Source organism: Pezoporus wallicus, unplaced genomic scaffold (assembly GCF_028554395.1).
Source record: "Pezoporus wallicus isolate ANWC-B61680 ecotype Strahan unplaced genomic scaffold, APGP_CSIRO_Pwel_v1 scaffold_13428, whole genome shotgun sequence".
Taxonomy (NCBI): domain Eukaryota; kingdom Metazoa; phylum Chordata; class Aves; order Psittaciformes; family Psittacidae; genus Pezoporus; species Pezoporus wallicus.
The window spans coordinates 1-71,707 of NW_026637482.1; the positions used below are offsets into that span (position 1 = coordinate 1).

General features: G+C 49.9%; 1 protein-coding gene across 1 annotated transcript; it reads left to right on the forward strand.

Moving 5' to 3' along the window:
• The first annotated feature begins 2,600 nt into the window (after positions 1–2,600).
• MBD2 (methyl-CpG binding domain protein 2) lies at positions 2,601–29,490 on the forward strand. Its single transcript, XM_057405730.1, has 7 exons — positions 2,601–2,759; positions 3,607–3,744; positions 8,776–8,866; positions 9,464–9,641; positions 10,287–10,412; positions 26,179–26,245; positions 29,482–29,490. The coding sequence occupies exons 1-7, from the start codon at positions 2,694–2,696 to the stop codon at positions 29,488–29,490; spliced, it is 675 nt and encodes a 224-aa protein (XP_057261713.1). The 5' UTR covers positions 2,601–2,693.
• Positions 29,491–71,707: the final 42,217 nt, after the last annotated feature.

Genomic DNA, 71,707 nt, shown 5'->3' on the forward strand with positions numbered 1-71,707 from the left:
AAAGGCAGCTAGAATTCCCTAAAGCCTTGGGAATGGTGCACGGGGAGGAGAGAGAAAGGGAGCCTTACTCCCCCAGTCTGCAGGAACTGGTGTCCTGCTAGCAGCGGCAGAAAGCCTAACCGCGCTCTACGCGACCGGGAGCGCTCCACCTCGGCGCTCGGCGGTGTCAGAGCCACCCCGCTCCTCGGGCCGGGCCGGGGGCCTCCAGCTAGCCCCCGCCGTACGAAGGGGCTAAGGCAGGGCAGAAAGGCTGCGCTCAACTTCTCAAACTGCAGGAGCAAAAGCCTTTGTCCGAGAGCTCCCCAGTATGCGCCGAGGGAGCCCCGGAGTCCCCCTCCTACGGCAGGTTGAACTGGGGCAGCAAAGAAGGGGAACGGCATGTGCCCGCCCCGGGTCAAATCCTCGCTGGTCTCCGCTGCTCTCCGGGAAGCCCTCAGAGAGGGACCCGTCCGGAGCAGCCAGGAGGAGCACTGACCCCACACGGAGTTCCGACCGCTGTACCCTATAGCTCCGGTAACAGGGGTGCCCCCCCCCCTATAGCCCGGTAACGGTGCCCCCCAGGGTCCTAGTGCCCCCCTATAGCCCCGGTAACGGGGTCCTAGTGCCCCCCTATAGCTCCGGTAACAGGGTCCTAGTGCCCCCCCCCTATAGCTCCGGTAACAGGGTCCTAGTGCCCCCCTACAGCCCAGGTAACAGGGTCCTAGTGCCCCCCTATAGCCCCGGTAACAGGGTCCTAGTGCCCCCCCCCATAGCTCCGGTAACAGGGTCCTAGTGCCCCCCTATAGCTCCGGTAACAGGGTCCTAGTGCCCGCCTGCTCCGTCACTGCTTAGCCTGGCCCTAACTGAGCCCTCCCCGGTTGGGAATCAGATTCCTGCTTTCGGGAATGCCTCGGGCCTTTCCCTGCCCCGCTGCTCCAGGGCGCTTTGGGCCCTGGGTTTGGATCCAGTGCTTTGGGCCCCGCACTTCCCACTGGGATCTGGTCCATGGAGGGAAGGCTTCGGTTCTTTCCTTGGGGTGAGCCATGTCCGGGTGCCCTCGGCATTCCAGACGTTGGGAAAACCCCCCTAATTCCCAGGATCCCCTGGTCCCTTCGCCGGGAGCGCGGTTGGGATGTGAAGGCGCCTCCAGGACCCCCAGGACAGGGCTTGGGTTTAGCTCCATTGACCGGAATGATGGGAACCAGAACGGGAATGAAGGGGATGGGGTCCTGGAATGCCGTGGGCTGGGATGGAGCCCCGAGCTCAGCCGGTTCCAATGGGGAAGCCTCCCATTGGCTTGAGAAGAGGGCGGCATTCCCAGTAGGGAATAGGGACAGGGGTGACCCGGATGAGCTTCAGGCACCTTTTCCGTTCCGTGGCTCCGTGTTTGGGCTGGGAATTCCCTATGGAAAGAGGAAAGGGCTGGAAACGCTTCCCGGGTCCTGGCCTCGGGTCCGCGTCCATTGTTGTCCATGGAAACCCTGCTAAGGAGCCCTTTTCCCAGTGGGTTTCCTATGGGATGGCTCCCATGCCCCCGCTTCCCGTTGGGATCCTAGATCCATTGGGAAAGGGCAGGGAATGGGAATCCCGCTGGGAAAACCGGGCCACAAAAAAGAGGGAACGATGGTAAACGTCTCGGTCCGTGTGTGTGTGTGTGTGTGTGTGGGGGGGGGGGGGAGTGAAAAGTGGGAATTGCCTTGTGTTCCCTAGGGGATCCTTTGGGATGAAGGCAGCTCCAGGCTGACCTGGGTCCAGCGGGGAGCCGGTGGCATCCATAACCCGGGTCCTTCCCATAGGGAAAGGGGGATTCTCCTTGTGGGAAGCGGGGTGCCAGGGGATGCCGAAGGCCTCCTGCCATAGGGGTTAGCCCCGTATCCCATAAAGCCTTGGGATGAAGCGGGAACATGGAATGGGAAAGCTCCCGATGGGAACATCCCGAAGCTCCCAGTGGGAACATCCCAAAGCTCCCAATGGAGCCATCCCGAAGCTCCCAATGGGAACATCCCGTAATTCCCAATGCAGAAATCCCAGGGAATTCCCAGTGGGAACATATCCGAATTCCCAATGGAGCCATCCCCGAATTCCCAATGGAGAAATCCCAGAAAATTCCTGATGGAGCCATCCTGGAATTCCCAGTGGGAACATCCTGGAATTCCCAGTGGAGCCATCCCAAAGCTCCCAATGGAGCCATAACAGAATTCCTGATGGAGCCATCCCGGAATTCCCAGTGGGAACATCCTGGAGTTCCCAGTGGAGCCGTCCCAGAAAATTCCCAATGGGAGCGTATCCGAATTCGCAATGGAGCCACATCCCAAAGCTCCCAATGGGAACATCCCAGAATTCCCAGCGGGAACGTCCCGTAATTCCCAATGGAGCCATCCCGGAATTCCCAGTGTGGAAACCCCAGGGAATTCCCGCTGTGACCCTCTCGGTGCTCCCAATGGAGCCATCCCAAACCCCCCAGTGAAGCCGTACCGGAATCCCCCGTGGGAAATGGGGTAAATCCCAAAGCTCCCCGTGGAGCCATCCCCGGAATTCCCAATGGAGGAATAATTCCCCCGGTGGAGAACGCGCCCCCGGGGGCCTCGTCGCTGACCCAAATCCCGTTCCCCATTCCCAGTCCGAGCGGGAAGAAGTTCCGGAGCAAGCCGCAGCTGGCCCGGTACCTTGGGAATTCCGTGGACCTGAGCAGCTTCGACTTCCGCACGGGGAAGATGATGCCCAGCAAGCTGCAGAAGAACAAGCAGAAGCTCCGCACCGAGGCTCTCAACCCAGCCAAGGTTGGGGTTTGGGGGCTTTTCCCCCTCTTTTCCGGGCCCCGTTCCCGGCGCCTGGAATCGCTTCCACGGAGCCCCCTTTGGGACCCTGCGTGGGAGCCTCGGGTCCTGCCGGGAACCCCCTTGGATCCCGCTCGGATCCTCTTTCCCCCCTGTTTTCCCATAGGGATCCACTCCCGTTCCCTCTTTTCCCACTGTTTTCCCAGAGGGATCCATTCCCATTCCCTCTTTCCCCCCTGTTTTCCCATAGGGATCCACTCCTGTTCCCTCTTTTCCCACTGTTTTCCAATAGGGATCCACTCCCGTTCCCTCTTTTCCTTCTGTTTTCCAAGAGGGATCCACTCCCATTCCCTCTTTTCCCACTGTTTTCCCATAGTATCCATTCCCATTCCCTCTTTTCCCACTGTTTCCCATAGGGATCCATTCCCATTCCCTCTTTCCCCATAGGGATCCACCCCCCATCCCTCTCTCCCCATAGGGATCCACCCCCTTCCCTCTGTTTCCCATAGGGATCCACCCCATAGGGATCCACCCCCCTTTCCTCTCTTTCCCCATAGGGATCCACCCCCTTCCCTCTTTTCCTTTCCCCATAGGGATCCACTCCCATTCCCTCTGTTCCCCATAGGGATCCACCCCCCTTCTCTCTGTTTCCCATAGGGATCTACCCCATAGGGACCCACCCCATAGGACCCACCCCGCTCCCTCTCTCCCCATAGGACCCACCCCATAGGACCCACCCCATAGGGACCCACCCCATAGGGACCCGCTCCCTCTCTCCCCATAGGACCCACCCCATAGGATCCACCCCATAGGGACCCACCCCATAGGACCCACCCCGCTGTCCCCATAGGGCAAGCCAGACCTCAACACCACGCTGCCCATCCGCCAGACCGCCTCCATCTTCAAGCAGCCCGTTACCAAGGTAACCAATCACCCCAGCAACAAGGTGCGCGCGGACCTGCAGCGGGTGATGGACCAGCCGCGCCAGGTGAGCATCCCGGCGGGAATTCCGTTGGATGAACCCCTTCATCCCTGCGGGAGCTCCGCGGGATCACAGCAGACCCCGCGCGTCCCCCCCGTGCTCCTTGGGGGGGGGGGGGATCCCAACGGGTGTGCATCTGGGATGGGATCTGTGGGGGATCCCAATGGGTGTGCATCCGGGATGGGATCTGTGTGGGATCCCAATGGGTGTGCATCCGGGATGGGATCTGTGGGGGATCCCAATGGGTGTGCATCCGGGATGGGATCTGTGTGGGATCCCAATGGGTGTGCATCCGGGATGGGATCTGTGTGGGATCCCAATGGGTGTGCATCTGGGATGGGATCTGTGGGGGATCCCAATGGGTGTGCATCCGGGATGGGATCTGTGGGGGATCCCAACGGGTGTGCATCTGGGATGGGATCTGTGGGGGATCCCAACGGGTGTGCATCCGGGATGGGATCTGTGGGGGATCCCAACGGGTGTGCATCCGGGATGGGATCTGTGGGGGATCCCAATGGGTCTCCATTGTCCTCCCGCAGCCGTGGCATCCCCATGGCCCTTTGTGCGCTGCACCCACTGCCCCCAGCGGAATTCCAGACACCTGGAATGCTGCCGCAGCACCCAACAGGGGTCGGAATCCCACCCAGGCTCCCCCTAAATCCATGTGGGAAAGGGGAAGGAGCCGCTTTGGGACGCCCCCAAGGCCTCCCTCGGTCCCATCGCATCCCATTCGCATCCCGTGGCCTTTCCGACCCCTGCCCTTGTCCGTGTTGGGAATATCCTGGAATGCTGCTCCCTGCTCCAAGCTGGAATGCTGTGATGGGTGTAGGTGGGAGAGGTGGGACCAGGAGCATGGGAAAAGCGGGAAAGCAAGGAATTCCTGTTGGTATTCCCGGGATCCCGGCGCTTCCCAAGCAGGGTTCTGTGCTCCCCGGTGGTACCCAGCGGGATGCAGGAGCATCCTTCCCGCCCGCATCCGTGGATGCATGCACACGCATCCGGGTTTTCCCCTTTTCCCAAGGGAAAACCTCTTTTCCTGCTGGGATCTGTTGGGATAAGGCAGGGAAAAGGTGCTGGAAGGCTTTATTCCCTATGGAGCACTGGTCCCTTAGGAGCATGGATCAGTGTTGGGATGGGGGCCGGGATGCTGAGCTCCCACTCCCGTGTCCTTCCTCCCTCGTGCTCCAACCCTTGGCCCCAAATTCCATGGGAAATCCTGGCCCCAAATCCCAGCATTCCCAGCATTCCCTAAGCATTCCCTTTGGCTTTCCCCCTTACGTAGGGATCCCAGCTCCTCCGACGTCGGGAATCCCTTCCGGGACCTGGGAATGGTGGGGAGCCATCCTCACTGATGCCGAAGGGGAGACCCAAACCTTGGTCCTCCTTGACTGTGCTATCCATAGGGATGAATCCATAGGGACAAATCCATAGGGACGAATCCATAGGGACGAATCCATAGGGACGAATCTATAGGGATAAATCCATAGGGACGAATCCATAGGGATGAATCCATAGGGACAAATCTGTAGGGATAAATCCGTAGGGACAAATCCATACAGGACAAATCTGTAGGGACAAATCCATAGGGAAAAATCCGTAGGGACAAATCTGTAGGGATGAATCCATATGGGACGAATCCATAGGGATAAATCCATAGGGACAAATCCATAGGGACAAATCCGTAGGGACGAATCCATAGGGATAAATCCATAGGGACAAATCACAAATCCGTAGGGACAAATCCATAGGGACAAATCCGTAGGGATAAATCCATACAGGACAAATCTGTAGGGATAAATCCATAGGAACAAATCCATAGGGACAAATCCATAGGGATAAATCCGTAGGGACGAATCCATAGGGACGAATCCATAGGGACAAATCTGTAGGGATAAATCCATACAGGACAAATCTATAGGGACGAATCCATAGGGACAAATCCATAGGGACAAATCACAAATCCGTAGGGACAAATCCATAGGGACAAATCCGTAGGGATAAATCCATACAGGACAAATCTGTAGGGATAAATCCATAGGAACAAATCCATAGGGACAAATCCATAGGGATAAATCCGTAGGGACGAATCCATAGGGACGAATCCATAGGGACAAATCTGTAGGGATAAATCCATACAGGACAAATCTATAGGGACGAATCCATAGGGACAAATCCATAGGGACAAATCACAAATCCGTAGGGACAAATCCATAGGGACAAATCCGTAGGGATAAATCCATACAGGACAAATCTGTAGGGATAAATCCATAGGAACAAATCCATAGGGACAAATCCATAGGGATAAATCCGTAGGGACGAATCCATAGGGACGAATCCATAGGGACAAATCTGTAGGGATAAATCCATACAGGACAAATCTATAGGGACGAATCCATAGGGACAAATCCATAGGGACAAATCCATAGGGACATCCCACCCACCCCACCCCATCCCATCCCAGTGCTTCCAACCCTGCAGACACCCAAGGACCAGCTGCAATCTCTGCTTTTCACTGATTCATCCCTATATAAATCCCCCCCCCTCCCCAATAACATCCCGATGTTAAGGATAGGGATGCTTTTCCATGAGGAATAATGGAATTGGGATGGATTCCTTCGGAGAGACGCCTTCCCGCCGGCTCCCGTTGGCTTGGATTCCCCCAAGGGAGAGGAGCAGCTCCCAATGGGAAAGGATTCCTGCCTTTGGGATGGGGACCTGGGCTCTGCCCTCCTCTGCTGCCTGCTCCGGCACGGGGAAAAGCAGGGATCGAGGTGGGATGGACACAGGGGTCCCTTGTGGGGTAAATCACAGCTTGGCATTCCTGAAGGTGGGATGTGCGGTGTCGGGAAGGGAAGGAGGCAGGGGTGGGCATCTTGTGGGGCATCTTGTGGGGCATCTTGTGGGGCATCTTGTGGGGCATCTTGTGGGGCATCTTGTGGGGCATCTTATGGGGCATCTTGTGGGGCATCTTGTGGGGCATCTTGTGGGGCATCTTGTGGGGCATCTTGTGGGGCATCTTGTGGGGCATCTTTTGGGGCATCTTGTGGGGCATCTTGTGGGGCATCTTGTGGGGCATCTTGTGGGGCATCTTGGGGCATCTTGGAGTGTCTTATGGAGCATCTTCGGGCATCCTGGGGCATTTTAGGGCATCTTATGGGGCATCTTATGGAGCATTTTGGGGCATCTTGGGGCATTTTGGGACATCTTATGGGGCATCTTGGGGCATTTTGGGGTATTTTGGGGTATTTTGGGGCATCTTATGGGGCATCTTGGGGCATCTTATGGAGCATTTTAGGGCATTTTGGGGCATCTTGGGGCATCTTGAGGCATCTTAGGGCATCTTATGGAGCATTTTGGGGCATTTTGGGGCATCTTGGGGCATTTGGAGGCATCTTGGGGCATTTTGGGGCATCTTAGGGCATCTTATGGAGCATCCTGGGGCATTTTATGGGGCATCTTGGGGCATCTTATGGGGTGTCTTAGGGCATTTTGGGGCATCTTGGGGCATCTTATGGCCCTGTGTGGAGCATCCCGATCCCTGCAGCATCCCCGTCCCCGTGGGTACCAGTATCCCTCTCCGGGCTCATCCCCGTCCGTACAGGGAAGCGAAGGAGCAAATCCCGGTGCTGGGAATGGGGTCTCCCCTCCGGACCCTCTTCCTTGCACCCATAGCTTATAGGGGCTGTGGTTCCGTGTCCTACGGAAGCAGAGCCTGGATTTGGGGACCCTGGGCCTTGGAATGGGGAAGGAAAACGGGAATAAAGGGGGAATTCCTCAAGTGGGGGTGATGCTGGGGGAGCGGGAATCAGTGGGGCACCGACTTGATGGGATCCTGGGTTCCTGTGTCGGAATCCCGGTGTTCCTTTCCCTTGGGATCGTGGCTCACTGGGATGCGTTGGAAGGGAGGCGGAACGAGGCGCAGAGGGGGAGCTGTCGGGAATGGGATCTCCGGATGGGGCTGTGGGATCCGTGGATCCAAACCGCGTCCCGAATGCATCCCGATGTCCGGAGGGGAGCGCTTAAAGGGGTGCTGCAGTGTTGGGGGGGGGATCCCTCTGCGTCCCGATCCCTGCGTCCCGATCCCTGCATCCCATGCCTCTGCATCCCGATCCCTGCATCCCGATCCCTGCGTCCCGATCCCTGCGTACCAATCCCTGCATCCCATCCCTTTGCATCCCAATCCCTGTATCCCAATCCCTGCATCCCATCTCTCTGCATCCCGATCCCTGTATCCCGATCCCTGCATCCGATCCCTCTGCATCCTGATCCCTGCATCCCGATCCCCGCGTCCCAATCCCTGCATCCCATCCCTCTGCATCCCGATCCCTGCATCCCGAACCCTGCATCCTGATCCCCGCATCCCGATCCCCACGTCCCAATCCCTGCATCCCATCCCTCTGCATCCCAATCCCTGTATCCCAATCCCTGCATCCCATCCCTCTGCATCCCGATCCCTGCATCCCGATCCCTGCATCCCGATCCCTGCATCCTGATCCCTCCATCCTGATCCCTGCGTCTGATCCCTCTGCATCCCGATCCCTCCATCCCGATCCCTGCATCGCGATCCCCCCATCCTGATCCCTGCATCCCGATCCCCCCATCGCAATCCCTGCGCCCCATTGATGCCATCCCATAGCTGCAGGGACAGGACACCGGGAATGCCGTTAACCCTCCGGAGCGCGCGCTGGGATGAGCTCTTCGTCTCCCGCTCTTCCCTATGGATTCAGTGGGTCCCTTCCCCCCCCATCCCGCTCCGTGGGCCCTTCGACGGCTTCCCATGGGATGCGAAGCCCCATTGGGAAGGGAATTCCATGGATCCTGCGGGTGGGAAGGATCTGATCCCGGACCCGGCGCCCGCTGCCGCCACGCCATGACCCCATTCCCGACGCCCGGAATATCGCCCGTGGGGCTCCCCCGCTCGTCCCGACGCCGCTTTGGGGCTGAACGCGGCGTTTTGGGGTTTGTTTTTTTTTTCGTTCCCGGATTTTTGGGGTCGTTTTTAAGGGAATTCCGCGCGTTTTTGGGGTCCCGTTGCAGCTGTTCTGGGAGAAGCGGCTCCAGGGGCTCAGCGCCTCCGACGTGAGCGAGGAGATCATCGGGGCCATGGAGCTGCCCAAGGGGCTGCAAGGTACCGTGGGGCTGACCCACGGCGTGTGGGGCAGCGGGGTGTGGGGTGGGGGGGTCAGAGCAGGTTGTGGTGATGTAGGGGGGTGCTATAGGGGGGTGTAGGGGGCTATAGGGGGCTATAGGGATGCTATAGGGGCTATAGGGATGGTGGAGGGATGCTCTAGGGATGCTCTAGGGATGCTCTAGGGGGCTATGGGGATGCTATAGGGATGCTATAGGGATGCTATAGGGATGCTACAGGGGGCTATAGGGATGCTATGGGGATGCTGTATGGATGCTGTAGGGATGCTATAGGGGCTATGGGGATGCTGTAGGGATGCTATAGGAATGCTATAGTGGGCTGTAGGGATGCTATGGGGATGCTATAGGGATGCTATAGGGGGCTGTAGGGATGCTATAGGGGCTATGGGGGTGCTGTATGGATGCTATAGGGGGCTATAGGGATGCTGTGGGGATGCTGTATGGATGCTATAGGGGCTGTGGGGATGCTGTAGGGATGGGGCAAACTGTGATGCAGGATGAGCCCCACAAGTGCAGGATGAGCCCCACAGGTTGAGCCCCACAGGTGCCGGCTCCCGCTGACCCCTCCGCCCCCCAGGTGTGGGTCCGGGGAGCGCGGCGGACGCGGTGCTGCCGGCGGTGGCCAGCGCCCTCCACACGAGCTCAGCACCAATCACGGGGCAGCTCTCGGCCGCCGTGGAGAAGAACCCGGCGGTGTGGTTGAACACGGCACAGCCCCTCTGCAGGGCGTTCGTCGTCACGGACGACGACATCAGGTGGGTGACCCACGGCGGCCTGACCCATAGCGGCGGTGACCCATAGCGACCTGACCCATAGCGGCGGTGACCCATAGTGGCAGTGACCCATGGCGACCTGACCCATGGCAACCTGACCCATAGCGGGTGTGACCCATGGCAACCTGACCCATAGCGACCTGACCCATGGCGGCCTGACCCATAGCGGGTGTGACCCATGGCGACCTGACCCATAGCGACCTGACCCATAGTGACCTGACCCATGGGGATGTGACCCATAGTGGGGGTGACCCATAGCGACCTGACCCATGGCAACCTGACCCATAGGGATGTGACCCATAGTGGGTGTGACCCATGGGGATGTGACCCATAGGGATGTGACCCATAGCGGGTGTGACCCATGGGGATGCACACACGCACGCACAGGGGATGCCGAGGTGAGCGCTGTCCCGTCAGGGCCGGTCAGTGTTGCTGCAGCTCCATCTCTCGCCCTTCCCCATGGATCCCTGTATCCCGTCCACCCCTTCCCTCTCAGCCCAAGGGCCCCGGTCCCACGGCTCCGCTCCCTCCGGCTCCGCAGTGGGCGCGGGGGTCGGGCCCCCCGTCCCGATCCGGTGTCCGTGGGGAGCTCCGAAGGGATTGATCCCGGTGCTGCCGTCCCCGTAGGAAGCAGGAGGAGCGGGTGCAGCAGGTGAGGAAGAAGCTGGAGGAGGCGCTGATGGCCGACATCCTGTCCCGGGCCGCGGACACGGCGAGGGACGCGGACACGGATGTGGGGCAGGGGGGCGAAGCGTAGGAACGGATCAGGTGAGGGATCCCATGGGGGTCGGAGCGGCCGGGCCCTATGGGAGCGTCCCCGCATGGAAGGGGACAGGGATCGGTGGGGAGGATGGAGAAGGGGCGTCCGTCCTGGTCCTTGGGGTCAATGGGGGGAAGCAGTCACAGGGATTCCCTTTCCCCGTCCTTTGGGATCAATGGGGTGAAGCACTCACAGAGATTCCCTTTTCCCGTCCTTTGGGATCAATGGGGTGAAGCAGTCACAGGGATTCCCTTTTCCTGTTCCCTGGAATCAATGGGGTGAAGCAGTCACAGGGATTCCCTTTTCCTGTTCCCTGGAATCAATGGGGTGAAGCAGTCACAGGGATTCCCTTTTCCTGTCCTTTGGGATCAATGGGGTGAAGCAGTCACAGGGATTCCCTTTTCCTGTCCTTTGGGATCAATGGGGTGAAGCAGTCACAGGGATTCCCTTTTCCTGTTCCCTGGGATCAATGGGGTGAAGCAGTGCTGCCCCATAGCATGCAGTGGGGATGGCAGCAAGAGCCTGATCCCGGTGGTGGAATCAGTGTCCATAAGGAATGCACCGGATGCTCCCGGTGCCGCCGGGATCTGACCCTTGTGTTGTGGGCACGAGCTGCTCGGCACCCCCCACATCCCGGCGCCTTCCAGGATATGGGGATTTCCCAGTGATTTTAGGGTTTTCTTCCCATCAAACCCTCAATTCCCGAGCGTTCCTGCCGTAAAACCCCGCAGCTGTGGGTCACCCCGAGGGAAGCCAGCTGAGAGCGATGCTTTCGGGTGCCCTTTTAGGCCCAAATCACCATCGTAAACCCCTTGTTTTGCCCCAAAACGCCCACTTCCCTACGGCCCCGCGGCTCGGTGCACGGAACAGGTTACCCCGGGGCAGCAGCCTGGGCGCTGTGAGCTCGTGGACCCGTTCCCACCTGCACTGGGGTTGCGTGTGCAGGCTGGGCCCTATGAGCCTGCCCTTTACGTCCGCCCTCATGGCTCGTACGGGCAGCGTGAGCGCGGTTTTGGGTGCCCGGGGTGGTGACCCGGTGCGTACAGCTGTGTGTATGCACGTATATATGGGCCTGCAAGCGGTGCCCCGGTGTGTAGGGCTGGTGTGGAGGACTCAAGGCTCTGTGGGTTCCCAATGGGGTCCCGGAACCCATTAGGGCGGGCGCGGTGCATTCAGCGCTGAGGCGCGCGGGGGATCGCTCCCCCGAAGGCACCCGAGCCCTTTTCCCACTCACCCTGCTCGTATCCCGAATCCTCATTGCGTAAACATGAGGGTGCCTCCCGCCTCATGCATATGCAAATCGCGTTCCCGCGTGGCGCCTCCTGTTGGCGGGCGTTGTGGGTGGCGGGGTTTGCAGACGTCGTTTTCCCTCGTTCCTTTTCCTTCCTGTGGGTCCTGTTTAGGCGCTCGGTGCTCGGCCGTGTGTGGGGCCCGCCCCACTGCTGCCCCACAGCCGCACCTCCCGCAGCGCTGCCTCCAGCCCCGACTCCTATGGTTCTGCTTCACCCATCGCAGCGGGGGCTTCGCCAGCGCCTCACTGCGGACCCTTGGTTCCCTGCCACCCCTGTTCCCGTCGCAGGCACCCATCCCGTTGCACCCCAGGCTTTTGGGGCCACGGGGAAGCCCCCGCGATGTGGGGTGAAGGAGGCCGCGCGGGGCAGGGAACGGGTCCGACGTGGGGCTGAGCAGAGGGAACCGCGCGCTTGCGCCGTGGCGCTCTTCCTACGGGGCCGGGCCCGCGGCGTTCCTATGGGGAAAAGTGAGGATTCCCATCTCTTTCCCAGGCACCTTGGACCGACTCATCCCGGGACGAGCTCCCTATGGGGCAGAGGCACTTTTCCCCTCCGGTCTTCCGCTGCAAGAGGAGACGGATACGGCTTTGGATAGCATTAAAACCAACGCCTTTTCTAGACGTTTTCCACCTATTTTTGATGTATATATCCTACCCGAAAAAGCGACTTTATTTTGTGCCCCGCGACTCAAAAAAAACCCCAAAATCCCCTTTTTTTAAGTACCGGAACCTCACCTTTTTAACCCAAAAAGCCGAGCTTTTGGTGGCGCCGGGTTTCAAACCGAGCGGGACGCGACCGCCGGCACCGAGCACTTGTTCCTTCCCTGCGGATCCCGGCGAGGACGGAGGCGCTCCGGGCGTGCAGTGAGTGTACATATGGGGTGGTGGGGGGGGGGGGGGGGGGGGGGGGGGGGGGGGGTCACACCGCGCGTCCCGGGGCCGTCCCCCCGTGAGGAGAAGTAAAGGATGGATCCCGTTGGGAGCGGAGTCGTGTCTGTGTCCTGGGGAGGGAGCACGGGGCAGGGGTTGGGGTGCGTGGGATGCGTTGGGAACGGGGCGGAGGGATGCGGAGCGTTGTGATGGGGAGTGGGTGCAGTGGGGTGCGGAGATGGGGCGGAGCGGCGTGTGGGGTACCCATAGCATCCCTGGTACCCACAGCATCCCTGGTACCCACAGCATCCCTGGTACCTGCAGCATCCCCGGTACCCGCAGCATCCCTGGTACCCACAGCATCCCCGGTACCCACAGCATCCCTGGTACCCGCAGCATCCCTGGTACCTGCAGCATCCCCGGTACCCACAGCATTCCTGGTACCCACAGCATCCCTGGTACCTGCAGCATCCCTGGTACCCACAGCATCCCTGGTACCCAGAGCATCCCTGGTACCCACAGCATCCCCGGTACCCGCAGCATCCCTGGTACCCGCAGCATCCCTGGTACCCACAGCATCCCTGGTACCCACAGCATCCCTGGTACCCACAGCATCCCTGGTACCCAGAGCATCCCTGGTACCCACAGCATCCCTGGTATCCACAGCATCCCTGGTACCCAGAGCATCCCTGGTACCTGCAGCATCCCTGATACCCAGAGCATCCCTGGTACCCAGAGCATCCTCAATACCCAGAGCATCCCTGGTACCCACAGCATCCCCGGTGCCTGCAGCATCCCCAGTACCCACAGCATCCCTGGTACCCACAGCATCCCTGGTACCCACAGCATCCCTGGTACCCACAGCATCCCTGGTACCCACAGCATCCCTGGTACCCACAGCATCCCTGGTATCCACAGCATCCCTGGTACCCAGAGCATCCCTGGTACCTGCAGCATCCCTGATACCCAGAGCATCCCTGGTACCCAGAGCATCCCCGGTACCCACAGCATCCCTGGTACCCAGAGCATCCCTGGTACCCACAGCATCCCTGGTACCCAGAGCATCCCTGGTACCCGCAGCATCCCTGGTACCTGCAGCATCCCTGGTACCCACAGCATCCCTGGTACCCAGAGCATCCCTGGTACCCACAGCATCCCTGGTACCCAGAGCATCCCCGGTACCCACAGCATCCCTGGTACCCACAGCATCCCTGGTACCTGCAGCATCCCTGGTACCCACAGCATCCCTGGTACCCAGAGCATCCCCGGTACCCACAGCATCCCTGGTACCCACAGCATCCCTGGTATCCACAGCATCCCTGGTACCCACAGCATCCCTGGTACCTGCAGCATCCCTGGTACCTGCAGCATCCCTGGTACCCACAGCATCCCTGGTACCCACAGCATCCCTGGTACCCAGAGCATCCCCGGTACCCACAGCATCCCTGGTACCCGCAGCATCCCTGGTACCTGCAGCATCCCTGGTACCCACAGCATCCCTGGTACCCAGAGCATCCCTGGTACCCGCAGCATCCCTGGTACCCAGAGCATCCCTGGTACCCACAGCATCCCTGGTACCCAGAGCATCCCTGGTACCCGCAGCATCCCTGGTACCCAGAGCATCCCTGGTACCCGCAGCATCCCTGGTACCCACAGCATCCCTGGTACCCGCAGCATCCTCAACACCCACAGCATCCCTGGTACCCGCAGCATCCCCAGTACCCACAGCATCCCTGGTACCCAGAGCATCCCTGGTACCCGCAGCATCCCTGGTACCCACAGCATCCCTGGTACCCGCAGCATCCCTGGTACCCACAGCATCCCTGGTACCCACAGCATCCCTGGTACCCGCAGCATCCCTGGTACCCGCAGCATCCCTGGTACCCACAGCATCCCTGGTACCCACAGCATCCCTGGTACCCACAGCATCCCTGGTACCCACAGCATCCCTGGTACCCGCAGCATCCTCAACACCCACAGCATCCCTGGTACCCAGAGCATCCTCAACCCCCGCAGCACCCCCGGTACCCGCTGCAGCTGCTCATGGTGCAGTTCCGGCCGCAGCCTCACGGGGGCGCCGCAGCACAAGGAAAGAGCCGGGTCCGTGCAGGCGGAGGGAGCGGGGCTCATTTTGGGCTCATTTCCTTGGTTTTGGGGTCATTTCTGTGGGTTTGGGGTCATTTCCGTGGGTCTGAGCTCATTCCTGCGATTCTGGGCTCATTTCCTTGGTTTTGGGGTCACTTCTGTGATTTTGGGGTCACTTCCTTGGTTTTGGGCTCGGTTCTGGGCTCATTTTGTGTGATTTTGGTCTCATTTTGTGTGGTTTTGGGCTCATTTTGTGTGGTTTTGGGCTCATTTTGTGTGTTTTGGGGCTCATTTTGTGTGATTTTGAGTTCATTTTGTGTGATTTTGGGCTCATTTTGTGTGGTTTTGGTCTCATTTTGTGAGATTTTGGGCTCATTTTGTGTGATTTTGGTCTCATGATTTTGGCTCATTTTGTGTGGTTTTGGTCACATTTTGTGTGATTTTGGCTCATTTTGTGTGATTTTGGTCTCATTTTGTGTGGTTTTGGTCACATTTTGTGTGATTTTGGCTCATTTTGTGTGATTTTGGTCTCATTTTGTGTGGTTTTGGTCACATTTTGTGTGATTTTGGTCTCATGATTTTGGCTCATTTTGTGTGGTTTTGGTCTCATTTTGTGTGGTTTTGGTCACTTTTTGTGTGATTTTGGCTCATTTTGTGTGATTTTGGTCTCATTTTGTGTGGTTTTGGTCACATTTTGTGTGATTTTGGTCTCATGATTTTGGCTCATTTTGTGTGGTTTTGGTCTCATTTTGTGTGGTTTTGGGCTCATTTTGTGTGGTTTTGGTCTCATTTTGTGTGATTTTGGCTCATTTTGTGTGATTTTGGCTCATTTTGTGTGATTTTGGTCTCATTTTGTGTGGTTTTGGTCTCATTTTGTGTGATTTTGGCTCATTTTGTGTGATTTTGGCTCATTTTGTGTGATTTTGGCTCATTTTGTGTGATTTTGGTCTCATTTTGTGTGGTTTTGGGCTCATTTTGTGTGGTTTTGGTCTCATTTTGTGTGATTTTGGCTCATTTTGTGTGATTTTGGCTCATTTTGTGTGATTTTGGTCTCATTTTGTGTGGTTTTGGGCTCATTTTGTGTGGTTTTGGTCTCATTTTGTGTGATTTTGGCTCATTTTGTGTGATTTTGGCTCATTTTGTGTGATTTTCGCTCATTTTGTGTGATTTTGGTCTCATTTTGTGTGGTTTTGGGCTCATTTTGTGTGGTTTTGGTCTCATTTTGTGTGATTTTGGCTCATTTTGTGTGATTTTGGCTCATTTTGTGTGATTTTGGTCTCATTTTGTGTGGTTTTGGTCTCATTTTGTGTGATTTTGGCTCATTTTGTGTGATTTTGGCTCATTTTGTGTGATTTTGGTCTCATTTTGTGTGGTTTTGGGCTCATTTTGTGTGATTTTGGTCTCATTTTGTGTGGTTTTGGTCACATTTTGTGTGATTTTGGCTCATTTTGTGTGATTTTGGTCTCATTTTGTGTGGTTTTGGTCACATTTTGTGTGATTTTGGTCTCATGATTTTGGCTCATTTTGTGTGGTTTTGGTCTCATTTTGTGTGGTTTTGGTCACTTTTTGTGTGATTTTGGCTCATTTTGTGTGATTTTGGTCTCATTTTGTGTGGTTTTGGTCACATTTTGTGTGATTTTGGTCTCATGATTTTGGCTCATTTTGTGTGGTTTTGGTCTCATTTTGTGTGGTTTTGGGCTCATTTTGTGTGGTTTTGGTCTCATTTTGTGTGATTTTGGCTCATTTTGTGTGATTTTGGCTCATTTTGTGTGATTTTGGTCTCATTTTGTGTGGTTTTGGTCTCATTTTGTGTGATTTTGGCTCATTTTGTGTGATTTTGGCTCATTTTGTGTGATTTTGGCTCATTTTGTGTGATTTTGGTCTCATTTTGTGTGGTTTTGGGCTCATTTTGTGTGGTTTTGGTCTCATTTTGTGTGATTTTGGCTCATTTTGTGTGATTTTGGCTCATTTTGTGTGATTTTCGCTCATTTTGTGTGATTTTGGTCTCATTTTGTGTGGTTTTGGGCTCATTTTGTGTGGTTTTGGTCTCATTTTGTGTGATTTTGGCTCATTTTGTGTGATTTTGGCTCATTTTGTGTGATTTTGGTCTCATTTTGTGTGGTTTTGGTCTCATTTTGTGTGATTTTGGCTCATTTTGTGTGATTTTGGCTCATTTTGTGTGATTTTGGCTCATTTTGTGTGATTTTGGTCTCATTTTGTGTGGTTTTGGGCTCATTTTGTGTGGTTTTGGTCTCATTTTGTGTGATTTTGGCTCATTTTGTGTGATTTTGGCTCATTTTGTGTGATTTTCGCTCATTTTGTGTGATTTTGGTCTCATTTTGTGTGGTTTTGGGCTCATTTTGTGTGGTTTTGGTCTCATTTTGTGTGATTTTGGCTCATTTTGTGTGATTTTGGCTCATTTTGTGTGATTTTGGTCTCATTTTGTGTGGTTTTGGTCTCATTTTGTGTGATTTTGGCTCATTTTGTGTGATTTTGGCTCATTTTGTGTGATTTTGGCTCATTTTGTGTGATTTTGGTCTCATTTTGTGTGGTTTTGGGCTCATTTTGTGTGGTTTTGGTCTCATTTTGTGTGATTTTGGCTCATTTTGTGTGATTTTGGCTCATTTTGTGTGATTTTCGCTCATTTTGTGTGATTTTGGTCTCATTTTGTGTGGTTTTGGGCTCATTTTGTGTGATTTTGGCTCATTTTGTGTGATTTTGGTCTCATTTTGTGTGGTTTTGGGCTCATCTGAGGCTGGGAGCCATCGGCAGGGGTTTGGCCGGGGAAGCCAAGAGGTACCGCGCAGGAAAGGTTCGTTAATAGCCATCATTAATAGCCATGATTATTGTAAAACAGTAATATATAATCATACATATCTACGTAACGTATACAAACATAAATCTTTATTTAAATTTACGCATATTTTATGTATATAAATATAAATTTGTATAACTATATATATAAAACTTAAACATTTATCAATAGCATTAATATATAAAATTATATAATTACAGGTAAATATATATATCAATATTTAAATAGATAAATATGTTAAAATTATATTTATTAATAAGAATTAATAAGAATTAATAAACCCTATGTTTATATATTTATATAACATATTTAAATACTTATAAAATTCAAATAGATATTGATAGTAAGTATATATATAATATTATATAATGATATTATAATAACATATTTATACACTCATACATTTATATATTAGTATTTTCATAAAATATATATTTATTTATGAAAATACAGATGCAATATATAAAATTATAATAATTATTAATAAGATAATTAATTAATAATGAATGAGGGATCTCCCACGTGCATTTGCCCACGTGAACCCACAGCAGCTGAGGGTGGACGGGGAAAGGAAGGGTCCCCCCATGGGGCAGACCCACGGGAGGCCGTGGGCACCTGCAGGGAGGGCTCAGAGCTGTGGGTCTGGGGGTCCCCAGCACGTCTGCGCTGCCCATTGTGCTCCATCGTGGGGTGATGAGTGAGACACGGTCAGTGGGGCTGGGACCCTCCTCGTGTTCTGAATGGGGCTGCTGGGACAGGATGGGATGGGATGGAATGGGATGGGATAGGATGGCATGGGGATGGGATAGGATAGAATGGGATGGGATGGGGTCAGATGGGATGGAATGGAGTGGGATGGGATGGGATGGGATGGGATTGGATGGCATGGGGATGGGATAGGATAGAATGGGATGGGATGGGGTCAGATGGGATGGAATGGAGTGGGATGGGATGGAATGGGATGGGATTGGATGGGATGGGGTGGAATTGGGTAGGATGGGATGTGACAGGATGGGAGTGGATGGGATGGGATGGGTTAGGTTAGGATGGGATGGGATCAGATGGATCGGATGAGATGGGGTGGGATAAGATGGGATGGGATGGGATGGCATGTGACGGGATGGGATGGGAGGGGATGGGATTGGGACAGGATAGAATAGGGTAGGATGGGATGGGATGGGATTAAATGTAATGGTATTGGGTAGAACAGGGTGGGAGGGGATGAGACAAGAAGAAGGCAAGGGGAAGGCCAGGTGGGAAGGGGATGGGAGGAGGAGGGAAGGGAAGGGAAGGAAGGGAAGGGAAGGGGAGGGAAGGGAAGGGAAGGGAAGGGAAGGGAAGGGAAGGGGAAGGGGAGGGAAGGGAAGGGAAGGGAGGGAAGGGAAGGGAAGGGAAGGGAAGGGAAGGGAAGGGAAGGGAAGGGAAGGGAGGGAAGGGAAGGGAAGGGAGGGAAGGGAAGGGAAGGGAAGGGAAGGGAAGGGAAGGGAAGGGAAGGGAAGGGAAGGGAGGGAAGGGAGGAAGAGGGAAGGGGAGGGAAGGGAAGGGAGGGAAGGGAAGGGAGGGAAGGGAGGAAGAGGGAAGGGGAGGGAAGGGAAGGGAAGGGAGGAAGAGGGAAGGGGAGGGAAGGGAGGGAAGGGAGGAAGAGGGAAGGGAAGGGAAGGGAAGGGAGGGCCGGGAAGGGAAGGGAAGGGAAGGGAAGGGAAGGAAGGGAAGGGAAGGGAAGGGAAGGGAAGGGAAGGGAAGGGAAGGGAAGGGAAGGGAGGGAAGGGAAGGGAAGGGAGGTGATGAAGGGTGCACTTACCCGGGGTGTGGGTGCATCTGCAGCCTCACGTCCCCTTAGGGGCATCAGGCGAGGGGAAGCTCCCCTGCATCACCTGGTGCCATTGGCTGCTGGGGTCCGTTCACCCCATCCGAGGGCCGGATCCGTCCCCATGGATTCCAAAGGGAATTGTGTGGGGAAGTGGTTTATGAAGGAGAGTTCGGGTTCCTTCGCCTTCATTTCCATGCCCGGAGCTGTGGGGAGCAGAGAAGATGTGGGGCAGTAACTGTGGGGCTGTTCACAATGGAACGGGACCCGGGCTGAGATCCCAAGGGATGGGACAAGAGGAACCGGCCTCAAGCTGCCAAAGGGCAGGTTTAGATGGAGCTGAGGAACAATTCCTGCCCCTGGTTCTGCCTGAGTTCATATGAATGCTCCCAGGACCTTGGGCATTACCCAGTACGATCCCAAACACTGATGGAATGAATGGTCCTGGATCCTTGCTTCCACAACAAGCACCCCATCCCACCACTGTTAATGTCAACTGCTCCCACAACAAAAAGGACTCAGATTCCATTGACTTTATAGGACCAATGAAAACGATCAAACCCCTCTGACCCCTTGATGGCTTCAACGATAATACCGGTGTCACAGGCAGAGGAGCTTCCCTCTGCCCAGTGCTGCTCCCTAATCCTAACCCTAACCCTAAACTTAACCCCCAAACCTAACCCTAACCCTAACCCTAACCTGAACCCTAAGCCTAACCCAACCCTAACCCTAACGGCTAACCTTAACCCTAACCAATAACCCTAACCCTAACCGTAACCCCTAACCCCAACCCTAACCCTAACCCTAACCCCTAACCCTAACCCCTAACCCCTAACCCTAACCCTTACTGTAACCCTAACCCTAACCCTAACCGTGTACCTGCAGTGAGAACAGGAGGGATCCTGAAGGACCATCCCTATCCCATGGGATCCTCTCTGTGCTCTCACCCCTGGGACGGGCTCGGGGCTGCTCATTCCCAGTGGGAAGTGAGTGGGGTGCAGAGATTGAGCGACCGCTGCTTTACCCAGGCACCGGCGCTGCCCTTCGGCCTGCAGCACCCAGTGCCCTTTGTGGTGGTGCTGAGCGGTGCAGCACCGGGTACTGAGAGCACTGGGGACACTGAGAGCACCGGGGGCACTGAGAGCACTGGGGGCACTGAGAGCACCGGGGGCACTGAGAGCACTGGGTACTGACAGCACTGGGGGCACTGAGAGCACCGGGGGCACTGAGAGCACTGGGTACTGACAGCACTGGGGGCACTGAGAGCACCGGGGGCACTGAGAGCACCGGGGGCACTGAGAGCACCGGGGGCACTGAGAGCACCGGGCACTGAGAGCACCGGGGGCACTGAGAGCACTGGGTACTGACAGCACTGGGGGCACTGAGAGCACCGGGGGCACTGAGAGCACTGGGTACTGACAGCACTGGGGGCACTGAGAGCACCGGGGGCACTGAGAGCACCGGGGGCACTGAGAGCACCGGGGGCACTGAGAGCACCGGGTACTGACAGCACTGGGGGCACTGAGAGCACCGGGTACTGGGAGCACTGGGGGCACTGAGAGCACCGGGTACTGAGAGCACCGGGTACTGAGAGCACTGGGGGCACTGAGAGCACCGGGTACTGAAAGCACTGGGTACTGAGAGCACCGGGTACTGGGAGCACCGGGGGCACTGAGAGCACTGGGGGCACTGAGAGCACCGGGTACTGAGAGCACTGGGGGCACTGAGAGCACCGGGGGCACTGAGAGCACTGGGGGCACTGAGAGCACCGGGGGCACTGAGAGCACCGGGGGCACTGAGAGCACTGGGGGCACTGAGAGCACCGGGGGCACTGAGAGCACTGGGGGCACTGAGAGCACCGGGGGCACTGAGAGCACTGGGGGCACTGAGAGCACTGGGGGCACTGAGAGCACCGGGGGCACTGAGAGCACTGGGGGCACTGAGAGCACCGGGGGCACTGAGAGCACTGGGGGCACTGAGAGCACTGGGGGCACTGAGAGCACCGGGTACTGGGAGCACTGGGGGCACTGAGAGCACCGGGTACTGAAAGCACTGGGTACTGAGAGCACTGGGGGCACTGAGAGCACCGGGGGCACTGAGAGCACTGGGGGCACTGAGAGCACCGGGTACTGAGAGCACCGGGTACTGAGAGCACCGGGTACTGGGAGCACTGGGGGCACTGAGAGCACCGGGTACTGAAAGCACTGGGTACTGAGAGCACCGGGTACTGGGAGCACCGGGGGCACTGAGAGCACTGGGGGCACTGAGAGCACCGGGTACTGAGAGCACTGGGGGCACTGAGAGCACCGGGGGCACTGAGAGCACTGGGTACTGAGAGCACCGGGTACTGAGAGCACTGGGGGCACTGAGAGCACCGGGGGCACTGAGAGCACTGGGTACTGAGAGCACCGGGTCCTGAGAGCACTGGGGGCACTGAGAGCACCGGATACTGAGAGCACTGGGGGCACTGAGAGCACCGGATACTGACAACACCGGGGGCACTGAGAGCACTGGGGGCACTGACAGCACCGGGTAATAAGAGCACCGGGGGCACTGAGAACACTGGGGTACTGAGAGCACCGGGTACTGACAACACCGGGGGTACTGACAGCACTGGGGGCACTGAGAGCACCGGGGGTACTGAGAGCACCGGGTACTGGGAGCACCGGGGGCACTGAGAGCACTGGGGGCACTGAGAGCACCGGGGGTACTGAGAGCACCGGGTACTGGGAGCACCGGGGGCACTGAGAGCACCGGGTACTGAGAGCACCGGGTACTGAGAGCACCGGGGGCACTGAGAGCACCGGGTACTGACAGCACTGGGTACTGGGAGCACCGGGTACTGGGAGCACTGGGTACTGAGAGCACCGGGTACTGAGAGCACTGGGTACTGAGAGCACCGGGTACTGAGAGCACCGGGTACTGAGAGCACCGGGGGCACTGAGAGCACCGGGTACTGACAGCACTGGGTACTGGGAGCACCGGGTACTGAGAGCACTGGGGGCACTGAGAGCACCGGGTACTGAGAGCACTGGGGGCACTGAGAGCACCGGGTACTGACAGCACTGGGTACTGAGAGCACCGGGTACTGAGAGCACCGGGTACTGAGAGCACCGGGGGCACTGAGAGCACCGGGTACTGACAGCACTGGGTACTGGGAGCACCGGGTACTGAGAGCACCGGGGGCCCTGAGAGCCGACCGCGTCTGTTGGGCGCTCCAAGGAGCCGACCCTCAGGGCGGGTTGGAGCGCTGTGGGGATGCTGTGGGGCAGCGCAAGGCCTGGGCCGCCGTGGTTGACGGGGGGCGTTTGCAGGGCGCCCCAAAGCAATGGGTGAAGGGGGGGGGGGGGGCGCAATCACTGCGCACCCCCGGTGTTTCCTGCCTGCCTCTGTCTCTGGGTCTGACCAGCGAAGCACAGGGGTGCAGGGCCCCACTTGTGGGGGGCAGGAGGGGATGAGCAGGGGTTGGACTGCGGTCAGCTGGGGGCGAATCATGGGTGGGGAGCAGCAGCGGGGAGGAGCGGGGACGTGGGGTTTGTAATGGGCCAGGACCTGGGCGTTATTAATGCGTTATTAATGATTAGTGTGTTATTAATGCAGTATTATTAATGTGTTGTTGTTAATGTGTTGTTGACGCAGTATTATTACTGTGCTATTAATGCGTTGTTATTAACGTGTTATTCATGCGTTATTATTAATGCGTTGTTAATGTGTTGTTACTAATGTGTTGTTGATGCAGTATTATTACTGTGTTATTACTGTGTTGTTATCAATGCATTATTAATGCATTGTTAATGTGTTATTAATGTGTTATTATTAATGCGTTATTACTAATGCGTTATTAATGTGTTATTAATGCAGTATTATTACTGTGTTATTACTGTGTTGTTATTAATGTGTTATTTATGCGTTATTAATGCGTTGTTAATGTGTTACTAATGTGTTATTATTAATGTGTTACTAACGTGTTGTTATTAATGTGTTATTAACACGTTATTAATGCATTGTTAATGTGTTATTAATGCGTTATTAATGTGTTATTATTAGTGCTTTATTAATGCATTACTATCTGCGTTATTAATGCAGTATTATTAATGTGTTGTTGTTAATGTGTTGTTGATGCAGTATTATTACTGTGCTATTAATGTGTTGTTATTAACGTGCTATGAATGCGTTATTATTAATGCGTTGTTAATGTGTTTTTATTAATGCGTTATTAATGCATTGTTAAGGTGTTATTCACGTGTTATTACTAATGCGTTATTAATGCATTGTTAATGTGTTACTAACGTGTTATTACTAATGCGTTATTAATGCATTGTTAATGTGTTACTAACGTGTTATTACTAATGCGTTATTAATGCATTGTTAATGTGTTATTAACGTGTTATTACTAATGTGTTATTAATGCATTGTTAATGTGTTATTAACGTGTTATTACTAATGTGTTATTAATGCACTATTATCCGTGCCTTATTAATGCAAAATTATCAATGCGTGATTATTATTAACGTGTCATTAACAAACGCGCAAAGGTCTGTTAACAGTGACGGGAACGCAGCCCGGCTCTGATGGCTCTGGGCCGGAGAGCAAAGAGGGGCAGGTGTGGGGCGGCGATGGGGAGAGCCGAGGTGATGTGGGTCCGGCGGGTTCTGCCCTTTCCAGCCCCGACTGTGCCCCGATCCCGAGGGCCCCATCGGGTGCATTGGGGCCTGGGTGTGCGGAAAAGGGAATTCCTCGTGGGCAACGCGACGTTAACAACAGACGCGGGGGTAACAGCGGAACGTCGCCCCCCATCACAGCCCGGCTCGGCTTGGTCAAGTGGAGGCCCCGCTTCACAGCATCTTGAAGCATCCCCTGACCCACGGCTCCGCTCGATCAATCACCCCCTGCCCCACGGCTCCGCTCAATCACCCCCTGCCCCACGGCTCTTCTCTACCAGGCCCACCCTGAGCTGTTTGCCCAGGACCACATCCAAGATGCTTCTGAGTACCCCCAATAATGGAGACTCCTCAACAGCCCTGAGCACCCTGTGCCCGTGCTTGGTCGCGCTGCGTCCCCACGGCCCCTGGTCCTGTCACTGGGCTCCATCTCCTCCTCGTCCTCCCTTCGGGTGTTCACCTACGCTCACAAGATCCCCCTTAAACCCCTCTCTTCTCCAGGCTCACCCCCCCAGCTCAATAGGAGCGATGCCCCGGTCCCAGCCCCAGACCCGTGCGCCTTCATTGCGCTCTCTCCATCACGCCCACGTCTCCCTCGCACTGGGGACCCCACGGCCGCGTCAGGGCAGGGGCTCGTGCCTCGTACCCTGATTGGGGTAAAGCAAGGTGGGAATCTGGCTTCAATGGCAAGAAAATGAGCCGGGCCGAGGGTAACCCCCTCAGTTTTACAGTCTGGATTTCCCATAGATCGTGCGATTGGGTGAAAATCTGCAGTTCTGCGTGCCCGTAGGTTTCATGGCTTGATTTCTCACTGCTTTTCAACCAGGAAGGGAAGGAAAAGCTTGCACGTGCGAAAACCAACGCCACAAACCGATACTGCCGGCACCGGAGACACCGCGACCTCCCTCGGAATAGAACAAATACATTAAAAATGTATTTAGGTGCATTTAAACATGCATATTATTTCACAGACGAGCGTAATGGCTTCCGAGGAGCTATTAGGTTTTAGTAAGCAAACCCCACGTTTATTTGTATGACTTTGAAGAAAACTATTCAACAAAACTGACGGTAATGGGGCCCCTTTAGGTTTCATTATATAAACCTTAATTCAGGCGTTAGGATTATTAATCCAGGCAAGTGCCGTGGGCCTAAACGGCTCGTTACACAAACACTTTGCATACGTTTACTAATAAACTCATAAATCGCCCATTATTATTAATTGGATTTTTCTAAAGCGTCCAGATTTGGGGCTTAAACAACGCAACGCGCGTGCCCCCCGCGTCGTGCTTCGTCCACCCTCACATCCTGGCACAGCGAGCTCAGCAGAGCAGGAGCGCGGTGCAGAGGTAACCCGTCACCAAGGTCTCCGGTGCCGCTGATGTGAAGGGTTAACCGATGTGCAGCGGGGTTAGGGTTGAGACTCTTGCTTAACTGTGCTTAGTTGTGCTTACTCAGCACTGATCGTGCGTGCCGGGGCAGGGTGGGAGGACCAAGGCCGTTGATAGGAGGAAGGAACAGGAGCTCCAGCTCTCTGCACCCCCAAAGTGAGTGAAATCAGCTTCGCGGGTTGGACAGTGACCGAATCACCAGGGAACGCGATGAACAGGTCAGGGAAGAGTCGTTTACTTCCTCTTGAGACCCTCGCCCGCGACCACCAGGAGGCACTGCGCAAGCGCAGAGGACCTTTGAGCTCATTATACTATGAAGCGGGGTGGGGGTAGGTCATGAATATGTATAGGCGTGTTGTGCAACCTCATGAATACGTAATAGTTTAGAGGACAGATATGAAGGAGGACAACGCTGAGGTGTGCATGCCTTTGGAGGAGCGATCCCCCATGCGCCTCGGCGCTGAACGAAGCACACCTACTTTACAGCTTTAGCGGGTTGTGGAGTCTATCCGCGTTGTCACTGCAGCCCGTGCACAACGGGCATTCTTAGCTATGATTTAACACAAATCTGAATTCGGGTGTGAAAAGGGTTTTTTAAAAGTGGTGTTTTGTAACATGAGGACCCAGGCCTGAACTGGTGCTTGAAAGGCATCAGGACGTGACCGCATCGGGACGTGACGGCATCGGGACGTGACCGGGTTCTGAGCAGCTCAACACATGGACAAGGCAGAGCAGGGGGTGAGCCGTCCGCGTTACATGGGGAAAGAAGGGGTGAAGGGACGTTGTTGGCAGGGACATTGAGGATTCCAGCTTCCTCCTCTGCGGTTCTACTCCTTCGGTAGCGAAGCCACGGTCAAGTCGAGGCGCAAGGAGAGCCAAGGGACTGGAGTTTTGGACCAAGAAGAGAAGGTAAGAAAAGGCCCAAGGGAAGAAAGTGCCACTTTCTTCCTGGTTGAGGCATGAAACTGGAGTAAACGAGGTAGGATGGAGTGGAACCCAAGTGACCGCTGCCCCACAGAGCCTGAAACTGCTGCCTTTCCTAAGATCTGTGCTCGGGGGCGTCTTTGGTTCTGCTTCTTTTCAATTTGCACTGTAAATGTTGAGTCACTTGAACGGGATTTAATAAAAAGAAACGGGAACAAAATCCAGCCTGGGATTCCTGTGATTGGGCATGAACTTCTCAAACAGAAGTGTGTCACGCAGGGATTTCCCCATAAAACCGGCGGCCAGGCTGGGTCTTCTCCTAGGGAAAGAGAAAGGGGAAGGATTGGCTACGGGGCCTGTGTCGTGCACGGAGATGGGCTTGTATTTGGGACCTTTATCCTCCATAGAGCCCCCTGCCCTGTCAGGCTCATCCTGAACACGTTCAAGGAGAAATCACTGCTCATGAAAGGGGTTTACCTGCAGTTCCACTCAGACCTTCCTCCGGAGGGACAGGAGCAAGAGTGAAGGGACAGGGTTAGGGTTAGGGTTAGGGTTAGGGTTAGGGTCAGGTAACCACCCAGGCTATGTGGTGCAGTGGAAGGAGATGTAATGAGGCACAACAGAATGTCCTATCACCCTGCTTTAGGCCGCCTGGGAGCTCTGCAGATCCACGTGGTTAAATGTATGAATACATAAATATATCATAAATCCTTTGGCCAGGAAACGTGAGATCTGCAAGGTTAAAATTGCGCTTCGCTCTGCTTCATTTCCTATGCATGAACAACAGCATCTAAACCCTGTGCGAGCCAAATCTCAAGGGGAAACCATTTCTGTTTCATAGAATCATAGAACAGTTTGGGTTGGAAAGGACCTTAAGATCACCCAGTTCCAACCCCCCTGCCATGGGCAGGGACACCTCACACTAAACCATGGCACCCAAGGCTCTGTCCAACCTGGCCTTGAGCACTGCCAGGGATGGAGCATTCACAACCTCCCTGGGCAACCCATCCCAGTGCCTCACCACCCTTCTTTTTGCCTAAATTTTGCCTAATTTTCACCATTTTCATCAGGTAGCAAACAGTTGTGTTTGGTTTTCTTTTCCCAATGGGTCTTAGAGTGGAGTTTTGCACTGATACGGGTGTGAGACTTTGTAGACGTTACCATGGCACTGCACAGCTCACTCACCACCCCAATAAAGCCTCTCCCAGGGTGTTTCCTTGTAGGATGCCTTTTGAGTGGCTTGAGAAGGGCAGCTTCAACCTGGACAAGTTCACATTTCAATGTTGTGGGGAGCTCGGTGAGGTGGGGAAGTGCCACTTGTGGGGCTGGAGCGAAGGTACATCAGTTTTGCCTAAAAATCACATTTCTAAGCTCAAAGTGCTCTTTAGTCCTGTTGTGTTGTCCCAGTGGCATTGATGGGTGGGTAGCACGAAACCACAGTTATGAAATAGCTTAAGTTGGAAGGACCTCTGGAAGTCGTCTTGTTCACCCTCGTGCTGTAAGAGGGTTCCATGAAGATCAGGTTGCTCCAAGCCTTGGCCAAACAGTTTCATGTACCTCCAAAGAAGGATGAGCCCACAACCACCCATATTTGACCACCTCCAGAGGAGGATGAGCCCACAACCACCCATATTTGACCACCTCCAGAGGAGGATGAGCCCACAACCATCCATATTTGACCACCTCCAGAGGAGGATGAGCCCACAACCACCCATATTTGACCACCTCCAGAGGAGGATGAGCCCACAACCATCCATATTTGACCACCTCCAGAGGAGGATGAGCCCACAACCATCCATATTTGACCATCTCCAGAGGAGGATGAGCCCACAACCACCCATATTTGACCATCTCCAGAGGAGGATGAGCCCACAACCATCCATATTTGACCCTCTCCATGGTGTAAATGTTTCTCATTACATTTAATTGGAATTTTCAGTCCTGGAACGTGGGTCCATTGCTCCCATCACTGCACACTCAGAGAAGAGCCTGGTTCTGTGCTCTCTGCCCCCTTCCCTCGCGTAACTGAAGACCACGGGGTCTCCCCACATCTTCCTCTGCTAAAGATGAATAAGCAAGCTTTCCCAGCATCATTTCCTGCCGGCTCTCCTGACCGTGGATAATTGGGAAGTTCAGGTTTCAGGCCGATCGGGTTGGCGTCTTTCACCAGCCCTAAAAGGTATCTCACTTTTCGCTTTTCCTCCATTAAGTTTTCATTGCTCAGCTCTCAAAAGCGGAAGCTTTTTGAAGAGCATTTTATTGCCCCGATTTGCCCCGGTTTTGGTGTCATTTATGCAGCATCCAGGGTCCGGGCAGTGGTTATGGTCTGCAGCGAAAACCTGAATACAGGACAGTGAATCAGCCTGGAGCGAGCTGCAGTCGAATGCTGTCACTGGTATTCATGTGCCAGCGGTAGGTGCTCTCAGACCCATTGCTTTCGGGCTGACAGAGGCGTTCGTTGCAGTTCTTTGGAACAAATGCAACGTATTTGAGCAGGAGAAAATGCTGCCCACAGCACGCTCGTACATCCGAGCGTTGAGAGACTCCTCCTCCCAGCTCAGCTGTTTTCTGGCTACATCAAGTTGGCCTAAGCTGTCCGAGCACCCATTGCCTCCTGTCACTCTGTGGGGCTGGATGCAAGCGGCGTGCTCAGACCCACAGAATCACAGGATCCCAAACCGGGTTGGGTTGGAAGGGACCTTAAAGCTCCTCCAGCTCCAACCACGGGCAGGGACCCCTTCCACTGGAGCAGCTTGCTCCAACCCCTGTGTCCAACCTTGAGCACTGCCAGGGATGGGGCTTGACTTTCAACCTGTTGAAACTAAAACCCCGTGGTTCCTGTCCCCATTCCCCCCAGCCCGGTGCCCACATCCCAGGGCATTCACACCGGGCCAGCCCCAGCCATTCCTTGTTCTGCAGAAGGAGGGGATGACGTGCACCAGGGTTCAGCCTTGCCGTGGTGGGAGCTGTGACAAGTCTGATTTGGGCTGCCTCCAGGGTACGTGTGCAGAATGCACGCATCCCATAAGGCTTGGGAATGGAGCCTACGGAGGAGGTGTCTGTCTGGAAACAAGCAGCCTTTGGGAGCGCTCCATTGGACACGATCCACGAGCAGTTTGCTGTTTCCAAGGATCCTGGGATTGAACAGCGTAGACAGAAGGAAACCCAACCTGCTTAGTCTGGGGGCCTTAATTCTCCCCACTCTCTGGGGTTTATTGCAGGCAGAATAGATGGAGCCGAAGGCTGATGTTGGGTGATGGAGTCGATATATGGCCATTGAGGATCCTGTCCTGAGACACCAAGCTGTCCTGAGACACCAAGCTCTGCTTCTGTAGAGAGCCCTGGTCCTGTTTGTCCGTGGGCTTATTAAGACCTTACCATAAATCCTGCTGAAAAACAACCACCCTAAAAGTAAATAACCCCCCTAATGCTCTGTCCCAGTGGAGTAGAGACTTCAACATGAGGCACTTCAACCCTTCAACATCCATTCCCTAAGGAATGCCATCCAGAGGGACCTCGACACGCTTGTGAGGTGGGCTGATGCCAACCTCATGGAGTTTAACCATGCCAAGTGCAAGGTCCTGCACCTGGCTCCATCCCCGGCAGTGTTCAAGACCAGGTTGGACGAGGCCTTAAGGTGATATGATTTAGCGTAAGGTGTCCCTGCCCACAGCAGGGGGGTTGGAATTGGATGATCTTAAGGTCCTTTCCAACCCTAACTATTCTATGATTCTATGATTATTTTATATGGGTTATGTTATATGGGATACGTTATATGGGTTATGCTATATAGGTTATATTATATGGGTTATGTTATATGGGTTATTTTATATGGGTTACATTATATGGGTTACGTTATATGGGTTATGTTGTATGGGTTACGTTATATGGGTTACGTTGTATGGGTTACGTTATATGGGTTATGTTGTACGGGTTACATTGTATGGGTTACGTTATATGGGTTACGTTGTATGGGTTATGTTGTACGGGTTACATTATATGGGTTACGTTGTGTGGGTTATGTTGTATGGGTTATGTTATATGGGTTACATTATATGGGTTACGTTGTGTGGGTTATGTTGTATGGGTTACGTTGTATGGGTTACGTTGTATGGGTTACATTATATGGGTTACGTTGTATGGGTTATGTTGTACGGGTTACATTGTATGGGTTACGTTGTGTGGGTTATGTTGTATGGGTTACGTTGTGTGGGTTATGTTGTATGGGTTATGTTGTATGGGTTATGTTATATGGGGTACGTTATATGGGTTATGTTGTATGTTATATCCATCAAGTTGGGTTGGAGCTGGATGAGCTTTAAGGTCCCTTCCAACCCAACCCGGTCTGGGATTCGATGAGCCCTGGGTCCAGCATGGAAACCCCTGGAATGGAAAGCTGCATGCCCTTCAGCACTTCCCCATCAAACAGCCCAAGAATTCACTCCAGTAACGTTATCGGTTATCGGAGCTGGGATGTCAACTGGAGATAAAGGTACCCAGAAAGTCCCAAATTTAATGCAGGACAGAGAAAGCTGGGAGGAGGTGGGCGTTACTGCGCCCTTATCTCATCAAAAAGGGAAGTTTCAGATTTTAACCAATTCTGGAGGTAAGAGCTGGGATTTTTTTTTTGCAGATAGGAAGTGCCCAGATCAGAATTTCATTTAACAGGAGTTTGGTGGGATTTTTTCTTCTTTACTTTTTTCCTGGGTTATTTTTATGCCGTGTCTGCATGAGCTATCCGTAAATCACAGAGCTCGTGCGCCACAGGGAAAGCTGACGGGGAAGAAGTGTCTTTGCTGAATTTAGCGTTGCTTTTTGCGTTGCATTCTTTGTCTGTGTGAGATCCGTGAATAAAAGCAAGGAAAATGAAAACAGGCACTTAGGGAATGTGAACAATCCCATTTACTCCGTTGGATTTGCCGGCGTCCAGTTATCAACCCGTTGCATGAATAGTTAAAGGCGCTACATCACATCCCTCGCTGTTGACTCAGGTTTTAGTTGATGCGTTTGCGTACATTTACAGATGGGTAAAAGATGTGGAATGTTTTCCACTGGAAATAACTGGAATTTCCACGGGGCCGGGGCTGTGTGTGCCCCGTGGCACGCATACAATTACATTTTAGTCTCAGACATGCCCAAAACAAAGACTTTCAATCCCATTTTTAATGCTCAAGGCTCTTTTCCCATTTACGGATGAAAGTCTACCGTAGTCACTAGGATGCATCCAGCTGGAGCAGCTCATTTAAAACACGGAACAGCTGTGGTAGCCTGCTTGTGGTGAATCCTTGGGGAAAGGAGGGAAGAGGAATACTGGAAAGGTACAAGGCAAAAATACGAGTTAACCAAGTACTCAGGAAATCCTGCTTTTGGCAAATTCTCCCTACGTGTCAAAGGGGACGGTGTTTGTCAGCTGCAGTCGGAATGATTCCCTTGGCCTGCTTACAAAATAATAACTGGTTATCGCATTTCAAATGCCTCCAATTATATCGATGTCAAAAAACAAGGACTGTGCAAAAATGCTTTAAACCTGGCACCCATAAACAGAGATGCATCTCAACGCCGTGGTTTGAATTGACAGACAGGGCTTGCAAGGAGACAGGAAGGTGCTGCGGCTGGTGCACACCACTGTATTAGAAGCATAGAATGGTTTGGGTTGGAAAGGACCTTAAGATCATTCAGTTCCAACCCCCCTGCCATGGACAGGGACACCTCACACTAAACCATGCCACCCAAGGCCTCGTCCAACCTGGCCTTGAACACCGCCAGGGATGGAGCATTCACAACCTCCCTGGGCAACCCATTCCAGTGCCTCACCACCCTCACAGGAAAGAATTTCCTCCTTAGATCCAATCTAAACTTCCCCTGTTTCAGTTTGAACCCGTTACCCCTTGTCCTGTCACTGCAGTCCCTAATGAAGAGTCCCTCCCCAGCATCCCTATAGGCCCCCTTCAGATACTGGAAGCTGCTCTGAGGTATTCTCCCCCATTGCAGGGTGTCAGAGGTTGTGTTTCATGTGCCAGGTTCCTACACCCGATTCCACAGCCAAAACCCCACCTCAACGAAATAAAGGCAAAATTCCACATTTAATTCAAGGCCAGGTTGGACACAGGGGCTTGGAGCAAGCTGCTCCAGTGGAAGGGGTCCCTGCCCGTGGCAGGGGTTGGAGCTGGATGAGCTTTAAGGTCCCTTCAATACAAACAGGCTGGGATCCTGTGATGACTTCATGAATTTATCCCATACATTTTACAGGTGCCAAAAACCAAATCTGCCACCTCCCCTGGCTGAATGCGAGCCCTGCTCTCTGTATTTGAAACTCAGAAGCCCCTTTCCGTGTCTGCAGATGAAAACAACCCCCCTTTGAAAGCAGGGAAGCAAACACCTCAAACACTTTGCACAGCTGGGAAAGCCTGCCTGGAGAAACGAGCCTGGGCTGGCCCAAGGTGGAAGATGTGGAGAAGTGACACTGCAAGGGCAACAGCAAGGATGCTCTCCCCATTTCCCAAGGAATGCACCGTCCGCATGAAGAAAACTGAAGTGTCCTTGTTTTGGGTGGGAAAACGGGAGTTTTAGGTGTAATTTTCATCTCTCAAGTGCTACCTGGCTCCTTGTGGATGCGCCCAAATGCACCTGGTCTGATTGAGCTGACACAGCCTCGTGCTGGCTTGGAACTAGGAACAAGGAACAAGGAACAGGATAGGTGCATGGATCCAGCCTAACAAACCGAGTCACAAATCCCTGCTGCAGCCTTGCTGCTTCTGGCTCTGAATGAAATAGCTCAGAGCTGGTTCCGGTAGGTGCAAGTGGCTGCTTTGCTCCATTCAGATGCCCCACACCTGCCCCAAACCAAAGCCAGCAGCAGGGGACACAAGCACAAGGTGTAAAACAGAGTGAGACCCCAAAAGCATCGCCTTCGCCTGAATGGTTTTGACAGAACCCTCCTGACCCACACGAGAAGTGGATGCAGCAAAACCTGTCCCTATGCCACTGAACAGGGGGCACTGCTTTTACATCATGAAAAAGCTTCTTCCAACCAGTATAAGTGGGCAGGAAGGACACTCAGTCACAGCACAGGGCCACCTGTAAAGGGAATCGTAGGCATGATGCAAAACCATCGTGGGAAAGAGCTTTGTGCCACAATAGCATCTGCCCTCCTGTCTTTGGTCATTTGTGTTTGGCCTCCACGTAGATGCACAGTGAAATAGCAGTGAATTCTTCCCAAATCCCTCTCCTTTTTACCCATGGCTTTGCCCAGTGGATGGACATCTCTGGATACGTGTGTTTGGAAACGTGAATTGCAGCAGGGAAGCTCCTGCCATAGGGGAGGAATGGGAAGGGAAGGATTTGCCTTGTGCCAACCCTCACTCAAATGTAAGAACAAGTCAATGGAGAAGGTAAAAGTGAGCCATGAGGGACAACGCATCAGGGGAAGGGAGCACTGGGCAAGGTGGGTGATTTCATGGCTTCCCTCTTAGTGGAGTTCAACAGACTGGGATGGGAAGAGCGCATCTCAGAGCAAGGCAGAACGAGACACGAGGGGAAGGAACAGGCCAGGGGCAAAGCCTTTGCACCAGTGGACTTCCTTCAGGATGAAAGCAATGGAAGAGCTGGAACCCACCAGCACCGGGACTCTCAAAACCCACTTGGAAATGAGCGAACCAAGTCCCAGCCAGAAGCAGCACAACCGGCTCCAACGGGGGAAAGTGAGAGAGAGAAAACTCAGCAATGGGAATCCTGAGTCAAATGAGAAGTGTGGAAAGGAGCCTTTGGCTCAGGAGGGGAGAAGGGATTTGTATTTTTCCTGCAGCAGAAAAACAGAAAAGTAGAAAAAGGGAAAACTGAAAACCAGGAAAACAGAAAACCAAAAAACCAGAAAAAGGGAAAACCAAAAAACAGAAAAATAGAAAAACAGAAAAAGAAAAAACCAAAAACCATAAAAACGGAAAACCAGAAAACCACAAAACCAGAAAAATAGAAAAAGAGAAAACAGAAAAAACAAAAACAAACCAGAAAACCAACAGAAAACACGAAGCGCTGTGGAGGGCCGGGGCTCGCTGACAGCAGCAAAGAGAGTCCAAAGGCAGCCCTAAAACACAGAACAAGACGAAGAGCTCTGGAATTCCAGTTCTGCTTTGGCGGCTTTGCCCTTTGCAGCCCCTTCCTCTCCTGCTGCTGTGCCCGCTGTGGACAAAAGGAGTCGGGAATTGCTGCAGGATATGTTCGTTGGGGTTGGAGCTGATAGCGGCAGGGGCTTAAGGTGGCATCCAGAGGGGCTGGCTTATAGCAGGAGCTACAGTGGCAGGGACACCTTCAACTAGAACAGGTTGCTTCCAACCTGGCCTTCATGCTCTGCCCTCTGTCAATGATGGGGTGTGGAGCCACAAAATATTTGATGCCAACCCTGCACAAGTGGGGCCTTTTGCTTATGTCTATTGTGATATCTGATTTGACAGCACCTCCCTATCGCTACTGACCCTATAGTGGCTTACATTGAGCGAGGCCATGGGAAGACACCCAAAATAGTGTAGGTAAGACTGCCACCAAAACACTAACCCTAACCCTTAGCCTAATCCTAATACTAACCCTAACAATAACCCTAACCCTAACACAAACCCTAAAAATAAACCTAACCCTAAACATAAACCTAACCCTAAAACTAACCCTAACCCTAACAATAACCCTAACCCTAACCCTAACACTAAACATAACCCTAACCCTAACCCTAACCCTAACCCTAACCCTAACAATAACCCTAAACCTAACCATAACCCTAAATCTAACCCTAACCCTAAACATAACCCTAACCCTAACCATAACCCTAACCCTAACTGTAACCATAACCATAACCCTAACCCTAATCCTAACCCTGACCATAACCTTAACCCTAACTATAACCCTAACCATAACCCTAACCCCTCTTAACATTTCACACTGCTCCCATTCCCACTGGTGGGGCAGAAGTTGTAATTTTTCGCCATTTACATACAAAACCTTATTTCTAATTTGGAGTAATGTAACTTTCAAGTTCATTTATTTTGTTTGATTTATTGAAAAAGCACATCAGTATCACCAAACTAATTATCATAAGCGAACGACTTGTCATAAAATTAATGTACCTAGTGAGAAAGTTAATAGTTATTATTTAAATTCCTGATTCCTCTTCTTTGCCTGTAATTACTTCCAGATATGTGAATGAACACGATTAATATGGAAAAAGGGAAAAGGGAATTAATTTGTTTCAGACTTTTCTCTCCACAACTCCTTATCCTGCAACCTTTATCTGAGAGAAAGGGCGGATGGAGATCCAGTTTTCATAATGAAATATTTCCTCTTCTCGCACAGCTGGGCATTCAGAAAACTGATTTAACCCCCCCCTCCCCCCCCCCCCCCAAATATTGCATCTTTTCATAATTAATATAATTGCTTGGAAAGAAGTCCTGTGGACAAAGAATTTAAAGGGGAGGGGGGGGGATCCTTATAATGTTGTGGTGTGTCGAAGATGTTGGGGTCTTAGTTTTCTGACAAGTTGCTTTTGTAACCAAGGTTAGAGGAAACTGTTGTTCTTGCCACCTCCATAAAATAAAACAGAAATAAAACAGAAATTAACCAGAAAACAGGTAACAGAAAATAGGTAACCCTGTGTTTCTCCAATTAAGTTGTGAGTTTTGCTTTACTCTGCATTTCCCCTTTGCCCAAATCCCTCTCCTTCATAACACAAATTCATTGTTCCTCTCCCATCAGCTTCCAGTCTCCAGCCCTTTATTCCTGGTGGTTTTCCAGCTCCATTTTTGGAGCCACGGGGCTCAGGCTTATCCCCATGGAGCAGGAGGATGGAACGAAGCCCTGGTGCTATCAGTGTCAGGTCAGAGCTGCTTTGAGCGGGCCTGTCAAAATGGCCTCAAGGATCATCAGGCCAAGGGATGAGCACCAACCCCATGGACACCGTGCAGGCAGGCACCAGCCCCATGGACACCGTGCAGACAGGCACCAACCCCATGGACACCGTGCAGGCAGGCACCAGCCCCATGGACACCGTGCAGACAGGCACCAGCCCCATGGACACCGTGCAGACAGGCACCAACCCCATGGACACCGTGCAGGCAGGCACCAGCCCCATGGACACCGTGCAGACAGGCACCAGCCCCATGGACACCGTGCAGACAGGCACCAACCCCATGGACACCGTGCAGACAGGCCATGTGTCAGTTGTTTCCGACACGCGTGGTGATGTTTCCTTCTCCATCAAAAGGTGTTTGTGGATAATCCTCCACAGCAAGAACTTGGGGAAGTTGTTGCATCCTCCCATACGAGGAGTAAACAGCAAAACTCCTCCTCTCCTTCAAAGAGCTTCTGTGTTAGAAATGATTTACTCAGCTGCCTGGTGCAGGAGCCAGACTGTCAGTGGATGACAAACCTGCTCTTACCAGGTAAAGACGCGAGCCGCGATGTTGTATTTGGAGCACCAATGTACATAAAGCATGAATACCCTGGCAGCTCTGAGTGCTTGCGTCGTTCTTGTGAAGAATTGTCCAAACACAGGTCAAATACCAGGTACCTTCCTAAATAAATCTCACTGGAGAATCCGACTCCATCCATTAACTCACGCGCAGCAAACCTGGAGATTCGCTTCGGCACCTGGCCGCAAAACTCTCAAGGCGATAATAAAACATGTTCATGCAGATGACTGAATGCTCCTGAGTTACTGTCCTTTACACATTACAATATTTACAGCATTATCGTTATCTGCATCCTGTAACTAGGAAATAAATCACTTTAAAATACCGCCCCATCCAAACCCGAAGCAACAAACCGCCCCGCATCCCAGCACAGCGTCGCTGCGAGGATGGGCTCAAGAAGTGAAGTGCACAAAAGCCAGTCTGTTTACTCGATTGGACAGGTCGATACCCATGATTTATGGTATAACACTGCGGAAATAAACACGTTATTGCTACGATGGGTTGACGGGCAGTTATCTCATCCGGGGGTTTGAGTTCGACATCAATAATCCTCGGCGTGAGCTGAATTCTGACCCCAGCGCCGGGAGCAAGGCTTTTCAGGAGCCCTTTTTCTTAAGAAGAGTCAAAGTTGTCAAGGTCTCAACACCAGAGAGCAAGGAATAAGGCAGGGAATGTCCTGGTGGGCTCTGTACTAATCTCATCTGCGTTACGATGCCAGAGCGGTGGCTGTATCAGCAGTTCATTCTCTGTAATAAGTTATCCTGGTAAGCGACTCGTGATTCGGCGTGCGACGTAATCAGCAACATCTCTCTCTGGGTTTGACAAGCACTGAATTCTGGTTCCAGCACATAATGACAACAAGGCTGTTAATGGTTTCCACGTGTTGGAGATAAAGACATTGATTATTCGAATGAATGACTTAGCGAGGTGGAATGGCTTAATTAGACCTCCTGCTTTTTTGCTCTGAAAACCCATATTGCCTTTGATCAAACTCTGGGCTTCTGTGAGTAAAGACCACTTGCACTGGCAAGTAAAAGGCAAGGAAGTGGGGAAGGTGGCTGTAACCTCTGCCTTGCTATGGGGTGTCGGAATGGGCTGGGTATGAGCAATGGTCCGTGGTGGTGTCTTTATCAGCAACACCTCCTGGGTGTTTTGGTCAGCTTAAGCGTTCACACAACCGACTCCATGTGGCCCTACGGGATCTTCATCATCCCCAAGCCTATGGGTCAGGAGCTTTTCCTCAATCTCCTTTTGCTAGAGTGGGGAAATCCAGCGCTGACGTTACCGGTGATCTTCATGGTTAAGAAAAAAACCCAATGCAGTGAATAGATACCCCAAGAAAGAGCCTTCTGTGGGCTCTGCCTGTGCTTGGCAAGCATCCGGCCCTATTAACGGTCTCTGCTGATATAAACAAGAGATTTAGAGTTAGGTGAGTGATGTTTATTGTCAGGCCGGCACTAATCTCACTCCTCATCCCTGCAGCTGAGAAATTCCATTAACATCACACACACAGGACCTGTTTTTCATGCTCTCTGTGCTCACAGTGGCTGTTTTCCAGGCCACCTCAACAGGCCAGAATGAGACCCGCCTTCACACCCAGGTGTTCACCCCAGAGACAGGTGAACGCAGTGTTGCTGATTCGCGTGGCTCTACAGGGAATGTAGGAGCACGTTCTGCTGCTCCGCAAATCCCCTGCACCCAGAGCCCTGTGATGATCCAGGCACCTTTTCAGCACTCATTTATCTCCATGAGTGCATCCTGAAGGATGCGGTCGGAATCTTTCCAACTGTTCCTCGTTGCTGGAAAAGGAAACACGTGTTTTTTTTTGTGCAGATGGGGAATTTGCTTAACCGTAGGCATGCGAGGGACTCTGTTATCGTACTGCTGGTAGTGCTGTAGGTTGTTTCTTGTTTTTCATTCTGGGATGGGTAAATGTGTTATAGGAAAGCTGATGGTACTCAGCATTCCAAAGGTACCAGCTAGGGAGCTGATGGGATTGTTCCCCAGTCTCACGAGCAATCAGTGAGTTTCCTTCCAGGATGCTGGCTTTACCTGGAGACTGGAGGTGTCTCGGTTACCAGGAAGGTAGGCAGGGCTCCGCCACTTGTTTCCATGGCTACATGGACGGAGCAGGTAAGGAGGGATGCTTCTAAACCTGAAATGATGGACATGAAGGTCCTGTAAACCCTTGTTGGCATTCTATTGCTTGGTGTAATACATGGTGAAGGTTACATCCCACCTGTATTTCTTGTTAATGTCATTGCAAGTCAGTTTTCCAGCAATAAAAATAATAATAATCCAGAGCTGGCTTCAGTTCATAGGTGAAGATACCTACGTGTGTGTCTAACATGCATCAGTTCAGTGTCTGATCATCCATCATTGATGGAGATGGAGTGGATGGACGCAGTAGAGCTTGGGGAGCTATTTCAACTCTGGTTAACCTAAGTTCATGTCAGCTGGAGAGCTCTCACCCTTCCATGGTGGAGTTGGCTCTATTCAGCCACTCACAGGCGGGTACCTGGTGCTGGTTGGCATGCTCTGGGGTGTTGGGGGCATCCACAGTGCTGGTGTGTGTGAGGCAAGACCTGTAGTTGTCTGGGGCAGCAGCCGGAACGCGGACAAGAAATAGCTAAGAAGGCGCCGAGTGTTTTAATCTGAATAGAGATAAGTTGGGGCTAGAAGATGCGACTGCTTCAAGTCAACAGGAGAACACGTGCTCAGGACTTGTGCAACTATTATATTGGTTAAAATATACTGATAAGAATAGGTCTGAATTAGTATCTGAAAAACCCCTTTGAGCATTGCAGCTGATTCTGTGCTCAACTTGGCTCTAACTTCTGTGTGGAGTGTTTGAACTCATAATGAATGCTGATCTAAGGCTATTGGAGCATTATTTCCCTCCAGCTTGAACTCTGAGGGTGTTTTTTTCTGCCTGAGAGGAGCTGACATTTCTATTTTGCAGGCTCAGTCCCCCTTTTCCCCTTGTTGAGTCCCTTTTTTCCCCTTTTTTCCCCTTGTACTTGGAATCATGGAATCATGGAATGATACTTGTGCTTCTTCACTTGATGTTATATTCTTCCAAATAACTCAGACAGAAAAACGTGGTGAAATGGAATAATAAGGTGTTTTCCCTAGAGGAATCTTATCAATATGAATGGGTTCTCCTGTTAGAGTTCTTGGGAAGTGGTGTCTATGGCTCTTGCTATTGCAATACCCGGCTTTCGGTCATCGCAACTGTGTGCGGCACTGGGTATTCTTCTGAATGCCTCTCGATCATCTTCTAAACATTTCTACACTTGCTTCGACCGCTGAACTGAATTACAGCAATAAACATAATGCATACCCTAAAGGCTCCTGTTTCTGAATAAGCTTGTATAGAATGGAGGGGGCCTTTAGGGTAGAAGTCAGGGTCTGAATTCATTGTTCCAGTTCTTCGGTTAAGAGCCTGAAAATTCTTGTGTTTCCTTACCCAACACTAGACTGGAAGATGAAGAAAGAACGTACTGAAAACAGAGCATTTTTGAGAATAAATAAATACCATGTAACATTTCCTGGGTTTAGTGTAACACTTGAGAATCTAATCTGCGTAATGCATCAATTAGTTTTCTAAGCTACCAAATGTCTGTTATTTCAGAAGCTTCTGGTTGTAAACATTATTTTCAAATACAGATGGCGTTATTTATGTTGGGTTGGTTGTTTTTTTTTTGCACAATTTGCTGAGGCAAAGTATGCTACATTTTGGGTTTATCAGCAGCGTTTGCGAGGCTGTTTGTAGGAACTAATGAATATAGATGGTACTGCTAGGCGTGCATAGCACGTTCCTACAGCACAAAGCAAGAAGCTCAGGTGTCATTTAGGAATTTATTTGCCATCAAAGGCAGCTGGCTGTCTTCTCTACTTTAGCCCGTGTAAAGAAATACTATAGTTCATCATTAGAAAACAATAATGCTCTGAAAGTGACCATAAATGGGGCTACTTCTGCAAGGAGCTCATGGCTAACCAAGCAGAAAAACAAAGTAAAATCATTTACTAATGACAAGCTCGACCCTGCTTCCTCTCCAAGTCAAAGGCAAAGCTGTTGCCGTCGTCAGAGAGTGGGGCTGGGCTAATAATCAACAGTGTGCCATCAATAATGATAAGGAATCAATGCTGAAATTGAGAAGTCGGCGCATAAAGGGATAAATCAGTGCTGGCCGAGTACTGAGGTTGCTGGATTGAAAATGCACTTCTGATGCTGCGCACAGGAGGTGGTTTTGAGATGCCAGCAGCTGCGTGCCCATCCGTAAGCACTGGGGACTGACTTCTACACGTGCAGAAGGAGGATGCTGTAGGTACGGGATCCGTGCAGCTCCAGACTGATGCACATGAGGCTCATGTCAAAGGTGAAAGCGCTGATGTGGGCTCAGGAAGGGTACCTGGAGATAAGGTGTGTCTATGGCTGCATTTACAACAGAACTCACACTTGGACCAAGCAGGACCTTGCCTACAAAGGTCGGAGCAGCTGATCCTTGAGGTACCTTCCATGCGGTGTTTCGATGGTTCTGTGATTCTTGAGACTCAACCCCAATCTACCTCTGCTTTTCAAGTAATAGCCTGAGACGCAGATAGATTATGAGCTCGTATAAAGGAAAATCAGAGAGAAAAGCACTAATTTGGGACTATCAGCACATCAGAAAGCAAACCACTTCACTGGGGAAACTGCAGCTGTCACTCCCAACCTGTGCAAGACGAGTCAGGGTCGTGCATGGTTTGTGGAGCTGTTTCTGTTGCAGCTCTGGGACATGGCTTTCTTGTAGGGATATTCCTTACTGATGACTCTTCCCACTGGAAAATCTCTGCCTTTCCCTTGGAGGGAGATTGTGTTGGTGCTTGCAGAGTGTGGAAGCTTTGGTTTGGGGAATCAGATGAGTAGGGTGCGTTATCCTTGTTTTGTTTTCATTAGTTACTAAAAAGCCTCTTCCTTCCTGCACCATGGCTTGAAAAACGTGGTTTACCCAGAGGTATAACTGGTATCTGAGGCTTTTTCTTCATCAAAAGGCAATCAAAGCTAGGAAGAGGCATGTAAGGAATGGGGGCCTATAAGGATGCTGGGGAGGGACTCTTCATTAGGGACTGTAGGGACAGGACAAGAGGTAACGGGTTAAAACTGAAACAGGGGAAGTTTAGATTGGATCTAAGGAGGAAATTCTTTCCTGTGAGGGTGCTGAGGCACTGGAATGGGTTGCCCAGGGAGGTTGTGAATGCTCCATCCCTGGCAGTGTTCAAGGCCAGGTTGGACAGAGCCTTGGGTGAGATGGTTTAGTGTGAGGTGTCCCTGCCCGTGGCAGGGGGGTTGGAACTGCATGAACTTAAGGTCCTTTCCAACCCAAACCAGCCTGTGATTACATGATTCTATGATTTCTTGTTGGAAAAATAGCATCCATAAATCAACAGCATTGCAAGAGGTTGGACCAGCCCATTCAGGCTTTGACTCCCCCTTCGGGCTTCCTCAGCTCTGCTGAAAACTTGCAGTTTGGATCCTTGTTCCAGGTCCTTGCTTTTCCCACTGTGTTCTCCAGGCTCCAAAACTGCCCGCTTGTCTCTTCCCTTTACTTCTCCCTTGCACATGCGATGGTGCAGGGTATGAGTTAAGGGACCCGGACCAATGAGCAAGTTGATTTTTAAGCTCAGTAATTACTGGAAGTCTTAGTGCACCCATCTTGTGTCTAACAGCACATAAAGTGGGATAAAAAGCCAAGTTTTATGTGTTTCTTGCTTTAGAAATCCTAGCATAGCATCCTTTCTTCACATGGCATTGAAACGGCGTGGATTTGTCCAACAGAATGCATTTGTACTTTGGGTATTTCTGTGAAGATGCTCAGTTGTTGCTGCTGGTCCATCACATGTGCTGCTTGTCCTGGGTTCAGCAGCAGCAGTCATTTTTCTCCTTCTCAGTAGCTTGTGCAGCGCTGTGTTTTGACTTTCAGCCTGGGAACAGCGCTGATAACTCCGATGGTTTCAGTTGCTGCTCAGTGATGTTTACCCTGACCAAGGACTTTGTGAGCCTCGTGCTCTGCCAGGGAGGAGGGAAAGGCAGGAGGAAGCAGAGACAGGACCTGATCCAAACTGGCCAAAGAGGTATTCCATACCACAGCACGTCATGCCCAGTTACAAACTGGGGGCAGTCACCCAGAAGGGGTACATCACTGCTCGGGTCGGGCTGGGTATCGGTCGGCGGGTGGTGAGCGGTTGTATTCTCTTCTCTTGCCCTTGGCCTTGTTGAACTCCATGTGGGTCACGCGGTCCCACCTCTGCAGCCTGTCCAGGTCCCTCTGGATCCCATCCCTTCCCTCCAGTGCATCACCCCACAGCTTGGTGCCATCACAGAGGTACTGAGGGGGCTGGATCCTGCTGCGCAGGTCACCAACAAAGATGCTGAACGGGGCTGGTCCCTGAGGCACAGCCCATCGCTGATCTCCACTTGGACATGGAGATGCTGATCTCATCTCGTTGTTGCTAATTAGTGACCCCAGCCACAGTTATTCACGTGTAAAACAGCTCTGGATGCCTTTCCACCTCCTCTCTCTTTCCCGGGATGGTGTAAGGAGCTACCGAAGAGCAGTGATTACGCATACTAAATACTGAATAACATATGCCATATGCTGGGGTTTAGCTTCTTGAATAAATCTTAATTAGTTAATATAACCAAACCGACTATTCCTTTATTCTGAAATTGGTGGCTAATTGAATGTGACTGATGTACAGCTCTCCATCCCAACAGGAATAAAGAACTCTTTAGCGAGCTTGGAGAAGCAACATACTTATAATTGCTTCTATTATTAGCAAGGTGCTTTAATCAAGCGATAACAAAGGTAATGATTTTCTTGTTTGCAGTGTGATTTTTCCTGGTGTCTCTTCCCACGCCTCACGGCAGAGCAGGTTCCTGGGGGGAGCTCTCCTGTGGAGAAACCGCTTCCGTCCTCCATAAGCATCCTCCAGCGGTTGCTGGACCGGCGGCATGGTCACCATTCTGCTGCTCGTCATTCTGCACCCATCTCTCCAGGCCCACATCCGCCGTTGCCCCTGCGGTGGTGCAGTAACGGAGGTAAGAACCCAAAATCCTCGAGCACAACAAACGGGAGCACGACTGGAAGAACACTCGTGGGACCAGTTTGCGGCTGCATCAGTGCGGCGCCGTAGGCAGCAGCAGCGTGTGTGAGCCCTCCGTAATGAACCCGATGCTGCTTTACAAGTGGCTGAGGGTTTTGATCAGCTCTTGCTTGTGTTTTTTTGCCCCCGTTGAACGGCTGTGGTTTGTGTGAGGTACCCGAGGTGTCAGCAGCAACAGCAGCGCGCTCCTGTTATATCCGTGCTTCGAGCGCTTCCGGGTGAAGCGACGCTTAGCGACCAAAGGGCTTTTAGTGAGAGGGTGAGAACCAAAACCCAGGTTGTGACTCATGACACTGGATTGTGCCAGAGCTCTTCCTAGAGGGGGTTTAGCAGTGCCCATCCTCGAGTGCAGTGGTGGAGCGGGGTGGCTGCGTCCATTTCGGGCTCCCAGTCTTCACCCACCGCACCTCTGGCTACACGTTGGCTAAGGAAGCGATACAGGCTGTGTGATGAGGAGCTGATAAAGAATGGATTCGTTCTCCTATGGAAAGAGATAACTCAAGAACAGAGCCTGGCTGCGTTCCTGCCCTTTGCTTCCAGAGTGGAGAGAGGAAATATCAAACGTGGCCCTTAGCTCAAAGAGAAATGTTTGTACGCAGGAAAACTAAAGAGCCTGAGGAAGGATAGGGTACGAAAGGACAAGCTTACAGCATCAGCTTAGACTGTTCAAAGACTGAATGAAACGTGGATGGCTATACAGACAAAACACGGGTTCTGAGGTGTTCAGTGTTTGCATTTCAAAGAGCAGATCTGTGTTTCGATGAAGATGGGGAGCACTGGGCAGATGAGGTGGGTGCAGCACCCTTGCTGAGTCCCAGGGCAGGGGCTGAGCAGGTAAACCAGCTTTCCCATCAGCACAGGGCAGGTAATGCTGCTCTCACACGACAGGAGGGGATGTCATTAGTGCGTATTTTTGGTGACATTTAGGGCAAATGTAATTTGCTTATTAGCATAAAATTAGGCTGAGGAAGTTGGGGCTGTTCAGGCTGGAGAAGAGAAGCTGCGTGGAGACCTCAGAGCAGCCTTCCAGTATCTGAAGGGGGCCTATAGGGATGCTGGGGAGGGACTCTTCATTAGGGACTGCAGTGACAGGACAAGGGGTAACGGGTTCAAACTGAAACAGGGGAGGTTTAGATTGGATCTAAGGAGGAAAATTCTTTCCTGTGAGGGTGCTGAGGCACTGGAATGGGTTGCCCAGGGAGGTTGTGAATGCTCCATCCCTGGCGGTGTTCAAGGCCAGGTTGGATGAAGCCTTGGGTGCCATGGTTTAGTGTGAGGTGTCCCTGCCCATGGCAGGGGGGTTGGAGCTGGATGATCTTAAGCTCCTTTCCAACCCTAACTATTCTGTGATTCTATGAATGGCTATGGCAGAATAGACCAGTGGATAATTCATTTGTTTAAAATGCAGGACACACAATGTATTTTTTCCTGTTAAGATTATAGTGGTTTTGGGCTCGAAGTAAAACGTAGATGAATGAGGCGTTTTACACCCAAAGAGGATGCATCCCTAATGAAGATTTGTACCGTTTCGGTTTTATTTGAATTGGATATTCTGATTAATCTAAACGCAAAAGGATAAAAATATTTGAGATTTCCACCTAGCTTAGAGGGGGAGCAGGAAATGCCTCGTGTGCTTGACATCTGAGTCCAAAACCTTAATAGAAGGTGATCAGGTGCTGAGGCGCTGGCACAGGGTGCCCAGAGAAGCTGTGGCTGCCCCATCCCTGGCAGTGTTCAAGGCCAGGTTGGACACAGGGGCTTGGAGCAAGCTGCTCCGGTGGAAGGGGTCCCTGCCCGTGGCAGGGGTTGGAGCTGGAGGAGCTTTAAGGTCCCTTCCAACACAAACCAGGCTGTGGTTCCATAACAGCCAAGGCAGTGTAAGGTAGCACACGATGGTTTGCTTTAAGACACTTCAAAGCTTCCTAATTCCCATCTGGTTTTGAGCTGCTTCCTGATAAAGCTTTGTGCAGGTTTCTGTGCTTTAAATGATTCTGATTGCTCGTGCTCCAAAGGGGCCATGCGGCTGCGCCTGTCAAACAGAGGGTGTCCAAGGAAAAGGCCCTGGTACCCTGGAGGATGAGGGTTCTCCATCAACCAGATGAGCCATTGGCACCAGGAAGAGAGAAGCTGCATTTTCACAAGGCAGGATCTGCACAGCAGGCTTCCAAATGCGTGGCGGTTGCTCACTCTTTTTTATGCGCTCATTTTCAACTTATTAGCATATATTCGATGCAAACAGTCGTCTGCTTCCTTTATGTATGGGTGCGAGTGCACTGAACTAATCCTGCTTCCAAAGCTCCTTGCTTCTGCTAGCTCGTAACACACCCTTGGAGTTCCTTCCACGTCAGAAAGTGCTGTGGAGATGTGAAAGGTATGAAACAAGGCATTTATCGGAAGCAATGTGCCTATTCATCTGTGAAGTCTATAGCAACAAAACAATAAAACACGAACTCTGAATCTGAGGGAGGCAATAGCATGGAACCAAGGCTGTTTTGCTAAGGCTTCGCGGTGTTTTGCTAGGTGACATGTCAGACTCATTATGTTTGATTCATTGGCTTCGGTGCCTAGAGCCGAGCACCAGCTTAGCAACCAACTGTGGGAGAAAAGTGGTTAGTTTAGGAGCTGGGATAAGCATTACTGATCCTCGCTGCTTTGAATTCAGTGTTGTGATGGATGTTGTCACTAGAGGTGTTCAGGATGCCTCCACGCCTGAGCACACCTCTTAAGGGTTTGGCCCGTTAGCTGCACTGCCTGGGATGTGAGCCTGCTGCACGGGTCCACTCTTCCTTTGGATAAGGACGTGTCATGCCCAGTATTCCATTCTGCAGCCATGTGGCAAAACCTCCTGGTTCACTGCCTTGGAAGAGCACGGGTCAGTCCAGTCGTGCTTGGTCCTTTGTCCCTTTGCAGTTAGAACGGCTCTCGTGTCGATGGACCTTGTGTTTTCAGGCAGAATTATTGCACGTACCCACCTGGGGCGTGGAGGCCACTGTTCTGACCATTCCCTTCCGCGAATGGGAAGGATGACGCTGACTTCCCAGGGTAACACGCTAACGAGCACTTCATTGATGACCCATGCTAAGTGTCAAGGAGCTCCGGTGGTCCTTGGCTCACCTCCTTCACCATACAGTTTGCTTCCCTTTGCTTTGCTTCCCTTATGCCTCCTATTAGGGAGGTCTATGACTTGCTACTACTCCAGCTGGTGATCACAAGTATTTGACCAGTTCAATTATCCCAGATATCTTAAGTACGTATTTAAGTGAAGGGGGGGGGGGGGGGGGAAAACGCAGTGTAACTTAGCGAGGTTTCGAGAAGTTAGTCCAAACAATTTGCCCTAAACTGGAGTTTACCAAAATGAAGTTACTATTGTGGTAGCCCCAGTGAAGCTTTTTATTTTAGACATCATTGGTCTGAGGTAGCTGCTTGTGATTTCTGGTTACTTGATCATCTAGAATGGGTCTGCTCAGGTCTAAGACGCATCTGCTTTTGACTTTGGGGGTGCTCATGTGCAGTTATGACCTTATGAAGGTGTTAGTAGCTACGATGCCGATGGGCTGCTTTAGTTCCTTAGGAAAACAGTCCCTGAGGTCCCAGGGGACGTGCCTGATAAACAGCTCCCCAGCCTGCTTCTCACAGCATCAGCCCAGGTGCAGGTCTGCCGGTGTTTGAAACGCATCAACCAACGCTGGAAGGGTTCATCAGTGCCTGAAGTAAGTGGCTGCCCTTCCGACAGAGGTGGTTGGATCCTGCATCCGCTTTTAAATGTGTACTGATTTCTGCGGGCATTGAAACTGGATCGTTAACTGGAACTTGAACGCTTTGCATCTGTCCCATGTCAGTCCGTTCTGAGGCTCATTCTACAACAGAACACAAGAGCCTATAATTAGGTTGTTATGAGGGTGAATTTTTAAGTACTCCGTCATTTCTCTTCTGATTAGAGTTGAAAGAAACCCCTCAACCAACCCCCCCAGTCACACAGAAGGAGAAATGGTTGGGAAGGAGAAATGGTTGGGAAGGATGGGAAGGAGAAATGGTTGGGAATGATGGGAAGGAGAGATGGTTGGGAAGGATGGGAAGGAGAAATGGTTGGGAAGGATGGGAAGGAGAAATGGTTGGGAAGGATGGGAAGGAGAAATGGTTGGGAGGGATGGGAAGGAGAGATGGGCAGGAAGGAGATTTCTCATTCCATCCAGGCAGTGGGTTCTTAATTCCCTCAAGTGTTTCTGCACATGTCATAAACCAGGGGAGCAGCTGAGCTCAAGAGGTTCAGAAATGTCAGCTGAACCCCAGGAATTGTTGCTGTCCCTGGGGCTCTTCTGTATTCCTTGTTAAACCTGATATACCGTCCCTCCCCAAGGAGGAAAGGCAGCAATGCAATGCTAAAAATACCTGAATGCATTTTTCAACACTGAGTGTGAAATATGTTGAGGTATCCATGGAACACACACCAGGTACCTTCTGGTAGCAAAAACAAACACAGGGAGAAAGCTGGCCCTTAAACTCATTGTTCCTGCGAGTCCTAATGCCAGTGTTGTCACTTCTGGTGGTGCCTGCGGCCTCTGAAGATGTATGGGTCCAGCTTTGGGTCGCGTACTTCTGCTTCATGTTTTCACTCACCCTGTGCCTACAAATGCATCCCTCCGGTGTCCCTAAGGCTGGAAAATGGGAACAAGTAGTGCAGCTGTGTCAAAGGAACAAGTCCCCACAAGGAGACCTCAGATGCTCAGGAATCCACCTATTCCCCACGCTCTCGCCCTGATTTCAGTCGCCCCATGGACCCCTCCAGTCACAGCCCTGACCCACTCACACGTGCTCCAGCTGCAGGGCTCTGCCGGTGTTCTGAAGTGGCAAGGTCCAAAGCTGGGCTTGAAATGTCCCTGCAGTCGTGTTTGCACCCTTGGAGATGGGACACACCAGTAAAGAAAACCATCCCGATGACCCACGCTTACCAGGAGCAGGGATAGGCTGTGTTTATCACCCAAATATGTGTATACATATATATGTATATATGTGTCCATATATATGTGTGTATATATATACACGTGTGTATATACACACGTGTATATACACATATATATGTGTGTGTATATACATATATATGCGTGCGTATATGTGTGTATATACACACATATGCACATATATATGTATATACACACACATATATACATATATACACACATATATACATACATACACACACATATATACATATATATGCACATACACACATATATGCATGTATATATGCACATGCACATGCACATATGTATATATATATGTAGCTTCCAAAAGCTGCAATCTTTCTTATGTTGGTGCACATAAGGGATGTACCGAGAGTAGGGATGTGATGGGTAGATGTGGTCCTTATATTCTGCTTCCAGTCTTAAAGAGTACCCAGCGTGTGTGGCCACAGTGACCAGAAAGTTGTCTGTTGGTTTTTGTTGTGTTTTTAAGTACAGTACTACTAATTATTTAAATTAGTGGAAAACACTTCGTTTGAGAAAATTAAATCTTTGTAAGAGATAAAGGAGTTTTCAAGGTCTTTGAGCTTCCTGCTGTTGAGTGGTTCCTGTGGAGGTCTTGCACGCAGCAGTGACACGTTAATGCCACGTTGTGAGCAGCTACGGGGTGGTTTGTTAGCGCTCTGTTGAGGCAGCCGAACCATACCCGCGCGCACAGCGACAGCAGAGCCTACCTGCTGTCAGGAAATGTGCTTATAAAAGGCACGTCCTTGCTGTGTATTTATCATAAAAAAACACTGCAGAAAATGTGCCAGTGGGAAATAAAGCAATTGGTGTAAATCATGGGAGTTTCGGACTCAGGGACAGCACGGATCGGGTACATCTGGGTTTCCTTTTTCCTGTTTCAGTTGAATATCCGAGCACTTTCCTACAGGTTTTGGTAAAGAGGATTGCTCATCAGCCCTGTATTATTCATCCTTGACCCTGCAATTCAGGTTGCATGCACCCGATTTTGTTTTATGCAGACTGTGGGCTGGAGCTGGGGGACGAAGAGCAATCGGGCAGGACAACAGATGGAAAGGGGACAAGAAGAATGCAGTTGTTTCCCAAGAAAACCTTTCCTTGCAAGCCTGAGTGCGTGCCGTACCCCATCGCTTTCCTATGGGTGCTCATGTTGTTGCAATGAAAGACATTGCCCTTAACTTCTTGTAATTATTAGTCATTTAATAACTGAATACTGGGCAGATGGCGTGTAAGCAGTTTCTGTGCAATATTCATAGAATAGGGACTGGAGTCTTACGTGGAAAGAGACAGAAATACCTCTGAAGGTATTATATAAATCCCCTTAAGTAGGATTAGAAATACCCCTGAAGCTATTATATAAATCCCCCTAATTAGGATTTATAAGGGAATACCAAAAGCAGGCCATGGGAAGTCAGGTGAGTGAGGGACTTCTCATTGGAAAGACACCTGGGGGCATAGGTAGAGTTAAGAACCAGAGGACGACCAAAGGAAAAGCAGCACAGCTGTGATGGCTTGGGTTGGATTGGAAATGGGATGGCTGCCACCTCTTGGGCCTGTGTTTCCCATAAGGATCCTGTGCTTGGGGACTGGCTAGCACCCTTCAGGTGGAAATCGAATGGGTTCTTTCACTGTGATATTCTTTGGTGATCATTTCCCTTCCCCTTTAATTACTTTTGTCTTTATAAGGGTGTTCTCTCTTCTGTATGCCCCTAAGATTGTAGGATTTTCTTTTTTTTCCCATGAAAGTGGTTTATTTGAATGGAAAAATGGGTTTCGGGGAAAGTACCCCCCGAATGACTCGATTGCTCAGTGTTGAACATCGCGACTGAAGAAAACAAACCCAATACTCCTGTGCCTAAATATTCCATGATAGTTAACGATTTAAAGCTTCAGACTCTTGTTTTAAACAGGAAACGAGTGTCACCCTTGTAACGGCGGGTCAGGGTTAGGGTTGCATCCCTTGGGTGTCCTCATCCTCGGCATCCTCGGCATCCCTAACAGTGGGTGTCTGCATTCCTCTTTGGAGACTGACTACAGAGCTTGCAGAGGGGGGGAAGGTATAAACCCACACGTCCCCATAGGTGGAAAACCCTCCTGTGTTTCTGTGCCTTTCAAAGAGGTTCGACACAGAACAGGGCTCTGCATCGCACTAGGAGCGTCATTCCACGTTGGCTGCAAACGCACACCCCAGTAAGGAAGTTCTTCTGTGCCATTTACAGTTTCACAGCTTCAACCTGCTGCTGTGCGCTCTGCGGCAAGTAAACAGCGCTGTTTTAATAAAGAAAAATAATTAGCTACCATTGCTAATTATGTTAATCCTCTTCTGGTGTTGTCACATTATTATAAAGGGTTTTGACACTTCTGCGCTTCACGTTCAGTTTGTGCAAAGCTATTAGCATTTACCTTCCTTTCTGTAATTAAATACAAGGAGGACTATATAAAAACATTGCATTGTTTAGGGAAGGGTTTTTTTTTTGTGGCTATGCGTGGCTTTATTCTGCTGCATCCTTTTGCTAGGTTGAAATGCAGAATCAAAACCCATCTTCAATGCGCCAAAACCTTCAAGACTGACATGTTCCAGCCAGAGAACACAGGCATGGATACAGAGGTGTACGGAACTCCTTCACTCTGATCTTTTTCCCCTCTCTTCTTCCTTATTCGCCTTTCTGAACACAGCCACCGTTAGAAGACATTGATGCAATACACGGCCGTGTATAAAGTACACAGGAGCCAGGCACGTACATTGCAAATGCCAATGCTGTGGGTCCAGGTAACAAATTGCCTGTAATCTGTACACTTGTTTTTAAATATCAATACTTATAGGCAGGGTTAAACCTTTCCATTTTAGCTGTTATCTTTATTAGTGCACGGGGAAGCACTCTGCTAATTGAGTATTTTATTTATTGCGTTGTACCTCGTTTATATACTTTTATTAAATGAAGGTTTCGCAGGCAGTTAAAGGTATCCTGGGTGTCAGAGGATAAACAAGAACACATTCATCTTAATGTATTTTTTCTTACTTCATGAACGTCATTTAAAGCTTTTGTTCTTTGATTTTTTTTTATTTATTTTAATGCAGAGACTTAAAAATTGACCTTTTCTCTGTGGCTTTTAAAACGATGCAGTTGAAAATTCAGTTTTCCCTGGCAGTGCTCAAGGCCAGGTTGGACGCAGGGGCTTGGAGCAAGCTGCTCCAGTGGAAGGGGTCCCTGCCAGTGGCAGGAACTGGATGGGCTTTAAGCTGCCTCCCAACCCAAACCATTCCATGGGTCTATGAAATAATCTAGGAAGATGAATATGCTCATATCACAGATGGGACTAGATCAGCAGTTTGGAATGTCCATGTGGTTTGGGTTGGAAGAGACTTTGAAGATCATCTAGTCCAACGTGCCTTGCCATGGGCAAGGGTACCTTCCAGTAGACCTGCTGGCTCAAGAATAGCTGCAAACTCAAAAGGGACTCTCAGTGCTAGCACAGAGAGGTGTTGGTTTAATGGCATAAGTGAGGTAGGAACTGAATGTTGCGGGATGCTTGTCCTCCACAGCAGAGCTCTCTGTGCCCACCCTGACATTAGAGTTACTGCTACTAATGATGACTTTTATGTAGGCTTCAAGCCGCAAGGGCAGGTTTATACTCATTTGCCTTCTAAACGACCATACAAAAAAGCCTTGCTCTTTTCCTCTATGATTCTCAGTTGTAAATCTTTGTATTGTACTTGGAGTTATTACCTGTGTTTCCTTTCACACAGTATAAGGAAGGTATGAAAAGGTGATAGGGTAAATGAGATGCATGCTATTCTAATGGATGCTTCGTTTTGGGGCAGACGGGAATAAACAGTAGAGCGTCACAATCAAGCAATCACAGTAGATAGAAAGCTGAATAATTAGGATGATTTTAAGACATCTCTAATTTACAAGAGTAAGCTTACTGCTGAAATCCTTTATGTGGATTGGTTTGTACAAGTAGGGAGCTCCGTTTTCCAGCAGAACGGACATGAGCTTTCCTGGAGTGATGAAGCAGAATATGAGGTTATATTTACATTCAGGTGCTGGCAATAAGCTTTAGTGGTTATTTTTCTCCGAGCATCTGCGGGTTGGGCCATATTCATGCCGAGGAGGCAGTCTGTCGTTCGCTCATACGAACTCTGTGGTCTTGTATTTGTACATTATGCTTTCCCTATGCCATTTCTTGCTCCTACCGAGTCGTCGCCATGCAAGGATTGTAAGTCTTTGTGAGACAGTTGTGGCTTGTAGGCCGCTGGAAGCCGCATCACCGAAGCGTGGATGTATCTGATGAACAATCATTTAGCTCTTGCACTCTTCAAACACAGGGTTCAGCGTGCTTTCCAGCAGGGAGTAATTGTCTTCCCTCCTGCTGTGCAGAGAAACAGCACATACACAGGGGAAGTCGTTTGCTGAACGTCACCTGGCAGCTGAGAACAGGATAGGGACCTATCTGCTGGCCTACAGTAGCTAGCGATGGCATGTGTCATGTATATGTGTTCTTTCTATTGGAAAGCCAGTTACAACTGATGCGATGAACTCAGGAAGGAATTCATACCCATGCACATGGTCTCAGCTACTTACACACACAGAGCAAGAAGCATCCAGCAGCTCTGAAGCAAAAACCTGGATCAAGAGGGGAATACCCTGAGTGAAATGAAGTACCGCAGCAGTGCAGGAGTGCGTTAGAGCTGATGGGAGATGGGGGAGTTGCTCTGAAGCCATGTGAGCTAAGGTGACGTAAACCTAAGCCTTCCTTCTGGCAGCAGGCACATGTCAGACTCCCATCTCAGGTACATCAGAGGCCTTTGCAGCATGAAAAACGCTCCATTTGGAAACGAGCACTCATTTGTCATTAGGAGATTATTTTAAATCTCAGCCTCCTCACTGCTGGGAGAAAAGGAACGACTACGAGACCCTCCTGCAGTCATCACAGGACCTTCCTCCACGTTTGCTTTGCAGATGTGTGTATCCCCTGCTAACTTCAGGGTAGACGAGCTGGTTATCTGGGAATAACGAGGGGAATTGCAAGGTAGATTCTCTGGAAATGCTGTCACTAAGAATGACAATTGCCCTTTCTAAAACCTTCGAAATTTATTTGATGCGATCCGCAGATGTAGAGGAAATGCACTGATTCTTAATTGCTTAAATTCAGACACAAGTTTTAAGGTAATTTTAGATGTAGAAACAAAAGCTGCACAGTTTTCCATTCTCTGGCAGGGATAAAAGTGCTTCTAAATAATTGCTGGGCTCTGTGACAGCTATTTTTCCTCCTAGAAATGGAGGTACTTGTGTTTTTAAAAATAGATGCACTTTCTCCAAACAGTTGTGGTAAACTGGCATTAAAAGTGAAAAAAACAACAGGTACCTTTACATCAGAATGATTTATGTTTGGAGGAAAGTTAATGAACCGTCTGACAGAAAGCTCATGACAATTAGGCTGCTGAAATACCATCCTCTTACTGGCAGTGGTTTAATAGCAGGTCGAAGGAGCTGATCCTGCCCCTCTGCTCTGCTCTTGTGAGACCTCACCTGGAGCACTGTGTGCAGTTCTGGTGTCCTCAACATAAACAGGACATGGAACTGTTGGAACAAGTCCAGAGGAGGCCACGAGGATGCTCAGGGACTGGAGCACCTCCTGTGTGAAGACAGGCTGAGAAAGTTGGGACTGTTCAGCCTGGAGAAGAGAAGCTGCGTGGAGACCTCAGAGCAGCTTCCAGTATCTGAAGGGGGCCTGTAGGGATGGTGGGGAGGGACTCTTCATTAGGGACTGCACTGACAGGACAAGGGGTAACGGGTTAAAACTTAAACAGGGGAAGTTTAGATTGGATCTAAGGAGGAAATTCTTTCCTGTGAGGGTGGTGAGGCACTGGAATGGGTTGCCCAGGGAGGTTGTGAATGCTCCATCCCTGGCAGTGTTCAAGGCCAGGTTGGACACAGGGGCTTGAAGCAAACTGCTCTAGTGGAAGGGGTCCCTGCCCGTGGCAGGGGGGTTGGGACTGGGTGAGCCTTAAGGTCCCTCCCAACCCAAACCAGTCTGGGATTCTATTCCAACTTCAGCAGTGGCTGAGTTCTTGGTGAACCTTCAGTCATGCACTGGGAATAGACAGGAGGGTCTGAGCAAGAGCAGTAGGGCTTAGCCCATGCTCACGGCCTCCCTGCAATCCTTCCTCCTGGATGCTTTACTGACGTGGTTAGTTCTCATGGACCCTGCATTACGAGCTGTAGCAAGTCAACCAGTGACCTTCTGGGTTGTTTCCTGCAGTCAGCCAGAGCCGTTGCCTCCTACAGTGCCCCCAAACAGAGTATTTGGAGGAGCACTGGTGAATAGAAACTCAATTTCTTCCTTGTTCAACTTTGTCCCGTCCAGCTGCGGAAGCAGCTCTTGGTTTCTTTCCACCTGGATCCTCCCTGCTTGCCAAAGAACGTCCCAGGTCTTGTTCCAAGTCCCGTGAACTCCCTGGCAGAGCTACGCTGACCTCACGCTTTATTTTCAAGTATTCTTGAAGGTGACGCAGCAGATACAATAATCTAGATAAAAAAAAAGCCAGATAGATTCAAATTAAGCATTCCTTACAACACTTTAGAGGAAAACAGTCTTTGGTTGAACGTATGAGGGCGTAGCACGAAGTGGATAGAGCTGTTTAAAGAAAAAATGGCCCTAAATCACATTTAAGAAGGAGGTGATGAGGATGACGGAGGTTCTGCCTCAATGGTCTGCAGTGGGATGCCTGCTGCTTCATGTACTAGTGGCCAAGGAGGCAGAACCAAATTATTTGTTAATGAAGTCTATGATTCAGCTTAGGCCAATGAAGGTTTGGAGGGGATTGACTGTTTCTTATATTATATATTTCCAAGTATACTTGAAAATATACACGAAAATACACTTACTGCCACCCTCTGCGACAGGAAAATGGGACAAAACACGTGTATTATTTAAATAAACTGATCCTTCGAATTATGTTGTATAAAAAGAAGGAACATTATTCTGCCTCTCCCGACTGCATCTTGGTTTTTCAGGTGTATCGTATCGTGCCTACATGGTGTTTATTTGGAAAGAACTGGGTTTTGGGTTATAATGTTCATCTGCTTTGTTGCGCTTCTGGTGTCTTAACTAGATTCGGGGACAGAAATGAGGTAAGTGACTGACAGAAGCCAGCAGCCTGAGCTCAAAACACGAGGTGGCTCAGAACCTAAGCTTGCAGCTCGTGTAGACACAGCCAAGATTAAAAACCAAGGTCAGCAAATGCTTGAGGTTTAATGAGAAGGTGCAAGCTTGTATCCCTAAGGCTGTATCTGCACTGCACAGAATAAAGGCATGAAATATAATGGGGCATAAATCCTCTTTAAACGGGGACCTTTTCACTAACCTGAGTTTCTTTGGGGACCATTTGCTGATTAAAACACCTTTTCAAGCCTTCAGAAATAAACCAGTTACATATGTCTGGCATTTTTATACGCACAGAGACAATCAATCTCACAAATTCCTCATGAGGAGGGGTGTTATTTTGGCTGCCTCCCTAAATTAGCTTTCAGTTTCGATTGAAAGCACTTTTTCTGTACTGTTTCTTCCAAAATGTGAAGCAGAAGTTCTCTCCTGTTTGCTAGTTTTCTTGGCAAGCAGATAAAAATCCTGTTGCAGGTAATTTTTGGGTGCTAACTTGTATTTGCACCAGTTTCTCTACCTGCAATCAATAGCTTTTTGCCCGTGTTTTGAAAAGATGATTTTAGGTCCTTTAAATGCAAACTGATTGTTGGAGATATTGAAGGGAATAAACAAAAACCGAGGAGTTTCAGCGTATCTCCTCACAAGATTGGGATAAAAATAGAAGTCCCAGCAGAAGATATCTATGAGCATAACACTTTCAAAGTGTCAGTTCCAAAACATTACCCGTGTTATTTGTCAAAGGGAGTCCTCCTTCCCATTAGCAGAAGAACATTATCATTACGATCCAGATAGCCATTTAGTTCAAGGAACATAGTTTAAATTAATAATGTGTGTCTGAGTTAATTTTTTGAAGAGAGGTCAAAGACTTTTTTTGGTGGAAAAATATGCAAGAGGTTATTCCAGGTAGGTAAGTCACCCGTTAGCCTACGTTTCATGCTGGTAATGACTGTCCCTCACATATTGATGGGGTTTGGACCACGCTGGCTCTACTGCGTGCTTCAACAGTAGCCCTGCTCTACTCTGACTCGAGTTAGAGTCTGCTGTGTCCCCTGCTTCTCCATGGGTCTGTCTCCTTCCCTTGCAGACCAAGGAGGTGTTTATGCCACGGACCTAAACTGATTTCCAGTCGTGATTTCCATAGGAGATCCAATCTTAGTAGTCTCAGACAACTAAGAGCTGGGAGGAGCCATCTGTCACCCCAACTCGCTACAGCTGCATTGTAGATCCAGGTTGTCAGGAGTACATGTTAGAATCATAGAATGGTTTGGGTTGGAAAGGACCTTAAGATGATCCAGTTCCAACCCCCCTGCCATGGGCAGGGACACCTCACACTAAACCATGGCACCCACGGTTCCGTCCAACCTGGCCTCCAACACCGCCAAGGATGGATGTCATGTCTACCCCAATAAACCTGAGGTGCTTGAAACCACTCCGTGGCCCTGGTCTTCGTCCAGGTAGTGCAGAACAGCACACGTGCCTGCTGCCATCCTCTCTGGTCTGCAGAATAAGACAGCTTCACTCAAGTTGAATGGTCCTTGGCTGAGGAGAACTCCCTCATTATGCCTGGATTTGTTTCTTCTTGGAAGAGTGGTACTTGGCCTAGGATAGAGCTGAGCCAGGGACCGTGCCAGCAGCTCACCATATGGGCAATCATGTTCCTGTGCCTGGAGACATTTAATTTCCTGGCGTAGACCGGGACATGGGGAGTTCAAGAGTAACCCGGTGTTAGCACGCACCGTAGCAAAAAGGCCTGGGTAATATTACTGATTATCCCGAAGTGCGTGCACTTGCACAGCTCTTTCTATGGCAGAGACCCTGATGATGATAACAGAAATCAAATTTGATTTGGTTATATGTTCTTATGGGTTTCTACTGTGTGTGCATGTCTATATGCATATATATGGGTGTATATATATGTCTATACGTGTGTATATAGTGTGTATGTACGTACGTCGATATGTATATATATAATATGCGGCTACGAAGAAAGATTGTGACATGATTTCTGTGTAGAATACTGCACATCTCTACTTAATTATCTTTCTGATGAGATATCAGCCTTTTTTCTCCCTTGGTAGCTAATGGGCTGAGCTAGAATCACGGTGTCCTAGTCCAGTTAAAGGATGCAGGTTGTCCTAATCACTTGAATTGAGCCCATTGCCCATTGCTCGATGGTAGTGGTGGAGCCCGCCTCCGCAGTGATTTTTGTCTACTTCTGAAATGGAAGAAAGTAAGTTTTTTACCCAAAATGTACTTCCTAGGGAATCACTGCATTTTCACTTGTAGGATACACACCCTTGATGTGCAGCTCACGGCCACTTTCTCTGCTGCAGCACATGCTGCAGTAGTGAGTACGTGGGATGTTGTGACTTGTTCGTCTGTGATTCTCGCTGAAGTCACTGGATAACAGCAAGCAATGCATGCTTCGGTATGACAACTCGTGGTAAGGGTCTCTGTCTAAATCAGGGGACTGGAAGCTTTCTTGATCTGTGGACACAGACATTTTCAAGGCTTAAACACCTTCAAAGCCAGCGCAGACTGAGGTCTGGCAACGGTGGCTTGCCTTGCCTCGGAGCAGCAATAATGAAGCCAATCACAGGTCTTCGGTGTCTCCAAGCCTTAGGATGAAGAACACGAGCCAGGAAGCCCTGAGCAACCTCCTGCTACCCTGCTTTGAGGTGGGGAACCAAGGGGTTGAACCAGCCGATCCCCAGAGGTCTCTTCCAAGGCCAGCATCTCCGGCTCTGTCTTTGCCTCTGGTTTCCGTTTCCTTTGCACAGAAGGTTCAAACACCGAGTAAAAAGTTTTCCCAGGCAGCTGTGCGAGGTAGCAGATGTTTAGGCAAAAAATGTGAGATCGGGATGGGTTTGGGTTTTCCTTTCATAAGAACAAAAATGTAATTTAAAGCAGGGACTGCGACCATTGCTCGTCACCGCCGCGGCTCTCAGTGGGGGAATGGAGGGTAGAAAATGTCTGTGTGCAGATGGAATTTCGGGAAAGCTGCTGAATTTTACACATATCCATCTACCTTGTGCAGAAAAAAAACAATATACTTATTGGAAGGAACCAGAAGGTGCAGCGTTTTGGGTTTGCACATACGGCTTTGGGCTAGCCATAACTCTCCCTTGCAATAGAATGACACGTTTTTAGACACGGAGTGCTTGGAAAATACTGTAAAAAGCCTTCTTCAGTGAAAATTTATGCCTTTTAGTGAGCCTTTGTAATTGTTATATCCATCTGCTGTTATATCTACTAGATTGCAAGGGTTTGCCCACAGAATTATAAGCAGTCTATGGCTCTTTCTATCTTTGTTCTCCTTTTCACACTGTTTTGAGCTCTGCACTATGGGGGTAAAGGTGACAGCAGTGAAGGAACAGAGCTTTGTGTTTATGATCCTGACTTCCCAAAGTCCTGAGCTTTGCTTTCCTGACTGTGTTACAAACATAACCCACCAAACTGCGCGTTGCACCGTGAACAGATGCGTTAGGATCAAGTACTGGCTATTGAGAAACTTGAGTTGAGTTTAGAGATCAAGGCAGTTCAGTGTTGTCCAGAAGGAAGTGGCAACACTGATGTTTTAAAGGGAAGAGAATCTTCCATACTGCAGAAGAATGGAATAACAACTATGCTGAAGAGAATCATATAATCATATAATCATATAATCATAGCATCATAGAATAGTTAGGGTTGGAAAGGACCTTAAGATCACCCAGTTCCACCCCCCCTGCCATGGGCAGGGACTCCTCACACTGGACCATCTCACCCAAGCCTTCGTCCAAGTACAGACACCACCATCAACCTTGTAGCTCAAGCCTTTACTCTCAAAAGAGTAAAAATATGATTTTTAATACAGAGCTTGGCCAAAATCACCCTGTGATCATTTCTGCATGAATAAAGAATATAAGAACACTAATTTGCCCACTTGTTCTGAGCTTCAGAGCCTGACCCCTAAAAACCTGTTGCCAAACCTTCATCCATTAGCCCATACATAAGAGCTGCAAAAAAATGACTTCACACTTTTTAAGGACAGATTTATCTTACCAGATTATCAACAGATTTTTGTGCGTTCTGTTTCAAACCTCTTCACTGCCTCCTTCACAAGGCCTTCTTCTCACATGTTATTGATTTTTGAGAACTGTTTTGATCAAAGTCGAATTCTAGCAATACGGAAATGAAAAGGGTCTTTTCCCAACAATGTGACGTTAAAAATACAAACAAAACCCACAAACCAGCACCTTCAGAAAGATCCAGTTTTCCTATGAATTACAGAGGAAAAATTAGAAAGGTATTTCTAAGTTCACAGTAAGAAGAGTTTTGTGCTGGGACAGTTCATGCCACTGATGGCAAGATCACGGTCCTAGCTTGAAAGGAACAACGAGCAGCAGGAACTGGGCTCTAGTCTAATCATAGACTCATAGAATCAATCAGGCTGAAAAAGCCCTTCAAGCTCATCCAGACCAACCCTTACCCCAGCACTGCCAAGGCCACCCCTAACCCATGGCACTGAGGCCTCGTCTCCATGGTGTGTGAACCCTTGCAGGGACGGTGACTGCAGCCCTGCCCTGGGCAGCCTGTTCCAATGCCTGAGCACCCTCTGGGGAAGGAATTGTTCCTCAGCTCCATCTAAACCTGCCCTGGTGCAGCTTGAGGCCGGTTCCTCTTGTCCCATCCCTTGTTCCTTGGGAGCAGAGCCCAGCCCCTCCTGGCTCCATCCTCCTGTCAGGCACTTGTAGGGAGCCATCAGGTCCCCCCTGAGCCTTCTCTCCTCCATCTGAACCCCCCAGCCGTTCCCCATCACACTTGTGCTCCAGGCCCCGCACTCAAACTTCCTAAGGTTCTAACAGCATGGCTCTAGGGTCTCATCACTCTCCTCATTTTACAGTCAGTGTGAGAGAACAAGCATGGGAGGAGGTGGGACTTCCACTGTGTCCTCCCCATTTGCCCTCTGGCAGTACCAATTATTTTCTCTCAGATCTGACTTTTAGCCTGCTTCTCAATCAGTGCTGGCCTCTTTATTTATTTTTTTTTTTCCCTAGAGACACAAGAAAAAGATACAAACCTGTGAGAAGGGAGAAAATAATACTTTTAATGAGAGATAATCAGATATTTGTTTTTTTTTAAGCTTTGAGACAAGCATATGGTACTGGCAGGATCAACCAGGTAGAGCGACCGAAGGAATCGTAACGGATTTGATGAGCAAACCACTCAAAAAAAAACCAACCTAATGTTTTTAGGTTTATACTGATTTTTTAAGAGCAGAAATGAGGTGTTAAAATTCATCACTGATGTCTGAAATTCCTTTCCTGTTTGTGTAAGGGATGGCGACCACCTCTTCCTAAAGGTGGTTGGGAAACCCTATCAGTCTCTGAGAACTAATAGCATATGTGTGGGATACTTCCCACTGCAAAGGGAAATGCGTGTGTGCCACTCCTTGGTGAGCAGCAGGAACAGTGTTAGAACTTAGTTTGGTGCTGCAGGACACTGTTCAGGCAAGTATGCACGTGCCCCTTAGACCACGCCATCTTATACAAACCTATCAGTGGCAACTTAACCTCCGCTTCGCTGCTGTCTGATGTGAGTCTGGGTAGTACCAATCCACTTCGTACCTCATTAATCTTTTCAGTGAGGTTAATTCATTTGCCTTGTTGAGAACTGTGCGTGTAAGGGATGGATAAAGAATTCAGGTCTACTTTTCGCTGTTCTGCTCACCTAAATATCCTTTAATTTTTCCTGGTGGTCTCCTGTAATATTGAAACCAAAGCTGTTTTCACTGTTTCTAACCCAACTGGAACCTGTGAATAGGCAGGAGGCCGCCTTCTTGGGATGCCCATCTTCAAGGAGGGGATAAGGAAAGGATTTGCTGTAAAACCTCATGATTTTTGTCCCTCTCCAAGCGCTCAAGGAGAAGCCATACCAGTCTTCATCTGAGTGTGTGTTACGACCTTCTGAAGTTGCGTTTTCTGCCTTGGGTGGTTTGCAGAGCTATTCATTACTTATGTTTTATGAGGTGTCACAGCTCACATTATTTTGTTTCCTCTCTGAATAAATAAGGAAAACAGTTTTATATGAAAATAAATGATGGATAGTGATTGATGAATCGGAATGAAACTTCTTTGGACACCTTGGCTTGCATGGGAATTACTGCTGGTGTGCTCCGGTGGGGAGCCGCCATCCTCCAATACCTCTGCAGAGTAACTCTGAGTCAAATGTACATACTTACAAACAAAGAACGTAATATATTTCAAAGAGTAGGCAAGAGAAATATGAAGCAGTGTGAAAAACATCCCCATCCCCACCCCATCCCCATCCCATCTCCATCCCACTCTCCATCCCCATCTCATCTTAGGGTCAGGCCTGAGTGGCACAGTTCTAGAGTTACTGCCATAAAAGAGAAGAGTTCCCTTTTTCTTTCCTGTAGTTCTTCTCTTTCTGTTTGCTAAGACCAAACAAAAGGCTTAGAGCTGGATTTAGAAAAGGCAGAGTAGGGAATATTGATTTTTGACCCTCCACAGGCTGGCTCTCCTCAGTCGCATTACTGATCATTTTACATTTTACTCTTCTAAAGAGTGGGACTTATTTCTTTCCAGTGGTTTCTTTTCTTTTCTTTCCTTTTTCTTTTTTTTTTTTTTTTTTATTCCCTTTTACTTTTCTTTTTTTTTCTATTTTTTTTTTTTTTGCAAGGACTCCTCATTTTTGCGTGCTACTTTTCCCTTTGTTTTAATAAGCCTTTTGGACACTTTTGGTTTCTGTAAACAACTTCATCACTGCCTCTACCTCTTTTCATAATTGATTCAAATTCAGTTCCTCTCCCTTGATTCCAGTCCCTGGTAATGAATAACACTGTTCCAGGAATGTGTTTCGGGCTTTTTGTTTTTGTTTGAACGGTTACCCAAAATCTCAAGGATCAAATAAAGATTTCAAACTTCTTCTATTTCTGCTTATTTAAAACAGGCCTGGAGAAGGCTGTTAAACCTGGAGAAGAGAAGGCTCCAGGGAGACCTTGTAACAGCCTTCCAACACCTAAAGGGCTACAGGAAACCTGGAGAGGGGCCTGGGACAAGGGATGTAGGGACAGGCCAAGGGGAATGGCTTGAACCTGCCCGAGGGGAGACTGAGATGAGCTCTTAGGCAGAAGCTCTTCCCTGTGAGGGTGCTGAGGCGCTGGCACAGGGTGCCCAGAGAAGCTGTGGCTGCCCCATCCCTGGCAGTGTTCAAGGCCAGGTTGGACACAGGGGGCTTGGAGCAAGCTGCTCTGGTGGAAGGGGTCCTTGCCCGTGGCAGGGGTTGGAGCTGGATGAGCTTTAAGGTCCCTTCCAACCCAAACCAGGCTACCATAGATGATAATGTGTGGATACACACTCCGGGAACATCGCATGCAATTGAAGCGTTGCAGAGCCTCAAGCTCGGAGAGGGAGGTGCTGGGCAAGAAAACTTGGTTTTCTTTCCGATTTTTTTTATGTGTCTGTGTCATTGTCATTGATGTAGGCATGTACCTACCAAATTGTTCTCATTTTTCCAGGCTTTTAAGAAAAAAAAACAAACCAAACAGGCTAAATTATTTCATGTAATTAAGTGTCTGAAGTCTTACCTACTCATCAGATGTAATTACTGCGCTAGCAGCCCACACCCCCTCTTGTCTTAATGACCCATCTTTACATCTCATGCTACTGCTAAGAAGAGTGTGTTACTCCATTGAAGGGTCAAATGACAAGGTGTCCTTACACATCACCCCTTGCCACTTCTGCAGATCTGGACAACCAGCAGTTTACATCTGCTTTTCATTCTTCTAATTAGAAAGTCTGTTTCCCCTACAATTAACCTGATAGCAGATAGCTGACACTTGCACTAACAGCTTTTAGCAGATTTAGTAGTTATTTAGAATTTGAATCTCCTTTTTCTTTAATGGGTTTAGTGGGGCTTGGGTGGTATGGTGTAGTGTGAGGTGCCCCTGCCCATGGCAGGGGGGTTGGAACCAGAGGATCTTAAGGTCCTTTCCAACCCCAACTATTCTATGGTTCTATGATTCAGCAGCTTGGTCTAGTGGAAGGCGTCTCTGCCAATGGCAGGGAGTTGGCTGGAACTGGATGAGCTTCAAGGTCCCTTCCAACCCAAGCCCATTCCATGATTCCTTGATTTTCCATGTTTCAGAGTCGCAATACAAGAACAATTTCTCTCTCGCACAACCGGTGTTTCATGCAGGACCCGACTGTTGCTCCTTGTGTATCTGCTTGAGGTCTGCGTAGAGCTGTGATCCATAGGCTTGGGATGCTGTTACTGCCCAGGGTCACGTTCTGTGCTGATCACCCATGGCTGTGCAGCTCTACACAACTCATGTATTTGACAAATCAAACCTACGTCTGCCTTGCCCAGGGCAGGCAACACCAACTGGGCACATGCAGTAGTGTGATGCTACCTGTATAATATATATATATTACATATTATATAGATAGATATAGTGGTACCTTAAAGTCAAAACCATTAGCCTTAAATGCATGCTGAGAAATCAGTGCTTTATCAGTCCTCTTAGCCATAGATTTGCCTGACCATGCCTCATCCCCAGTCGCAGTGCAGATCATCGTCAGCAAAATCCTGCACTCAGCAATGCCTTCATCTATTTGCAGAGGTCTTCAAGAGCTTCCTGGCTGCTGTTCCTTGGCAGTTTTGACTTTGAGTGATGAAAAACCATTGCCCAATTCATGAACTCTATAAAGCTATGCGTTTATATGATGCATATTTATAGGGGCTGTTGTGCTCACACTTAATATTAATAAATTTCAAGACAAATGATCCTTAAGGTCATTGGTTTCTGGCTTTTTCTGGTTGTCTTTTTTTTTTTGAAAGCACCGCATTTGCATGAGGTACAACCCATAGAATCAGAGAAATAGTTAGGGTTGGCGTTCTAAGGTTATGGCAGTGATTTGTTTTCCTGATCATTGTTCAGATAAGACCATGGACACCAATAGTTGTGTCTTTCATCATTCTTCTCTTGCCGTCACACAAATGACCCTGGGTCAGGGGAGGCTGGCACCTCAAGATGTGTGGCCTTCAGAATATGGGGATATGGGTTAGCTAAGTTATTCCCACCGGTTTTGGTACAAACTGCGAGACCCCCTCAGCTGCTTTCAGTCGTTCTGGGAGGTGAAGAAACATGGAAGTAAGAGAATGAGTTTCCCATGGGTAAAGAGGGAAAACCAGGATTTTGCCTAACCTCAGGTGCGGGCAGGAAGCAATAAGAAGGCAACTTCTTGAGCAGTTTGCCACAGCATGCAAACACGAGCGGCTTTCAGTCCTGACCGGCTGCCCACCAAAGTCAGTGGGGGCCAACGAGCTCTTCCATGCTTAGTCTCTCTCAAGCTATAGAAGCACACGGATGTGAGCATGGTGTAACCAATGCAGAGAGACACTGAGGTCCTTCCCATCCCCACTGCGAGCAATTTCCCCTCCCGAGGGCTGCAGCAGCTCCTGGTGGCCTGCTGGGCCCCTGTGCCCCCTGGGAAGTGATTTGCTCTTTACACAGCGCTGAGATTTAATTAAGCCCAGAGTTAAGTGTGAAAATATTTAACTTATTCTTCATTTCTGACTTCCCTCTGAAAAAATAAATAAATCGAGATTGACGCAAGGGTGAGCAGAGCAGAATGGCCTCAGACAATTCATACGATTGTATAAACATAATTTATGGTGTTTTTCCTTACATGTAATACATTAGGACGCAGATTCAGTGTGTTGCAAGAGAACTTGATAGCCTGTGAAATTAAAACTACAGGCAGTTAAATTATTGATAGAAAATCAAATAATGCATTTTTGTAATTGTAAACCACTTAACATTTAGATGTCTTCTTCTTTTCTTTTTTTTTTCCCCTCCTTGTAAGAAATTCATTATGGGATGCCTGAATACCTTCAGTGGAAACGATTGAGACAACTTCAGTTTCCTGCCTAAGGAAAATGGATCCTTGAGATCTCTAAAACGAACCTGAGAAACCCCCACCACTGCTGCTCATCAAAGGCACACCTGCACTAAAAACCCCTATGGACTACGACCGTGTGGCATCCATGCTTAGGGTTTCCTGCAGCTCCCGCTCATTGGACTCTGCATGGGCTCTAAATCCAGCATCTCCCCACTTACTACCGATGAAATAATGAAATCATTTCCAGCTTCTGACAGTCAAAATGTTTCTTCCTGAAAGGTCACAAAGTGGTGGTGCTGAAGCAGAACTTGCCATGAAATAAAGGTTTCCATCACCACGTAACTTGACGTTATGCAGGCAAAACAGACCAAGCCCAGAAGAGATGGAGAACATCTGCCTTTAAATCATCGAATCATAGAAGAGTTAGGGTTGGAAAAGACCTTAGAGATCATCCAGTTCCAGACCTTGCTTTAGGGTGATCTTTGTAGGCTTTGTGGAAATTACAAGTGACCAAGTCAGAAGGCAGAGATGGAATTTCAGCCTTTGTCTTGTGAGAGGTGTTGCAGCATTGATGTTGTAATACCAACCAACAGGCTAACAGGAAGACTTTCCAGAGGGATTCAGTTTTGTCTCTGATGTACGGATGAGAACGAGCATGCATAAAATCAGGCTTATTTTCAGAATTTCTTCTCAGAAGTGTTTATTAGCAGTCACCCAAACCAATTACAACTCAGATGTTTTTTTTTTTCCCACTGATTTTCCCTCCTTTCCCAGATACAATGGGAACAACCACCCATTGGAATCGTGTCCCAGGTAACTGGTGGACTCCTGTTGGACACCGTTAAGATTCAGCTGGACGGGGCCCCTGGACACCCACTTTGGTTGGACCAGATGATCCCTGAGATCCCTTCCAACCTGGGGTTCTGTGGCACCAGTCCCCTCTCGCCTTGTTCGCTGTGGAGCTGCAATCACAGCGTGCAAGGTGCTGAAGGCATCATTCAGGAGCTCGGGTGAGCGGCACGGCTCCCTGCACTGCAAGTACAAGAGCAATCCTCACTCATGCAGAGCGGATGCACGGCGGTGGTACATATGGTTTGGGAAACGGATCTTCTGAATGTGTAGAAGGCAAAACACTAAATACGCAGGCTGCTTAACGAGGAAAACGAAATAATTAGTGCAGCTCATGCCCTGATGTAAATTTGCTTGAGGGGGATGGAGGCAAGTCTGCGAGCTGCTCTCCCAGTCCTCAGGAGCAGCCTAACGCTGATAGATTTTGAAAGCTTTGGCTGAGTTCCTGCATCCTCGTGCCAGCATCGCTCCTTCCAGTGGAAACAGAAATCTGATGTATTTTAAAGCATTGCTGAGCCTTTCTAACACTGTTATCTCCTGTAATCGCATCTAAACGCACGTGGTTTTCCTAAATAAGTCATTATTTTTAGCAATGATTTAGTTATGGTTTTCCCTGGTGCAGAAGAATACTGAGCAAACTTAAGGCAGCCTTCGGCGCGATGCATCGCCGAAGAGACGTACTCTGATTGAGTAATCATTCCAGTGATGAGTTTTAGTGTAAGGATATCAGAGTTGAGTTAAAAACGGAGGAGTAAATATTATGTATTTGTGAAGGATTCTGATGAAAACCGAGGCGGAATCACCTGTTAAACTCGGCATCTGCCACGTTCAGAGTCGGTGTAAGGCGCTCCTGCGAATGCGCTGCAGCCACTTCTGAAAGTCAAGGAGCTTGCAAAGGACCTTGTTTTCACTGAGCATGCCCATCTCCGGGTCATAAACCCTCGCGTTCCTGTGTAGTTTATAGATGGAGTTTTGAGAACAGTTCTAGGCAAATCCGTGTAACCTTCAGAGCACACAAATGGTCACCAAGTCAAATGGCAAGTCTAGTTAACTACTGAATAACAGCATCGACATCCCACCGTCAACACTCTAAAAAGTTGATTTCCAAACCAGCACAAAACAATCTCAAAAAGCTTCTGCTGGAATACCCGCCTGCATTGTCTTCTTAGGACATCCCAATAGAATCACAGAATGGTTTGGGTTGGAAAGGACCTTAAGATCATCCAGTTCCAACCCCCTGCCATGGGCAGGGACACCTCACACTAAACCATGGCACCCAAGGCTCTGTCCAACCTGGTCTTGAACACTGCCAGGGATGGAGCATTCACAGCCTCCCTGGGCAACCCATTCCAGTGCCTCAGCACCCTAACAGGAAAGAATTTCCTCCTTAGATCCAATCTAAACTTCCCCTGTTTCAGTTTTAACCCATTACCCCTTGTCCTATCACTACAGTCCCTAATGAAGAGTCCCTCCCCAGCATCCCTATAGGCCCCCTTCAGATACTGGGATGCTGCTATGAGGTCTCCATGCAGCCTGTGTATCCATTGGAATTTGCCTGGTCCCATCAAGCCAATGCTGGCTGCAGCTGCTAGCTGGACCAGTGAAACACTCAAGCTTGATGCAGTAGACAACAGAGGCCGAACAGCCCCAACCTTCTCAGCCTGTCTCCATATGGGAGGTGCTCGAGCCCCCGATCATCCTCATGGCCATTCTCTGGACTTGCTCCAACAGCTCCAAGTCTTTCTTATGCTGAGAACACCAGAACTGCACACGGTGCTCCACGCGAGTATCAAACCCAACATCAACAAAGACTCTAGGTGCTGCTTATGCGAGTCAATGTGTAATCACGTAGGTCAGTTATGACACAACAGAAATAAGGCAGCTCTGCAGTCTGGCGTAGTGCAGCTGCAAGTAGCGTAAAACCGTGCTGCAAGGATCCCGGAATTCTTACTTGTTCCCAATCCTTGGGATACAAATAGAAGTCTTTGGGGCCGTCTGTGAGTCTGTGTTTGAAAGACACACAGCATTCCTACAGCGATCTCATCACAACAGGACACTGCAGTGAAGGAAAACAAGCTAGATAACGCTATCAGTGAGGCCTCGATTCAAGCACTCGAGAGGGAATAATGAAGAACCCTTTGCTTCATCAAGCTGACCGTGGAAAATCTTGGCTCTGGGATGGGGAACATCAGCTGCAAGGGCACCCAAAGCCCGAGGAGGGGGAGAAAGGTGCGTTTAAACAGAGCTGATAGCTGAGCCCTGCATGCAGCTTGTACGTTTGGAAATCATCCCCACGCGAAGCTCAGCACTCCCTTTCTGCAGCTGAATTTGTCTTTTCACCCGAGCCTGAATGAGGGTGGCAAGCGTGGTGCTACGTATCTAAGAAATATACGTACTGATTGTAGCTCATATAGGGCTTGGTACTAGGCTCTTGTTGTAGTTATCCTGCAAACGCTTCCTATAGGTGAAATAATAACCTCGCTGTATGCCAGAAGAACCTGAAGCGCTGAGATAGGGATACCCGGTATAACTTCATTTGAGGAGTAATTAATGAGGCTGCATTTTAATGAGCCTTTTTACACAGCGCTGTTAACTGGGGTGTTTCACGATGCGATTGCTCTCAGGCGGCTGGGGGAAGGAGAAAAGAAAGCAGAGCCTGGGAAAATCAACTTCAGGATAGCAGCAGCCCAAGCAAGACGCAACGTCCGCATCGCTTCGCATTTGTTTCATCCTCACGGGTATTTTTGAAGCAGGATTGCAGTTCCTTCAAAGTTCCAGTACAGAAAGGATTGATGAGGTGGTGAATTCACGCCATAGTCCTGTAACTCGTCAGCCTCCTTTCTTTTCTCTGTGCTTTAGCATTCTGTTTCCCACTTCCTTTGCGGGAATGCAAAATGGGGTCTATAATAAGCAAGCAAAGCTTCATTTATTTTGTTGGTTTTTTTTTTTAGTGTGATAATTTAGTTTCTATAATAATTTCAGAATATTAATGGCCTTTTGTAACTCTTGGATAAGATCAGAATAGGGAAGAATGCATAGGAGAATAGTTGATGTGTTCTAAAGTTGAAACTTAATGAATGCTGCTATGAGCTTTGTCTGTTTAATGAATTACATGTGGGTGTAGAAATAACATGAATGTTATTTCACTATGATGAACACACAGTGTTTATTTATTCCTAGGGAATTTATTACTAGCGTAGCTTATGGTGTGGGCAAAAATGTAGAAACCCCTAGATTTTGTCCCCCAAATGGGTGTGAATATTAACAGGTCTCGTGGAAATCCCTCTCTGAGTTTTCATTACCTGTAATAGATCAAACTTAATACAGAAGGCACCTATGTTCTGGTTTGTGTTTGGATGAGACCAGAGCTTGGTAAAGACCAGTATTTCATTACCCAGACAGGTAAAAATGTCGTGACAGCCCTGGCTCACTTCTGCTTAGGAAACTAAAAATGTGCAGGAACGGGTAAACCTTGGGGCTGAGATAGCACTGGACCTTACTCGTACCTCAAACTCCACAACAGGTTCATCTCTGTCTTTATGGAATTGTGCATTTACTTTTTAAAATCCCAGTTTTGGGAAGAAATCAGATTTGATCATAGGAGTCGTGTGGAGTTTGAGGAGCCATAGCAACAACCTGGATCCCTGTTTATGTGCTGTTAGCAAAGGCAGAGGGGTGCGATTTGATGTAACTCCTGACGCACGTTCGTTTATAAAGCATCAGTGGCTTGACCAGGGTTCCAAGATGTAAGCTAACGTGATTCATAAACGGCTGAATGGCTTTCTCTTCGTTGTCAAAAGCAATTGATGCTGTTTTGTTACCTGGGGATGGCTTAATTAAGAGAAGGGTGACAAGTGTTGATGTAACAGGGAGGAAGAGCAGCTGTATTTTCCCCTCCTCTTCCTCCTCTCCAGAAGGGCTGCCCACTGTAACATGCTCTTGAGACACGGTGTTATGTATTGCTGGGCAGGCAAAACCTCCAGCAGCTCAGTGTGCTCTGCCCAAAGTCTTTCTACAGCCAACACAGTTTAAGATACGTATTGATTAGAGCTTCACAGGGATGCTACTTTTGCTGTCTGTGGTAATTTCCAGACACAGAGCTGTCGAATTTTCCACTTCAGCAACATGCTGTTGTGTTATAAAGGGTTGGAAAGGTGTCTGAACAGAGTCCTGGATGGGAAGCAGAGAGACATATGTCAATGAAACCTCTTGAGAGGCAGCCTGGGTGGAGTAATCCAAAATGTTCTGCAAACCAGACCGTGTAGAGGAGTCATTTATGACCAGTTACAACCTGATGGGGAACGGGCGCTGACCAGTAACCTCTAGCCTTGCAGCTCCCAGGCATACACATCCCTCCTGCGGCTCTGACATTGCAGAGAGCTGGGCACCTTCCACGTGCCTTCACGCGTGCTTTGGGGCACTTATTCTTCTCCTAGCTCTGTTCCACACAGCTCCTGCAGACCACAGAGGATTAGCTCAGAACGAGCTTTCAGCCACAACGGGTCTCGGCAGGAAACTGCTCCATGTAATCGCCTCCAGCAGCCCGCGAGGAGGGAGCAAACAATCACCACCACAGCAAATTGCGTTTATTTAGCACCACCACAGCAAAGCTATCCCCGGGCACCCGGCAAAACTTCCTTGTTTGTAGCGCAGAGAAGCCAAGGGAGCTGAATATGAATATATGTAAATGGACATCTACGTTTCAGAACAGCTGTTAGCAACAACTGCTCTGTTAAACTGGTCTGTCTCTATAATGGGTTTGAGTTTAAAAGAGGGAGCAGATCAGAGCTCTATTTGCCAGCTTTCCAAAGCATTTGGAAAGCATCTCTCTAAAGAGAATGGATTCGAAGGGCTTAGCCTTGGGAAAGCATAGCACAAGCTATTCTTCCTGCCCCGCTTTCAGCTCTAGTTTTCAAGATGGAGTGTGATACTGCT

Coding starts and splice junctions, on each gene's coding strand:
- MBD2 (XM_057405730.1), top strand. CDS start 2,694: ATGATGCCCAGCAAGCTGCAGAAGAACAAGCAGAAGCTCCGCACCGAG. Junction 2,760..3,606: donor AGGCTCTCAACCCAGCCAAG/GTTGGGGTTTGG, acceptor CTGTCCCCATAG/GGCAAGCCAGACCTCAACAC. Junction 8,867..9,463: donor GCTGCCCAAGGGGCTGCAAG/GTACCGTGGGGC, acceptor TCCGCCCCCCAG/GTGTGGGTCCGGGGAGCGCG.